Source organism: Hippopotamus amphibius, chromosome 10 (assembly GCF_030028045.1).
Source record: "Hippopotamus amphibius kiboko isolate mHipAmp2 chromosome 10, mHipAmp2.hap2, whole genome shotgun sequence".
NCBI classification, from domain to species: Eukaryota; Metazoa; Chordata; class Mammalia; order Artiodactyla; family Hippopotamidae; genus Hippopotamus; species Hippopotamus amphibius.
In genome coordinates, this window is record NC_080195.1 from 111,081,504 (window position 1) to 111,152,856 (window position 71,353).

General features: G+C 46.1%; 1 protein-coding gene and 2 long non-coding RNA genes across 3 annotated transcripts in view; 1 reads left to right on the top strand and 2 right to left on the bottom strand.

The window, feature by feature from the left end:
- Nucleotides 1–3,164: 3,164 nt before the first annotated feature.
- Nucleotides 3,165–14,385, bottom strand: LOC130830196 (uncharacterized). The gene is made up of 3 exons (XR_009047751.1): nt 14,193–14,385; nt 4,111–4,345; nt 3,165–3,742 (listed from the first exon to the last, which is right to left on the bottom strand). It is a non-coding gene; the product is annotated as an uncharacterized LOC130830196 (long non-coding RNA).
- ETS2 (ETS proto-oncogene 2, transcription factor) lies at nt 13,491–32,195 on the top strand. The gene is made up of 10 exons (XM_057697247.1): nt 13,491–13,697; nt 17,776–17,847; nt 20,893–21,004; nt 22,144–22,263; nt 22,585–22,785; nt 24,894–24,977; nt 26,019–26,243; nt 27,084–27,347; nt 28,996–29,114; nt 29,949–32,195. The coding sequence occupies exons 2-10, from the start codon at nt 17,776–17,778 to the stop codon at nt 30,162–30,164; spliced, it is 1,413 nt and encodes a 470-aa protein (XP_057553230.1). The 5' UTR covers nt 13,491–13,697; the 3' UTR covers nt 30,165–32,195.
- Nucleotides 32,196–62,013: 29,818 nt separating this feature from the next.
- Nucleotides 62,014–71,353, bottom strand: part of LOC130830613 (uncharacterized) — an 11,105-nt gene continuing 1,765 nt past the window's right edge. Inside the window, exons 2-3 of the long non-coding RNA XR_009047809.1 lie at nt 68,345–68,437; nt 62,014–67,460 (exon numbers count right to left, since the gene is read on the bottom strand). This is a non-coding gene — a long non-coding RNA (uncharacterized LOC130830613). The remainder of the gene's footprint in view (nt 67,461–68,344; nt 68,438–71,353) is intronic.

A 71,353-nucleotide genomic window follows, 5' to 3' on the forward strand; every position in this document is an offset into this window, starting at 1 on the left:
TGGTCTGGGAAGATCCCACACGCCGTGGAGCAACTAAGCCCGTGTACCACAACTACTGAAGCTCAAGTGCCTAGAGCCCGTGCTCCGCAACAAGAGAAGCCACGGCAATAAGAAGACTGTGCACTACAATGAAGACTAGCCCCTGTTTGCCACAATTAGAGAAAGCCCATGAACAGCAACAAAGACCAAACATAGCCCCAAAAATTAACAATAATAATAATAAATTTTAAAATAAATAAATTATTTTTTTAAAAAAGAGTAGTGCAGAGGCACTGAACATTTTTGAGCAATGGATTAGAGAAGTGCATTGGGCTGCCTGGTATATTACTGACCGAAAGCAAGAGATGGGAGGGAGGGCATCTGATGGGAAAACAACTGGCTGACATTATTTTGCCTATTTTCTATTAGCTCAGTAAGAACAGAAGAAGAGATTGAGTGTTAGGGAAATTTTGTAGCTAGAATCCAATTTCAGTTCCAGATTGATTTGGAGAGGGTAAGAGATAGAAGAGCCTGAGGAATGCCCCTGGTCAACAGGTAAATAGCCCAGGGGGTGGGGCGGATCTCAGGGTTGGTTGTAGCTGAACCTCTGTTTGCCCTGTGGGTATCCATTCTTATCACAGGCTCATCTACCTGGAGACTACAACTTCCCAGCTTCCCTTGCAGCTAGATGAAGTCATGTGACTCAATCCAGGCCAATGGGACTGAGCAAGACTGCCATGTGCAATTCTGCATGGTACCCCTAAAGGGAAGTGCCTCTGCTTCTCTTCCCTCCTTTCCAAGGAAGGAATGTGCACATGGTAGTGAGTCATCTTCTGCCAGGGGGATGAGGGCTGAACAAGATGGGAGGAACCTAGGTGCCAACATCACTGAGCCACCAAAACCAGCCTTGGACCACCTTCTCTGAGTGTTATTCCTGGGAACAGTAAACTTCCATCTCATTTAAGCCCCTGTATTTGTGGTGTCTTGTTTCAGACTTAAGTGCCGTCCTACGTGAAGGGCAGACTCATTTGCTTTTGTTGTATTTTAAGGGACCAAAAGGTTGAGAAACTCTGTCTCTGGACCAAAGGCTCTCAGAGCCACCCACCCTCTGCCCGCAAGCTCTGCACTGTGAGGCATCCACGGCCCATGCCAGCCCGGGAACAGAGGCTGTTTGGGTGTGCAGCAGGCATCCAGGCAGCAGCAGACACTTCACAACTGGTCTGGCAGGACTGAGCCAGGACACACACCTGACTGACGGAGGGCCTCAGGGTCACTAGGATTTCATAAAAACAAGTTGTGTCGGCGGGTCCTGATGGGCTTACTGGTGAAGCAGAAAAGGCGAATGTGACAGATGCTATTTGTTCTTCACCAGGATATTTCGCCCAATGTCATGTATCTTCAAGGGCAGTCATACAAAAAGAGTTAAGCATCTCCAGGTTATTGTCAGCCAGAGGGAGAGTCCTAGTGACATACTACTCACTCTTAGTCACTATTTGTTCAGTGACTTGCTTATTAAGGTTGTAGGTGACTCAAAGTGGTTAGTAATGGAAGATACTTTGGATAACAAAGCTCAGGAGTTGTAAAGATATGAGAGATGGGACTGGTGCACTGAATCCAGCCAGATGCATTCATTCACTCCTTCACTGAAGGCATATTCATCAACACCTAGAACATACCAGATGTTGAAGGTGCTGGGGCAAAGCAATGCACAAGATGGACAAGGGTTCTTCCCTCACTGAGCTTGTGAAGTAGAAAGACAAACAAAACAAACAGATCAATTAACAAGACAATGTCTGAAGTGCTAAATGCTAGGAAGTGTGTTACAGTAATTGAGAGGTGAGGCTCCTTCCAATCAGGGATCAGAAAGGACTGCCAAGAGCCAGTGATATTTATCCTGGATGCAGAGACAGGGCAGAGAGCATTCTGGAGAAGAGCAAGTGCAAAGGCCCTGGGGTGGGAGCACTTTTAGGTGTTCCAGGGACAGACAGAGGTTGGTGTGCTGCAGTATAGTGAGCAAGGGGAAGAAAGATGGGAGAAAAGGTGGGGCCAGGTGTTCAGGGCACTGAAAAAATTTGAGAGTCTATTCTACATAGAAGGAGAAGCTTTTGGAGGATTCCGAGGAGAGAGGTAGCATCTCGGGATTTACTTTTTCAAGACTGGGTTGGCTGCTGTGTGAAGGACGACTCACAGGAGGGCTGTAGCAGAGGGTGCTCTACAGTTAGGAGACTGGTGCACGGTCAAGGTGAGCAAAATGGTGACAAGAGTATAGAAGCAGAAAGAGCGAGATGTGGTTAGATTTGAGATACGTTACAGAAATAGAGTCCACAGGATTTGCTGATGGTTTACAGGGCTGAGAAAGAAAAGAAATCAAGGATGACTCCCAGGACCTTGGCTTGGGCAACTGGATGGTGGTGCCAGTTCCTAAGATGGTGAATCCTTTTATCCATCTCCACCATTAAGTCCCTGGATCCCTAACTTTACTCCCAGTGCAGTCACCTGGCTGGCTTTCCTGGGGCCCCCACGCCTGTCCTCCACAGTCTGTGATGGAGTATGTTGAGATCAGCCCGTGGGGTACCATGCGAACACTCGCACATGCTAACAAGCAGGCTGGAAGGAAACCCCAGTGTGGTTCATGCACAGAGGAGAGGTAGACAGGTGGTCACTATAAGGGACTGTCCTTGGATGGCAGAACTTGGACATGCTTCTGGCCAAGGAGGGGATTGAGGACACCAGGCAAGGGAGAAGACTGAATTGAAGAAACGAGACCAAGGCAGAAGCTCCGTCCTGGAGACCAGAGGTGAAGGAAGGAGGAGGCCCTGGTGCACAGAAGGGCAGGGACCAGGGGACTTCTCAGGACCCAGCAGTGACCCCGTGTCCAATCTCCACCAGACCATGGGGCTGCCTGTTGGTGTACTTTTAGCTCCTGTCCAAAAGTTCATGGGACCAGCCCAGTTCCCTTCCTAACTCAGGAACAGGGATTGGATCAGATCCCAGAGTTGAAGGGCCCCAGAGAGCCCAATGAGGAGAAACTAGGAACAAACAGGAACAGGAGAGCCTTCTGGTTTCTTCTCATCTTTGGGCTGTTGACCACTTCACAATGTTATTAACGTGTAATTGATTTGAATTCTAAGCTCTTATTCTTTTATTTTAATGACTTTTTCCACATGAATCGTAGACAGTGACTCACCCCCAAGATTGCACTTAAGATCCCAACATTTAATTGCCACCATAAACGCACGTTGCTTCCGCTGGCGCCAGCATTCAAGAAAGCAGTTTCATAAACTCCTTTCTCTCATTTTCTTGTAGAGACCGTCAAAGATCCAAGTCACTGCCTAATTCAACATTTTACTCTTTACCCTATGTTTTCAATTTATGCTAAACTTTCTTACTCCTGCTAAGACCCCTCACTTTCTTAGAGAGCGTCCCACATCTTGACTTCACCCCTGGTGCCTCCTCTTCTCCTTTCAGTGTCCAGTCTCACCGAAGGACTGTATTCATTTCCTGTGGCTGCTGTAACAAATCACCACACACTTGGTGGCTTGAAGAAACTGACATTAATTCTCTCACAGTTCTGGAGTCCAGCAGTCCAAAACCAAGGTGTCAGCAGGGCCATGCTCCCCCAGGAGGCTCTGGGAGAGGATCCTTCCTGCCTCTTCCAGCCTCTTTGGCTTGAGGCCACATAACTCCAACTGCCTCTATCTTCTCCTGGCTTTCTGCTCTTCTCCCTGTGTCTCTCCTCGACTCTTGTCACTTGATTTAGGGCCTGCCAGGATAAGACAGCACGATTTCATCTTGAGATTCTTCACTAACTACATCTGCAAAAACTTTTTTCAGAAGTTCACACTTGTAGGGAGTTAGGACGTACACATATCTTTGGGGCCACCATTCAGCCCACTTCAGGGATATGACTGCTACCCCTTGGGAAGAGTTACTGAACAGGCTAAGAGAAGGAGAACCCACCCAAGTCAAGGTGAAATGCATGCTGGGTAGCTAATGAGCCTCCCCCCACCCCCTGCCCCACCCGCCCACCCCCAGCCACGTGGCTGGAGCAATTGAGACAACTGTCTCAGACAAGTCTCAAAACTCAGCCCACCAGAGGTCTTCAGGCTGCCCTCACAGAATGGAACTGACCAACGTGACAGTCTTGAATGCTGAGGGTCAAGTCACACCTCGTCCTGCAAAGCACAAGGATGGCCTTGTCTGTCGTCACGCCAGTACAAGAGCAGAGGCCTGGTCCTGGCCCTCAGCTTAGCCAGCAGCCACAGGGCAAGACCCTGGCCAGGCCGAGTCACAGCTTCCTCACTGGTTTACAGGAGTAGCAGGGCATGTTCTGCTTCCCACAGGGCAAGGGACAGGCAGCTGACCTCTGTGAAACAGTGTGCAAACTGTCAAGGGGTAAATACTTGCAAAGTACTACTTACTTTAGTGGAAAAACACTCTCAATGAAAAATTCAGGAGATTTTATTCCTGAATCACCTTGAAGATTGCTTTGTGACTTTGCGCAAGTCATTTAAACTGGAAATAGTAATGCTATCCAAAATAAGTAATGTCACAGAAGGCAAGCCTAGGAAAAGTATCAAGTACTATCTAAACGCAAGGTTCTGTCACTATTCTGGTTTTTACTATTTCAGCAAAGTATTATAAAATATATCCAGAGAAAACCATAATTCAAAAAGATACATTGCATGCACTCCAATGCTCATTGCAGGACAATTTACAGTAGTCAAGACATGGAAGCAACCTAAATGTCTATTGACAGAGGAGTGGATAAAGAAGATGTGGTACATATATACAGTGGAATATTACTCAGCCATAAAAAGGAATGAAACAATGCCATTTGCAGCAACATGCATGGACCTAGACATTATCATACTAAATGAAGTAAGACAGACAAAGACAAATACCATATAATATCACTTATGTGTGGAGTCTAAAAAAATGATACAAATGAACTTATTTACAAAACAGAAACAGACTCACGGATATAGAAAACATACTTATGGTTAGCGGGGGGGGGGGAATTGGCGGGGAGGGAAAAATTAGGAGTTTTGGATTAACATATGCACACTACAATATACAAAATAGATAATTGACAAGGACCTGCTGTATAGCACAGGTCTACTCAATCTTCTATAATAACCTAAATGGGAAAAGAATTTGAAAAAGAACAGATATATGTATATGCAGAAATTAATTGCTTTGTTGTACACCTGAAACTAACACATCATCGTAAATCAACTAAACTTCAATATATAATAAAATTTAAAAAAAATAAAAAATAAATGATATCACATAATGTATTTATCTCTTCTTATTGGTAAAACTTTTAACCTCTGCATCCATACTTACCAACTAACATTTTACGTGTTCCTCAGAAAGGTGACAAAAATTTATCCTCGACATTCATGCATGTCATTTACTAAACGAATATGTATTGAGTGCTGTGTCAGGAACTGTTCCGAGCACTGCAGAAAAGTAGTGCCCCAAGTGGATACAGCCCCTGCCCTGATGGGGTAGAATTCAAGCTGGGGAGATAGAGAGTTAACAGAGTAAAAAGAGCAAAATGTCAAAAGAACATTACATAATGACAAGGGCTTTAGAAAAAAAAAAAAAAGCCGTGCTGCGTCAGATGAGAAGTTGTTGCAATTTTAGATGGGGCAAGAGCTTTCCTGGGAGAGGAAGGATCCTACCTGGTGTTTGGGGAGGCCAGCTGGTGTCGTGAGGAGCAGCAGGATTGGGGAAAGAAGAGAGATCACAGAGACGGAGGCCAGGTCACGGGACCTCGAGGGGCCTGGTGAGCCTCAGGCTTTTCCTCTGAGTCACCCGGGGTGTTTAGTCTTTAGAAATGAGTATAAGTATTCAAATTCACAAGCCACACCAAAAAGTCATTTAAAAAATGTCAAATGATGCCAATTATATTGCAATACAACTGGAAGAATGAATGAATGAGTGAGTGAATGAATAAATAAAATGTCAAATGGTTACTTTTTTAAAATTAAATCAGATCAGCTGGTTCTTAAAGGGAAATAGTTCACTTATTTTTCTATACAAACACCAAAGTGTAGGGTGAAAGTAAAGGAACAAGAAGACACAACCCGCTACGTTTCATCCAACATTCTTCTCCCTCGTTACCAAGAAACACGTGTGCTGAAGCTCAGAAGGGGAAGGGCCTCCTTGCCCCCCCCCCCCCCCCACTATGAGGAAGGTCTGGCAGTTCCTGGGGTGGCCCATTGTTGGGAGGGCCACTCTGGGGGAAGGAGAGATGGGACCTAAAGGAAGCCCAGTGATAGGCCATCTGGTATAGCCCAGGCCCTCCCTCCCTGCCCCTACTGGCTTCACGTCTTCCTCTGCTGCCCAGGCTGGTCCAGGAAAAGAGCATCGGGGTCACCCCTCTCTGGGTGTTAAAGATGCTGTGAGACTCACTGGTAGGCCAGCAGTTTCACAGGTAGCTGCCAACAGAAACCAGACAATTGGATATAATAAAACATATCCTGGCCATAAAGAAAAACAAAATGCTGACACAGGCTACAACCCAGGTGACCCTTGAGTATGCCGAGTGACAGAAGCCAATCACAAAAGACAACATATGGTACAATTTTGTTCATAGGAAATGCCCTGAATAGGCAGACAGAAAGCAGATTACTGGTTCCATAGGGCTAGAGAGGGATAGAAGGGGTGAGAGCTAATGGAAATGATGGAAATGGGGTTTCTTTCCGAGGTGATGAAAATTTTCTAAAATTGACTGGGGTGATGGTTGCACATATTTGTAAATATTCTAAAAACCATTGAACCACCTGCTTTAAATGGGTCAATTTTGTTGTATGTGAATTACATCTCACTAAAGGTGTTTATGTGTGTTTGTGTAGTATACAGTGTGTAGTTTGAAGAGACCAAGTCAGACTGTCACAGAGGCCCGGACCTGCCTTGGGAGCAGGGGACTGAAGGCCACCTGTCTGCCGTGTGTTCTGGGTGGCGGAAGTGCCTGCTGTCTCCCTGCATGTGGGGAAAAGCGTGGGAGAAATGTCTTACCTGGGACTGGCTACATAATTTGCAGAGCCGTCTACAAAATGAAAAAGAGCCTCCTTTTATTTAAAAAAAAAAAAAAGTATTAAGGGCGTTCCCTGGCTGTCCAATGGTTAGGATTCGGCGCTTTCCCTGCTGAGGTGGCAGGTTCCATCCCTGGTCAGGGAACTAGGATCCCACAAGCCCAGGGGCATGGCCAAAAGATTAAAAATAAGTAAGTAAATAAAGAAAGAAAATGTTTAAAAGTATGAAGAATTTCAAGGTGGTGCCTGGGACCTGGTCCTGCCCCTGTTCCTTTCTCCAGGCGTGGAGCAGGGAGCGGTGTGTCCCTGCCACTCAGCTTTGCTTTATTTTGATTAATGGGCGAATAAAGTGATGTTTCTTTGCTAGGAGAGCTGGGGTGCCTCCTGAAGCATTCTGTGAGAATCTTCCAGAAGACGAGCGCTGCTGGTTCTCCCCCATGACAGCTGAGAGTGGAGGGTAGGCTCTCCTGCTTGGCCTCGGCAGCAACCAAAGAGGCATGGTTGAGGTGACAAGTCGGCATGTAGAGGTAAAGCAGCATTAGCTTTGATGGGAAGAGGCTATAATAGTCTTAGAGCCGTTACAGAACAGCTATAAACAAGAGGCGTGAACAACTCAGTGGGTCTGAAATAGACATAGACACCAAAATTCATAAAAGTAAAGAAGCAAGGGGAAAAATCTTGCAGCAATGGGAAAGCCATTCCTCAAAAGAGCATGAACTTAGGAGGGAAGGGGCAACCTCTAAAAAATGACATACCGGTTGAAGATAGGACATAAACTGGTGAGAACCAACTAGGTCCAAGATGGTGGAAGATTTGCCTTCCAGTGGACCTTGAGTCTCATTATACGCTCACCATATACATGAGCACACGCTAAATGACACGCCCACAGGCACCATAACTGTTCCAAGGCTAACCCTAAAAGCCCAAAGAGTGGGCGGTGGCCCAATTCCTGGAAATCTCCGCCCCTTCTCCAAAATAGTTGGAATAATCCTCCCACTTATTAGCCTACGAAATTACTCAGCCCATTAAAAATGAACCACCCCATATTTCAGGGCCTCTTGCCTTCTGACATGGCCCACACTCTGTCTGTGGAGTGTGTTTCTCCCACGGCCATTCTTGCCTTTTGAATGGATCGCATTCTGTCTATGGAATGTGTATCTCTCTAAATAAATCCACTTCTTACCTATCACTTTGCCTCTTGCTGAATTCCTTCTGAGCTGAGACATAAAGAACCTGAGCTTTATGAAGTCCTGAGACCAGGTGTGCGACCTCAATTAAAAGACAGTGAATTCAAGTTCCAATCTGGGTTTTGGCGGGGTTCAAGTCCCAACCTGAGGTGTGCAGTTTCAAATGCACATAACATAAAGATCTGTTTTAATGGTTTATTCACATGTCACTTATGTCTGTTACATTATTGAGCTTTAAAACGCTAATCCAGGTTTTATGTTGCCACCAAAAGTGGCATGTGAATTAGCTTTCCTTAATCATTTGCTGGACTGACGGGTACAATAGTGACTAATTCTTCATTTGTGTGAAGACTAGCAGTTCGGTGTCCAGTTTGCAAGATAATCAAGTTGGTGCTTGAAGCCTCATTCAGTCCAGTGCGTACTATGGGAATCATTCTGTGATTCAGAAAAAACACAGCTCCAAAGTCCTGTACCTGTACAGGTCTGACTCACACTGCCGACATATTTATTTAGGGTTTATCAATTCTACAGAATATGATGGGTCCCTCTTAACTATTTTTGTTGTTCAGACTTGCCGAAAGCATGTCATCATGCAGTTTAATATCACGGTGGATTTTGAAGGTGGTTTATATACTCCAAGAGCACTGCCTTATAAGGAAAAATGACTGTGTCAGGGAGGCAGTGGGGGCAGTAGGTCTGGACTGAGGCCCCAGGCCCACCAGAAAATAGTCTTATGACCGCCGGCAAGGAACTGATCCTCCTTGGGTCTCAGTTTCTTTATAAAAACAGGAGTTGGTCTCATTTATCAGCTCTAAAGATTTTTCCAGTTTCAAAATGCAGTGTTTCATTCCCTGGTCTCTTGCCACCAAAGGCAAGAGAATTGTAGTGAAACTGTGAGTTCCTATGGACAGCATGGGTCTTGATCTTATTCCTTGTTGTGAATCAACATCTTGCTTACAGTGTAGAAGGCCGTGATCAGAGGTGGCTGAAGGGGATGGCAGGACCAACTCTCGGGGGAGCTGATGCTTGTTTATCACAACTTTACACTTAATTATGTGCCAGACATTATTCCAAGTGCTTAAGAAACTTTAACTCATTTAATCATCAAGCAGTCCTAGGAGAAAAGCACGGCCACTGCGCAAACTTGACGGAGAAGGAAACTGAGACCCGAACAGTTTAAGCAACTTGCCAGGGCCACAGCTGGACAGCCAGTGAAAGACTGAGCTGGGATTTGACCCCCGGGAGTCTGACCCCACCCCACAGGCTGCCCTTCAGAGGATAAGATCACAGGCTCTATCTAGTTATCCTGACTTCATGCCCACAAGGAACATAAGGGACCAATGAGGCTGCCAACAGCAGATGAAATTAACATAGGACATTAGGAGAAGTTTTTGACCTCCCAGGGGTAGTCCCCTGTTGGCTGTTCCGAAGAATCTTAAAGAAAATGGTAGAAACTACCTGCTCTTGCATAGTGTAGGACCACCTTGTTGGGGGCTGGGAGGCTGTTGGATGACCCAGGGTTGGCCCGGATTCCGGGAACCTGTGCCAGCCTGCAGATGGGCACGAAGAGAGGGCAGCTGGATGGTACACATGTTGCGTGCATATTTGTTGTGTGTGGTGGGGGGAGATTTGGGGGGGTTATAAAATATCATTTCATCTGTTCCTTGACCCCAACATGTATGGGTGGAATAACTACTCCCAGACATGATCCAGTGCCTGCAGGGCGAATGGTCAGCAAAGGAAACATAGGTGCCAGAAATGAGCCTGAATTAAATTATTTCTGTCTCTAAGTGCATTTCCTCCTCCACTGCCCCCTCCCCCCGCCTCACCCCGGATTTCCAAAATCTCACATTTGTGTGTGGTTTTTGCAGAACTGTGGGCTTCATTTTTACTTCTTCAAGGGCAGGGACTAAGCCCTTGCTCATCTGTCTTCTCAGCAGCTGACACTGTGTTTGCTGAATGAATAAATGATACACCTTAGACCAAATGATGTCTGTTTAGCTTGCAACTGGAAACCACATCCAACTGTATGTTGACTATTGATTAGGATTTCAAGGTAAATCCAGACGTGTTTCTAAGGAAACGTTTTTGTTGTTGCTGTGGTTTTACAGGATGACTTTGTAAGCTAATCATTTTTAATAAATACGTCTGGATTTTAAAGAACTCTTCATCTGCTTTTTACTCTCTAGACATTTACTATTTATAATGCATACATTCTATTGTAATTTCCTCTTTCTTCTTCTCTTCTATGAGCTTCCCCCTTTCTTAAAGGAAGAGTTAAGACTGCTCTTACACTCAGCTCGACATGGGGCATCTGGTCATTTCACCTCATGGGCCTCCTGACTTTTAATTTCCTTCTAACACCTTCGACTTTTGATCTTGAAGCACAAGGGCCATACTTTTATTGGGTTTAATTTACTGGAAAACCCGATGTTCCTTGTGAATCAAGCCATAATAGTCAATGAATAATCACAGGCCTCAGCCAGGCCGGGTTTTAGTTCTGCTAAGTAACTAGGAAACCAACCAATAACAGGAAGGTAAAAAATGTTAGGAACCCTGATGTGGCCCCAGAACTAGGATAAACCATCTTATTATGAGCATGTGACTGGCCAAGTGTAGAGGGGGCTCAGCCACCGCGTAGGACTCAGGGTAAGGGGGCTGCTTAGCTGAGCCCAGAGCTCCTGGGAAGGAGAACTGGGAGCAGTAGAGGCCTCGGTGGGAGTCAAGAGTCCAGGCTTGTGTGTGACCCCAGCTTCCTCTCTCCAGCCTCTGCACCTCTTTCAGCTCTGCGTTTATGCTCCTGGCTACATTATTTTCTACAGGGTTTCACACATTTATAACTGAGAGGGTAGGGATGATTTTTTTTTCTTTCTTTCTTTCTTTTAAAATTTCTGGCTGCGTTGGGTCTTCGTTGCTGCACGCGGGCTTTCTCTAGTTGCGGTAAGCAGACGCTACTCTTCATTGTGGTGTGTGGACTTCTCATTGCCGCGGCTTCTCTTGTTGCGCAGCATAGGCTCTAGGCGCTCGGGCTTCAGTAGCTGCAGCACACAGGCTCAGTAGTTGCGGCTTGGGGGCTCTAGAGTACAGGCTCAGTAGTTGTGGCCCACAGGCTTATTTACTCTGTGGCATGTGGGATCTTCTTGGACCAGGGATCGAACCCGTATTGGCAGGCAGATTCTTAACCACTGTGTCACTAGGGAAGTCCGTCAAGTATATAGCTTTTAAAGGATTTTTTTCATAAATGCTCCCCAAGGGGAGCTTGGAAAAAGACACTTAATAGCTATATCATTTTGAACCTCCCTCTGCCATGTGCTGAACAAATTCTTTACAAACTGTGTCAAATGCCCATCACAACCTGATGACAAAGGTGCCATAATCACTCTTGCTTCTACAGAGGAAAGAACTGGCCCAAGGTTTAGTGAGTTAGAGCACAGGAAAAGTTGGTTGTCAGGAACAATCTCCAAACTCCTGTGGCCCTTCTTTCGACGTCTTTCTGCTCAGATGTGTTGGAAATGCTCCTACCCCCCTACCAGCCCCTCAAGGAGGAAAGATGTCTTCTCAAAGAGTCAGTGGACCTCAGGGATTCAGGGAGCCCCTGATCACCTAGCACTGGACACCCATGGGCACGGAAGCAGGTGCTATGGACAAGGCAGCCCCACTCAGGGCAACTGAATTTGACCTAATGGCTGTCTGTATCAACCTTCTCAGAGGCTCTCTGTAGCCTAGGGGAAAAGACCCTCTATTAGCTGAAACTGCAGCACAGATGAGTCAGTATTTTCTGCTACAGTTAAAAAAAAAAAAAAAAGGTAACATATTCTTCATGTCTCCATGGTAACTTACTATGGATCTGCATCCCATTTAGGAAACTCCTTCTTGACCTATCTGTGATTTCTGGTCCAGGCCTGAATGTTCACGGAGAAATCATCAGAATCAATTCAATCTGCCAGAAATATCAATCTTCTCTGCACCTGGTTGTTTAAGCTCTGTAGACCCTGCCTCTGACCCACACAATGGTGATACCCGGAGACCCTAGGGTACCTGGAAACATTAAGGTGCAATAGTATCTCAATTATCTGGATAACTCCGGTTTAGGGTTGCCATGGAAACCGGGAACCTTGGTAACAGAGAAGTGAGGCCGTGCCTCTCTCCCTTTACAGCACTGCAGTCCCTGAGATGCACCAAATTTCAGCCCCTGGCCTTGCCTAAGCTGAGCTATTTTACTTTATACCCACTTTTAGGAATCTAAATATTCCTCCAAAATATTGAGAATCTGACCTGAATCTGAATAGAAAACGTTCACATTTCTAGCCAGGGACTCAAGTATTCCTGCTAAAAATGGAAACAGAAGGTATGGGTGATGGTTTTGACCATAGTTGGAAGTCAGAGAAACTGGAGTTTCAACCTTCAACTTCCCACTTATACGTCTTAGGACTCGGCAGGTTATTTACCCTAAGGGTCCATTCCCTCATATTGAGAGTGGGGAGAATTATCCTGAGGATTAGCCCAGGGCAGCTCAGGCAAGGCTCCTTCCTACCAAGGTACCGCCCAACTCTAGGGGGCACCACCCACACGGGCGCGGTAGGAACGGGGCTTCCCGGAGCCGGGGGACTCCGTGACCCACCAAAGGGCCCAGTTTGCACCTGTATCATCTCAGCCTGTTTTCCTGACGGAATGATCAGAAATCATTGACATGATCAGAAGTCATCCGTCCACGAGGACTGATGGGGGTCCAAGAATGGGGCCAGAATGAGCCCCTTATGGACCCAAGCCCTGTGGCCACTCGGTGGCACCAGCGCTACTCCAGCCCCGCCAGGGCACGTTTGGGGTTAAAGCCTCCGGACCCGGGGAAGAAACCAAAGAGAGACTCTCCTCCTGAGCTCCCGGGACACGCGCGGCACGGGGCGTCCGGCCTCGGAGTGCCCGGTCCACAGCGGCCCGGGAACGGCAGGCGAGGGACAGCCGAGGGACAGCGGGCGCCGGGCCAGGTCCCGCCCGGAAGGTCCGGCTCCGCCCCTGCTGGCCTCCGCCGCCCGCCCCCCTCCCCTGCCTCGCTCTGCCCGCGGGGCTCCCTCTCCACCCCGCCCCTCCTCGGCCTCCTCCTCTCCCCTCCACCCCTCCTCCGCGGTCTCTCCGCCCCTCCTCCGGCTCCTTTCCCCGCCCCCTCCGCCCCTCCTCCCTCCTCGCTGTCGTCTCGCCTCCCTCCTCCCCCTCCCTCCCCCCGCCTCCCTCCTCCCCCAGCTCCTGAAGAGCGCGCGGCGGAGGGGACCGGCCGGTTACTTCCTCCAGCGGCGGCGCGGTGCGCGGTGCAGCCCCAGCCCCGAGCGCCCGGAGCCCTCCCGCAGCCCGCCGCCCCCGGCCCGGCCCGGCCCGGCCCGGCTTCCCGGAGCGCCCCGCCCGCGCGCCCGCGCCCGCGCCCGCACCCTCACCGGCGCGCCCCGAGGAGCCCGAGCCCCGAACCGCCGGCGGCCCTGCCCGGAGCGGCGCGGTAAGAGCGGGCTCGGGTCGCGCCGGGCGCGGTCGCGGGGGGCGGCGGGGAGCCCTCCGACGCCGGCTTCTCTCCCGGGGGACCCAGGAACCCGGCGGGGGACGTGGGTGGCGCCGAGGTCCGGATCCCCGGGCGTAGCCGGGGTCCGGGCGGGGTGGCGGCTCCTGCTAGGATTCGGGGGTCGTACGTCTGGGATCCGGTCCGCTCGGAGCTCGTGTTCCGGGGGCCCGAGTGGCTTTGGGGGCGGCCGACAGGGCGCGGGGTGGGCCCGGCCGTGACGCGCGGAGCCGGCGGCGACCTCGGGGTCGCCGAGGCCGCTGGGGCGGGCGGGGCGCGCCGGCTTGTTTCACTTGCTTTTGTTTTAAAAGGAAACGCGGGCGTGGTAGGGGGGCTCCTGCCGGGGGGCGCCCGGCGGACCCGATTTCGCGAAGGGGCTGGGGGGCGCTGGAGAGGGTGTCCGAGGGGCCCCGGCGCGCCCGTTTGCGGGTGACTTACTGGAGGGCGCCGGGCCCGGTAGATCTGGGGTGCCGGGCGTAGGAAACACCTGGGAGGCTGCGGCTTCCCGAAAACGCGCTGATCCCCACCCCCCCGGTCACCTGCGCGGCCAAGTCCAGGGCGCAGCCGGGGCGGCGGGCGAGGGAGGCGCCGGGAGGATCCAGCGACTGCAGTGCGACCCCCGCGGGCGCCCCAGGACCTCCGGATCCCGGCCCCTAAGTCCTGGGAGGCGAAACATGGGGAGCCTGTGGGAAATGGGGATTTGGGTGCGCAAGGCTGCCTTTATTTTCCCCTTAGAGCATTTTGGATGAAGGGGTTTGTGCGTGTCTGGTTTTTTTTTTTTTTTTAGCACATGAGATTTTATATTGGCCTGTATTCAATTTTTGGGTATCCGAAAATAGTAGTTGACCTGCTACTGATTTAGAAAGTAAAGAAGTGAGCAGTCCCCTTTGGAGATAGGGGTAATTTATTTTAATTTACCAGTAAGAGATTATGTTTGTTCCATACAGGGCAAGCGTCTGTGCACTGCCTGCCTGCCCACACCACCACCAATCAGAGAGAGAAATCTCTAAGTTAAGGTTTATTAAAATTCTGAATAATATCACAGTACAGTAAATGCTGGCACTCTGCGACCTGCAGGGAAATAGTCAAACACTCATTTCTGGGATTAGTCATTCCTCTCTCTAAATTAATAACTTTCAAAGGAGAAGCCAAAGTGGTCTTCAAAAGTGCGTTTCGGGTTTGTTTTCCTTTTTCTTTTTTCTTTCTTTTTTAAAATTTACCTAAATGCAAACCTGTCTACTAATCTCACATAAGCGATCGCTTGTTCCTACAAGGGTACTGTTGTCGGGCAAGTTCTGCTTGTTTTACAATTTAACCATTTTCAGCCCTTCCATTTCTGCCATTTTCCCCGTTTTTGCTGTTCAAAAGCAGCGATCCATAGGGCAACACCAAAAAGACCTGAAACTGACTTATGTGGAGACACTTGACCTGTCTGCCACCTTCATAAGCTGTGTTGAGTACAATAAGGGAACTTAAAGTTGATTAATTATGTGTTTGCCAGAAGCCATTGGTAGAGCATTTTGATTCTACATGGTTTTTACAAAACAAATGAAAAGCGGGACAACAAAAGAATCCTATTCTGTAGCTAGTAATTACAGCTCTTTATGTGGGAGTGGTAGACTGCCTTTCCTCCAGGTATTTGTACACAAAAACCAGGCGCGGCTTCTCCATTGCCCTCCACCTCTATTCTCTGTCCATCTCCGTGAAGCAAAGAATGTGGAATAAAGTGCAAACCAGGCGAAGAAGATGGGTAACTGACAACACCCAAGATGTGCTTTCCTTTTGGTGTCCTGTCTGAGGCTTGTTGATGTCGTCAACAGGTGACAGGACTTCCTTCATCCAGATCAGTGGCGTAAAGCTCTCCGTGAAGGAGCATTTCACATCTTGAGGCTTCATGAGCAGGGGCCTAGGCTAGTGATAGCTGTGTGCCACCTCTGCTCTTTACTGACATGCTGGGAGGAGGGCCCAGGCCTTATCATTCGGGTGATCCTGGCTCCTGGAGGAGCTCAGGGGGAAGGACCATACTCCTCGGGGATTTGGTCAGCACTGTGATGCTCAGATGCCCCCAAAGTAGCTGTGTGATGCTGGGCAAAGTACCTGAGGGCTCTGTTGGCTCACTGTAAGATGGTATAGCATCTGCCTTTCAGGGATGTCAGGACTGAGTGAGGTGGGAAGGCACAGTCCCCCAGCTCTGGCTTAGCCCTTAGCAAGTAGGAATCACCAGGGCGGTGATCATCAGTGAGTACTGACTGTTGCGTGCCTGTGGTTGACAGCATCTACCAAGTGGAGATTCTGAGCAAAGGCGGTCACTTTTGATCCAGGACACCCCCTCCCCTCCAAACCCCCAGCCTCACCCCCCACCCTGACTATTATTTATTGTCAAAGCTTTCGAGCCTCCCGCTGGTCACCATGATAATTACTGAGGGTTTTAACAGGCCCCTCCAGTGCCTCTGGCCTCCCTGGTGGCAGGGACTCTCCTCCTACACTGTCTCTGGCCAAGGGCTGTGTGTCTGTGTGCTGAGTCGTTGGGAGGTCTGATTTAGCCATAACGTTTGACCATAAAGAGAAAACAAGAAAGTACAAACTCGAATTAAGTAGTTATGGGAAAATAATGCTGTTCGCCTCCACCAGTGAGTCCTATCCATTGCACAATGTTTTAATTACTCAGAGTTCTTGGTTGTAACAGGTAGCAGCGCCCAGTGGAGATCACAGGGTGGGCAGTTAGAGGCACCCAGTAAAGCTTCCTTCTGTTCACTGCCACGTAGCTGGCCGGCTGGGCGGGCAGGCGGGTTACTGTCATCGGGGCTTTCCCAGGTTGTTTGAGAATCAGCTTTAGTTGCTCTGTTTTTTTAATCTAACACTTTGGCAGGATTGTCTAAGTACCTTTCTCATTTATTGAGATGTTACTTACCCCACGACACAATTACCTTTTAGGGCCCTAAATAAGTTTTCAGCTGATAACAGCAATCACAGGTCACATATGGAACTGTCCAATTGCCAGTCACACGTGTAAGCCTAAGTTTTCTAATAGCCACGGTAAATACAGTGAAATAAACTTCAATGTATTTCAATTGACCTCGCGCATTCAAAATATTACATAAACATGCAGTAAATGTTAGTACTGAGATATTTTACTTTTTGCTACGAAACCTTTGAAATCGAGGGTGTGTTTTGCATGCAGAGCACATCTGAGTTCGCCCTAGCCCAGTGCCAAGTGCTCAGGAGCCACACGCGGCTGACGGCCACCACGCTGGTCAGTGCAGGTCTGGGATAAGCCCAGACCATCCAAGCAAGTAAGGCAGATCCGTGATCAGAATCACTTCCTCTTGAAGAAATGCACAGCTGAGCAAAACGCAAAGCAGACGTATTTCGAGCTTTTGTACCCAACGCAGGAGGATCTGGGACAACGAAATTGGATTTGATCTCAGCCCTGGTTCTCCCTTTTATCTGTTTCCTGGGCCAGTGCTTCCTCACAGCTTGGGGGGGTGGGGCGGGGAGGGGAGAGGGCCCTCTGAGGCGGGTCTCCCAGCTGGCTTTCCTGGGTGTCCATCTGCCTGGGAGCTACAATGGCAGGTCATCCCTGTGGCTTGCCCTGGAGCTCCTGTCCCCCTTGCAGACAGGAGGTAGCCCACGGCCCCTCCAGCAACCCCACCCAGGCCCACACCCCAAGTTGACCTTGGAATTGGTGGTGAAAAACAGATCCTCCCACTCCTGTCCTGGAAGGACCCGAGCCCCGCAGCCCAGCAGGCCAGAAGGCAACTTTATCTGTGCGCCTCAAATCTAAATGGAATTCAGCAGAGAACCAGCATTATTATTTAATTACTTAAGTAGCATCCCCTTTGTGAGAAGAATTCCTGGCATTCAGTTTTGAATGACCTGTTAGGCCTGGAGAACTTGACAGACTCAGCCAGAATTAGGTGTGGATGTGGCTGGAGGATGCAGACTTTTAAAAATGGACTGGATTTGTTGCCTCTTTGGTTCTTTCTTCATTTTTTTCCCTTTTTCTTTTCTTTTTTTAAAGATGAATGACTTTGGAATCAAGAACATGGACCAGGTGGCCCCTGTGTCCAGCAGTTACAGAGGGACACTCAAGGTGAGTGAACAAGTCTTAATTAAAACTTAAAAAAAATTTTTTTTGGAAAATTCAATCTCTGGGAGAAAAAACAGTTGGCTGGGTCCCAGAAGACCTGTTCTAGCCCTAGCTTTTTAATTAACTGCCTGTGTATCTCTGGACTGTTTGCTTAATGTCTCAGGGTCTCAGTTTTCTAGTCTGTAAAATGGGTATGCTGGTGCTTGTTCATCTTGTCCTCCAACATATGAAGCCATTTAATTTGTAGATGGTGAGGCCTTTGTAGTTCCCATCTGAGGTTCTTACCAGGTGAAAAATCCTGTGAGTTCTCAAGAGAACAGAGCTGGAGGAGCTATCTGTTCTGTCCACCCAGGAGTTTCTTTGGGTGACAGAAAAGCCATTTAAGAAATGAAATGAAAGAGCTTAGAAGAGGCAGGCAGGCCCAGCTGCTGCTGCTGCTCCCATCAGAAGGGTCAATGCCCACCCGGATGCAGGCAGTCTGTCCTTTCCAGCACAACTGTGCCTGTTTATGTAAACCAGAAAACAGATTAAAGATGAAAGAGCCTTCTTGCTGCATAATAATCATTTCTTGTAGCTTCTATCTCAGTCCCTTTTGGGAACATCCTCTAGCAACACACACTGATAATTTCCCATTTGCCTTCTCCAAATGTGACAGCGAGATTTGATTGGTTTTTTTTTAGTGTTGTATAGTAAACATGTCTCCGAAGCAGTGATTTTTAGACTGGCCTCCTCCGAGCTTAGGGTTTTGTATAATAATGTATCTCTGGCATATTACATTTTTCTCTGTAGATCATTATAAGGTTATTTGTCTGATACAGCCCCAAGAGGCAAAAATTGACACAGGCCTTTCTAGAGTATCATGAAATTGATGAAACTTCAAGCCAGTGAGGTTTTTTGTTTTGCTTCTTTGTTCAATTTGGTCAGACGTTTTCAGTGTGGCATGGCAGAAACTATACAAGAAATTGTGATATTAAGTTTGAAACGACACCTCTAGAGAGAAACATTCTCCTGTAAACTAGAAGAGTTTTGATGATGCCTGGGCGATTTCTGGGCTTGGAGAAGAAAGTGTCGTTGCTGAAATTGATGCGTTGATATACGCAGTAGGGATTTGTCTTGTCTTTTGGCTTCCTGGTTTTAAAAAAAAAATAACGATCAGGAGTACAGTCCGGAAAGGACAGGCATTTCTTAGTCACCTGGGCATTGCTCGTGGGAATCTGTCGGCTATTTCACCAAAATTAGCCCTGCTATAAGGTAGTTTACAAACCGAGATAAGTATTTCGCACTTGCATGACTGGTCTTTCCCCCGTGGGTCTTGGGCAGGTGGACATCCTTGCTTTGGGTTTTTGTGGGGCTGGGCTCCAACATCACTGGGACATCATTGCTGGCCACCAGCTTCTTAGGTAATGCGTCATTCATTGTTCTGCATTTCTAAAAAGAAAGCACACAAACCGTTTGGTTTGTAAATGTGTTACACATTTTTTCATTGATGACTCAGCAGATGGGTCAGTGCATTACACATGACATGGGATTTCCAGCTTATGTTGGAAAAATATAACCTTTCTTCGCCTTTTTCTGCAACAACTTAGGCAACAATGAATCAAGCTTTTATCTGTTCCTTATAAGTGAGTCTTTTTTCCTTTTTTCTTTTTTCTTCTTTTTTTTTTTTTTGACCAAGCCCCGCGGCACAGCGGGATCTTAAGTTCCCCGTCCAGGGATCGAACCCGTGCTCCCTGCATGAGGAGCACACAGTCTTAACCACTGGACTGCCAGGGAGGTCCCAGTGAGTCTCATGTGAAAGGCTATTCCTTTTGTAAATGTTAGATGAGATTATTAGAAATCCTCACAGCTCCAGGCTTATCTTTCTCTGTGTATTTCTCCCCCTTTCCCCTAAATTGTAGGTAGTTTAACTTTAAACCTTTTCCTTTAGAACTCTTTCCCCTTAGTAGATGATGGGAGGGGTGTCCTTTTCAGTACACTAAACTTTTACAAAATTAAATCTTAAGGAATGTTCTCATATGCATTATTATTTTCTGAACCATTGGAATAGATGAGGAGAGACATGTAGTTTCAGTTGCAGTGTTTCATGGTAAACATTTCAGAATAGCTGCTTCAACAGAAAAAGTAATGTATTTTGTTGTTTTATTTTTTTTATTTTTATTCCATCACTTGCCTTTCGTTTTAACTGCAGTGAACTAAAACTATTTTGCCAAGGGTGGTTCTTCTTAAACACACAGCCTAGGTGTCTCTCCCTTGTAGCTTAGGAGGGCCAGGTGTTTGGATCAAGGTGGTCTCTGAGTCCCTCCAGGCACTGTTCTAAGATTCTCTTGGTTTTAGGTTTGTTTACTTAATTTATTCGTTTAAATTGATTAGGCCATTACAAGTAAATTCCCAGTCATTCTGACTCTGCGGTTGATGACAGGCAGACCTTGATAGATTGTACTTCGCTTTACTGCTTTTTTTTTTTTTTTTTCTTTCGTGCCAGCCTTGCAGTCAGCAAGTTTATCCGCACCATTTCTCCAGCAGCATTTAGCATTTGCTCACTTCGTGTCTCTGTGTCAAAGTTTGGTAATCGTCGAAATATTTCAAACCCTCCACCAGCAAAAACGTTATGACTCTCTGAAGGCTCAGAGGATAGTTAGCATTTTTTAGCAATAAAGTATTTTTTTAATTAAGGTATGCATCGTTTTTGACAATGCTTTTGCACACTTAATAGTGTAAAACGTAACTTTTATATGTATTGGGAAACCAAAGATTTTGTGTGACTCACTTTACTGCAATATTCACTTTATCTTGGTGGTCTGGAACCAAACCTGCTATATCTCCGAGGCCTGCCAATAAGTAAGCCAGGGTTAAAATAGAATCCTTTTGGTCACTTTGACCCTCTCAGAAGGCTGCTCAGAGGACTGACTGGTCGATTCTATGCATGGATTTATGACTGGCAGTTTAATCGGGGTGTATCAATGAGGCCGCCCATAGACCACCTTTAAAACAGGTCATCAAATAAGTTTAAATGTCATGTTTCAGTCTTCTTTCCCTCTGCGTTTGCAGCGCCAGCCCGCCTTTGACACCTTTGATGGGTCGCTGCTCGCCGTTTTCCCTTCGCTGAATGAAGAGCAAACACTCCAGGAAGTGCCAACAGGCTTGGATTCAATTTCTCATGGTAATTTGTTACTCAGACTTGACAAATTGAGCGTGATGTCCCAAAGGAGTTCAGTTCATAGATGATTATTCATAAGCGACAAATGTTGATGTCTCAACTCTTTGAAAAGTCAGGTAGAGGCTCAGATCTGCGAGAAGACAGTTTTCCTTTTTTATGCACTTGGTGACTGAAGTCCTTACCTTCTAGACGCATCCCAGGGAGGGCGGGTGCCCTGCTGGGAGCAAACCACAGGGGAGTCCCTGAGCTTTTCTTTAGGATATTTCAACACTGCAGCCAGCCCAGCCCCATCTCCCAAGCCCCTCTCGAAGCAGACAAGTAGACGTTAAAATGTACCCCAACTTTTCTCCCTGGGTTCACATCCTTAGCTAGATCTCCCCCCGCCACCCCAAGTTTTGGGGCAACAGATTATTCCAGCTCATCTTTACCAATCTGCATTTGGAGTTCTTAATATCATTGTTTATTCTTTTTAAAGGAATAGCATATCAGGTAATGCCTCTGCGATTACCATGATAGAGTTATTAGTTGGAAACATTCCGGAGATTACTTTGTCATATAAAGTAGGTGCTAGAAAATACAGCCCAGAAAATTAGTGAAAACATACCCACTTGCATAAGAGTGCCATCACGTGACGGTCATTCATCATTCTTGAAATTGCCCGGTGAATCCAGAGAAGGCTTTTTCAATAAAAATTGACGTCACGGGTACTAAGTGCTGTGTGTTCCTGTTAGAGTTGATGTTCCTTTGTTGCTTAGTTTAGTGGAAGTCACTTCCAAATTAGCCATTTACAACCCCTTAAGGCTTTTGGCCAAAAACCAGGCAACTTCTTTCATTGTCAAAAATGTAGAAATAGCTTTAAATAGAAACGTTACCCAGGCATCACTGCTCTATGAAGTTTGGCAAAATCAAACGAGTTTTATTTTAGATTTTTTAAGTAAACGTAGTTATGAGATGTATAGTATTTTCTCAATTTCACGCAAAAAACCAAACAGTTTTTGTTACTATTCACACTCGTCTAAGGAATGATGTCGAAGATTTGAGATCGGAATTGTTCTTCCCCAGAAGCTAAGATGTCCCCCCTCGAGTCTCCCTGTGTTGCTGCCAGCTTGAACTGCTAACGTCCCCATGGGTTTCTTTTCCAGACTCGACCAACTGTGAGCTGCCCTTGTTGACCCCATGCAGCAAGGCTGTGATGAGTCAGGCCTTGAAAGCTACCTTCAGTGGCTTCAAAAAGGAGCAGTGCCGCCTCGGCATCCCCAAGAGTAAGTGCCACTGCCGGCAGCAGCCTTCTGCGCCTGTGCAGTGCTAGACGGGCACACTGGGCTGTCATAGCTTGAGATGACTTAATTTCAAGCACTCATTTAGGGCGTCTTGCAGAGAGGGGCAGAGCTGTCATTAAGTGGAGCCAGTTTTTATTTCCAAACCCAACCAGCTCAACACTTCATCCGGCACTGCTGTTAGTGCCTCAGCATCTTCCTGGGGTGTCTTGCTCATTTCCTTGGACTGTGGTGCCCATCTGGGCTCTGCGGGTAAATCAGGAGTGCGTCTGGCCTCACCACCTCCTTTTCTTCCCTCTCCGGTAGATCCCTGGCTGTGGACCGAGCAACAGGTGTGCCAGTGGCTTCTCTGGGCCACCAACGAGTTCAGTCTGGTGGATGTCAACCTCCAGAGGTTTGGCATGACAGGCCAGGTGTTGTGTAACCTTGGCAAGGAGCGCTTTCTGGAGCTTGCACCTGACTTTGTGGGTGACATTCTCTGGGAGCACCTGGAGCAGATGATCAAAGGTACCTGTGAGTGACTGGGTTCCCTGGGTGGGGTGAGGGTAGCAGGGAAGAGTGATGGGGGTTGTGCTGGCCAGCCGTGGGGTTGGCATTTCAGTGATGAAGGGCACATTGTCTGAAAATGCTGTTGGCGTGAGTCAGCTACGTGGCAGTGTTGTGGATTTTGATCCCACTCCAGTACATGTGTGGGGAACATTAGCCACAAGGCAGAAGCCTTAGTCACCAAGGTGTACCATGTCGCCAGACGTCATGAATTGGAGGCACGCATGGTCAGATACAGAGGCAGCAAAGATGCCTGTGTTTTGGGGTTCAGTTTACAGAGCCTCAAGAAATATGTCAGCCTCAGCGAAAGGAAGCCTTTGTTCAGATAAACTGGGAATTTTGTAGTAACCTTTTCCAAGACCAAATGGAATCCAACAAAGAATTTTTTGTTTTATGTTTATAAGCAAATGTAGAAATAATTGATATATATTTACACACTGAAATATTATACAGAAGCTGGCCTTTGAGCAAAAGAACTCTCATCATATAGAAAGTCTTGATGTAGACCTGAAAAGAGCGTTGAAATCAGTGTTGAAAATGTATTGGGGACGTCCTTAGTGGCGCAGTGGTTGAGAATCTGCCTGCCAATGCAGGGGACACGGGTTCGAGCCCTGGTCCACATGCTGCGGAACAACTAAGCCCGTGTGCCACAACTACTGAGCCTGAGCTCTAGAGCCCACAAGCCACAACTGTTGAGCCCTCGTGCCCCTCCAGAGAAAGCCTGCACAGAGCAACGAAGACCCAATGCAGCCAATACATAATTAATTTTAAAAAATGTGTCTATAAAGTTAAAAAGGAGAAACAGTATAGTGAGGGAATCCTTCAGGTTAAAAATGTAAGAAAATAAGCTCGTTAGTAGAGTTCAGGGAAATATTCCTCATTTAATTGATTTTAAACCCTTGAGTTTCGACGTCTGTTACAGACTCGAAATCGTAAAAAAGATCTCAGGGTCCCCCACCAGCTCTTTTTAGTTATGGCTTCTGAGGGCCAGGGAAACTTAAAGACCCTCAAGTTTTCCCTGAACTTGGACACATCTGGTGTGACCAGTTTCTGTCAAATCTGTTTGTTGGCAAGTCGGACCCATTTTGCTGTTTCTCATCATGTGCGTCTGTGTGGGTCTGGATTTGTGGGTGTGTGTGTGGTTGTGTATTTGTAGGGAGGAAGCACACACAGGGAATGCTAACCTTTTTCTTTTCAAAATTCCTGGGCACGTGTGTCCCTGATTGGACACCCAGAGCACTGCTTTGACCTCTCTTTCTGTAGGGCTCACCCTGCCCCTGGATACACCTCAGGGTTTGAGGCAATGGGCAGTGCATCACCAGGTCAGGGATCATGTCCCTGTTACTAATCCGCTGTATTCCAGCCTCTGGTACAGGTGGTACTTCATAAGCATTTAACCCTTTGTTGACTGCATGGATGAATTCACTACAGCATCTAGACCTCTCTGATTACACAAGTAGAAAATTTAACTTTGCCAATGATAGCACTGATTTTAGAAGTCTTATTCTAGTTATTAGAAAAACACGTCGCTGGCGCTAGTGTTTTGTTTTGATTTTGGTTTTTTGTTTTTATTTTTGGTTGCGTTGGGTCTTAGTTGCTGCAGGCAGGCTTTCTCTAGTTGCGGCGAGCAGGGGCTGCTCTTTGTTGCAGCGCGTGGCCTTCTCAGTGCGGTGGCTTCTCTTGTTGCAGAGAACAGGCTCTAGGCGTGCAGGTTTCAGTAGTTGTGGCATGTGGGCTCAGTCGTCGTGGCTCGCGGGCTCTAGAGTGCAGGCTTGGTAGTTGTGGCGCATGGGTTTAGTTGCTCCACAGCATGTGGGATCTTCCCGGACCAGGGCTCGAACCCGTGTCCCCTGCATTGGCAGGCAGATTCTTAATCTCTGCGCCACAGGGAAGCCCCTGTCACTAGTGTTTTTAAAAGACATAATGACATGGAACACCTTCGGATTAAGTGTGAAGTGCTAAATGCATTTCGTTATGCTGAAATAACCGTAGAACAGTAATTCAGAAAGGAACTTTTATTCCTGTGTAGTTTAAACCTCTCAATTTGTATGTCTCTGTCTATGTTTCAGACAACCAAGAAAAGACAGAAGATCGGTATGAAGAAAATTCACCTCTCAACTCAGTTCCTCATTGGATTAATAGCAACTCATTAGGTCAGTGCAATTAATTCTGCCCTTAAGACCTTGGTTCTGAGTCTTCCTGTTAGATTCACGGAGGGTTCAGAGGCAGAGTCTAGACCTGCACCGTCCCATATGGTGGTGACACATACTCCCAAATCCAGACCGCTGGGCACTTGCAGTGTGGCTGGTTCACATTGAGACGTGCGGTGAGAATATAACACCACACCCGCCGGATCTGAAAGTCCTAGTATGGAACAGAGAATGTAAATATCTCCTTAATGGTTTTTAAAATTCTGATTAGATGTTGAAATGATAATGGATCTCTTAGGTCAAGTAAAATGTTCCAATTTATTTCACTGGTGTATTTTTAGTTTTTCCGTGTGGCTACTAGAAAATTTAACATCTCATCAGTGGCTCATGTTATCTTTGCATTGGCCAGCGCTGGTCGAGGCAGTTTATAATGCTGGGGGCAGAATGAAGTGAGCCAGTTGCTGTAGTCGGATTAGTGTAGCCAGCAAAGGCGGCAGGCCTGGGATGTGTGTGGACAGCAAGGCTAAATTCTCCCTGAACTTTGGGGTTTAAAGAGTGTCGTGGCGTTCGGGTGCTCCCTCCTGGGGGTTGACACTGGCGAGCGAAGGTTCCAGTGGTCCCTCAGCCAGCATGGGTGGGGGGGGACTGGAGATGCTCCCTCATAGGTCACAGGCTACATGGCAAATCACTTAGTCTTTCTGAGCCTTAGTTTCCTTGGAAGCCAAAAGAGCCAGTGACCCTGTTGTCCCGAGGCTCACATGGCAGGACTTGATAAATGAGAGATGTAGAAATACTCACATGAGGCATTCCATCCGGGGTCCAGGGGCTGCAGGCATTTCGGAAAAGGGCTCATTGACTGAGAAGGTGGACAGTTAGAGAAGAGGAGGACTGCATGGAGAACTTGCCCACCAAAGCCCTCGTGTCTGCTGGGGAGGGTTGGAGCGGGCAGAGCTGCTCGCGTGCGCTTTGGTTTGAGGTGTGGAGGGTGTCTGGTCATCACGTCGATATCACCTGACAAGTCTGCCGCCTGCGGTCCTGTTGCAGGTTTTGGTGTGGAGCAGGCGCCGTATGGAATGCAGACACAGAACTACCCCAAAGGCGGCCTCCTGGAAGGCCTGTGTCCAGCGTCCTCAGTGCCCAGCACGCTCGGTCCTGAGCAGGACTTCCAGATGTTCCCCAAGGCCCAACTCAGCACTGTCAGTGTCAACTACTGCTCCGTCAGCCAGGACTTCCCAGCCGGCAGCTTGAATCTGCTCTCCAGCGGTTCTGGTAAGATCCAGGCTTCAAGCGCTCCTCTCAGCAGGGCCGTTGGTTTGATTCTCGCAGCCACGGTCGGACCGTGACGTGAGCTTGATCAGCTGTCCGGTGTTCAGCCAGTGGAGGAGGTCAAGGACTGGTCCATTGGGTCACGATCACGTCAGTGATGCTCAGTGAGCTTACTCCTAATGTGTGTCAGGCTCTGGTCTGGGCACAGAGGTTGTTGGGTGTTAAATGACACAGTCCCTGCGGCCAGAGTCCTCCACCCCGTGTGGGATGTTGGGGGAGACGGTGTAGGAAGGTGACGGAGCTCTTTTCACAGAGACGCGTGTGTACGGGGCGTGAAGCTCAGGTTGGATTTTTCCATACACGCTCCTGCGGGACAGCCACCCGGGTTGAGATGAGGGTGCCAGCACCCCACAAGGCTCCTTCACATCCCCTCCCAGTCAGGAGCATCCCCGCCCCGAGAGGATCTCGTCGTCCTGACTTCTATCGCCGTAGTTTTGCCCATCTTTGAACTTGACACACGGGGAATCGCACCTTCTGTTTTCCTGCCTCCGTCTTTTGCTCACACTGTGTCTGAGGTGCCCCCGCGTTGCTGCGCTTTTCCTTGCTCTGTAGCCCTCCCCCCGGAGCTTCATGCCTCCATCCTTGACAGAAGATGCGCTTGTGTGGCGCGTGTGTCGTAAGGCATAAGCAGCGCGGTGTCAGGGCATCGTGAGACGTCCGGGCGATGCTGCACCAGCAGGGCGAACGCGTGAAGGGGGTGGTGGCAATGACACCAGCTCATGGGCTGAAGCACCGGACGTTCTGTTGTCCCAGAGGGTCAGAGTCTGTGCTTGTCTCTGCCAGGGAAGCCCGGAGACCACGACTCGGCTGAGACGGGCGCCGACAGCTTCGAGAGCTCGGAGTCACTGCTGCAGTCCTGGAATAGCCAGTCGTCCCTACTGGATGTGCAGCGGGTGCCGTCCTTCGAGAGCTTCGAGGACGACTGCAGCCAGTCCCTTGGCCTCAGCAAGCCAACCATGTCCTTCAAGGACTACATCCAGGAGAGGAGCGACCCGGTGGAGCAAGGCAAACCAGTTATACCTGCGGCCGTGCTGGCCGGCTTCACAGGTGCGCGCTGCCCCAGGTTCCCGTCCTCTCCCCCTCACCCGCCCTGTTTATCAAGGGCGTTTCTCCTTGGACCACATTGTGTTGACACCCCGCGTTTCACGCGTGGGGCGTGATCCTGAACCCTAACGCGCTGTCTCCCTGGATTCGAAAAAGGCCACATTTGCAGGGATGTCGTTGGACACAGAGCTCAGTGGCGTGGACAGAACCTGCAGGCTGCTCCCTCACCTGGGATGTGCCCGGCCAGCAGGGGACACACGGGCCTGTGGAGGCTTAAGCTCTGACTCAGCCACGCCAGGAATTTCGGAGATTGTAAACTGGCTGGGGGAGGGGCAGCAGAGCCAGCTTCCAGGAACATGGGGGCTGTTTACCTTTTCTTGTTTCTCAAATCCATCTTATTTTGAAGGTTTCAGTAAGAGCTATTCTAGGCCGGGGACAAATATTAAAGCTGTTTTTAGAACCAGATATTTCCAGTATGTCAGCGAAGATATCAGAAGTTTTTTTTCTTTGCTTCTTGTGTCCTTAAATGTGTTTTTGTTTGTTTGTTTGTTTCCCCCGTAATTTGACCATGTGGAGCCCCTGGGGATTAAAAAAATACCTACTTTTAAAAATCCAGTAGGTTAAAATAAGAATACGTAGGCACCTATTTTTTTTTAGCAGCCACAAAGGGGGCTAAAATACTCCGAGAGTGTGAAAACTGCTGTAATTTTCACCTGTGGCCGTCAGGGCCTGATAAGAAGGTAAACAGCCAAGGTGTTGGTGGTTTTCTTGCTGTTCCGTTGCCCCCCAGTGCTGTGTGGTTAACTAGGCATACGGTTGGTAGACCCTGGACAGCCTGGTGCTATTAACCCATTTTACAGATGGGCTCAGAGGAAGATAGCTGTCTGTGGTTGCACAGGTCACAGAGCCTTAGCAACGAAACAGCCACTGTGCCTTGGGGAACGGCTCTTGGGTGAGCTTGCAGGGCACCGGCTGCTGAGCCCATGTCATCCTTCATCTTTAGAGTATCGATACAGTGATACTCACTTCACAGGGTGGCGGCCGATCTAAGTATTAGTCGAGAAGAGATGTATGAAGAGCACTTTGCAAAGCATATGCCTCACCAAACAGAGGTGGTGAAACCATGGCTACAACCCCAGATGCCCCAGTGACCACTGAGTAAACCAAGTCTTGGGTTAAGCAGTTTGCCCACTTCCTCTGCCAGGAAAGTTACACATGGGATTCCTAGAATGACACACCTCATTCTGTGTTGAAAGACCCCTTCCATCGCCCCCACGCCTGTCCCACGGGGTGTTTCTAGAAATAAACCTTGAAAGTTATTACATAAGGAACAATTAAACAGGGTGAGTAATTATGATGCTGAGTTGGTAGCCCAGACTTTTTTTTTTCCCAAAAAGACCAAACCCAGCAAGCAAGGGCCCAGCGGCCTCCTTTCCAGCAGCAGGAGGTGGGAGGAAGCCCTTGCCTTGGGGTCTGACCTCCCATGAAAGCCTCCAGGACTGTCACCAGCACCCAGAGTCACACCTTCACCTTGGCACCCAGTCCAGAGCCGGGTCTCACATTCCTTGTTTCAGTAGGATGACTTAAAACCTTGCTGTATTTTAAATCTAGAAAAACATAATCTCTTCCCTCCCCCCCCCCCCCCCCCCAGGTAGCGGACCTATCCAGTTGTGGCAGTTTCTTCTAGAATTGCTCTCCGACAAATCCTGCCAGTCATTCATCAGCTGGACAGGGGATGGATGGGAGTTTAAGCTTGCTGACCCTGACGAGGTACGTCCAGAGCCTGGGAACTTGCGCTCCAGGCTCTCAAACCCGACTCCATCCCTCGGAGCTCACAGATTCAGTCCTGTGGGCGCAGAAGAGGGGTCACCAGTGTACAGATGAGCACACTGCTACAGCAGGCATTCCTGATGGCTGGAAAATCTTGTTTCACTGATAAACAGTTAACAGCTCTTCACTGTCCTACTCTGTCGTCTAGTTAAAAGGCATCAGCTGTAAACAAAGGCTCTTGCCGGACGATCCTAACATGTCCTAGGAAATTTGCCTTTTTCCCTTGGGGAGACTGGCCCCACTCCTCGGCTGAGGTTGGCGGAGCTGCTGCAGCCCCATCTGGAGGAGAAAGCCAAGAATAGGTCCCAGCCCAGCCCCTCCAGGACACCATCAGGGGAGAGCCCTTGGTGTCTGGGTAACGTGCGATCTGTCACCTCCCCAGTACCCAGGGGCAGCAGAAGCACTGAGGAATGCAGACGGTCACGGGGTCCTGAGCCCACTCAGCAGCTGTGGATGTGGTAGTCTGCATTGCCAGCCCAGGAGGTGGGGGTCCCTTGTCTCAGGACCCCCCCCCCGCCCCTGATTCTGAACCCTTGGCTCCTGGGGGCCTCCGCAGACGGCGCTGTGGGTGGGGTCACCTCACTCTCCCATCAGCGCTTCCCTCCATTCCCAGGGAAGCGGGTGTGGGATGCAGAGTTCTGGCATGTGCACAAAAGCAGATGTCACCTCTGTGGTCCTTACGTAGTGGTCAAGTGAGCACGTATCCGAATCGTCTTCAGGGAACGTCATGCAGATTGCCACATTGAATGGAACGCTTTTCCATCTGTCCCACAGGTGGCCCGGCGGTGGGGAAAGAGGAAAAACAAGCCCAAGATGAACTACGAGAAGCTGAGCCGGGGTTTACGCTATTACTACGACAAGAACATCATCCACAAGACGTCCGGGAAGCGCTACGTGTACCGCTTTGTGTGCGACCTCCAGAACTTGCTGGGCTTCACGCCGGAGGAGCTGCACACCATCCTGGGTGTCCAGCCAGACACGGAGGACTGAGGCCGCCCGGGGCTGGGAGTGGGGCCCTCAGGGCCCATCCAAGGACCCTGAAAAGTGGGATCAACGCATCCGGGAACGTCTTCAAGAAGCAGTGGCCTTATTTCATGTGACACCGAGGTTCTTCGCCAAAAGCAGCACGGTTTCTCACTTCTAAAGCCCACTGCCAGGAACATGCTACTTAACGATGCTCGTACGTTAGAATGGCCCAGAAAGACGCGCCGGGCGGCATTCCTGGCTCCGGGGGCCTGTGTCGTGACAGGATCGTTCAGGCTGTTGGGTCTTCTCAAAGGAGCGAGCGTGTCGTGGACACACACTTTTGGATTTTCTTTTGCCTTTTGCAACCAGGAGTCGTAAATGTGAAAGAGGTCTCTTTGGTTGGGAGTGGGAGGAGGGTGCAGGAAACATTGATGCCATTTCAGAAGTCAGTTTATATATATGACTGTAATCTTATAATTGTTATCAAAATCCCCTAACAGACCTATTTAACAGAAATTGTATATTGTAATTTAAAATAATTATATAACTCTATGTGAAATATGAATGCAGACTGCATTTTGCAATGTATTCCAGTTTTCAAGAGCACAGGTGGCATTTTGCAAACATTTAATCTGCCAGGGCAGACTAAGAGAAGTTGTAAAGTGTGTGTTATTTACATTTAATATGCCTACAGGAATAAGGTCTAAGAGGGTTAATTCCTGTTTTTGTTTGGTTTTGTTTTGTTTTTTTCATTTTGTTTTGTTTTGCCTGGGTTATTATCTATGGCAAGGACTTTGTACGTTTGGGAATTTTTATAAGAAACTTAATGTTATTATCTGGGGGCCCATCTGGTCTCTCTGCTTCTCCTTTAGTTGTAATGCAAAAGCTATAAAACAGTATTTTTCTTGACAAATGACATATGTTTTCCATTTCTACGCATGCCTCTAAATCAGTTTATATACAAAAGTTATTTTATTTTTTAGTTGAACTGCGTTTCCCCCAAACAGCTAACCTCCCGTTGAAGCCATTTCCTTCCCGGGCACCCCTCCCTCCCCAAATTATGCTGTATGATTAAAATAAGAATACTATTTTTAGAAATATGCGACTCCTTTTCAGAGATCAGGAGGGATTTATGTAGCAGCTATTTTTACTGCAAAAGTAATTCACTGGAAAAAAATGTAATTTGTAAGAAAGTTTTATTTTTATCTCAGCTGCATGTTAAGTTAACATACAGAGCTGAAGGTGCAGGGAGAGGGGAAGTTTATCAAACCTCTCAGACATGAGTGAAGCTTAATTTGTCCCATCTTGTCTACCTGTCGAGACTGGGGCTTTCTGGACACCAAGCTGCTCCCTTCTGTTTAGTGTCCACAGTTTTATTTTCTTGGACGCAGAATGCCTGGAGGCAAAGAGAGGGCCAACAAGATGTGAAAGAGAAGGCACTGGGGTCGTTCATGTGAAGAAAACATCTTGATCACGTTGGAGACTTATGTAGTTGCTTCGAAGGAACCCCTGGTTCAGCCTTTGCCTCTTGGCTTTTGTAGATGACCCAGTCAAGTTGGTTTCAAAGTCGAACAGCCTTCGCTAGCTGCGTGAGGAGACACTTGGACCCACGGTGACGTCTCTGAAGGATAATCGTCCACGCGATGAGACCAAGGGACTGGGTGGTAGGGCAAGCGGGACAGAGCACAGCTGGAAGGAGTATCACACAGTCTCAGTACCCCCACAAGACCGCTTCCCGTATCGCTAAGCACAGGATGTTTTTCTCAAGCAGGACCTGTTTATCTCTCGGACATCTGTTTATAACATCAACAGACATGTGACTGGGAACATCTTGCTGCCGAAAGCTTAGCCATTGGCTTGTTTTATGTGAGGTTTGACCACATGAAATTGCCAATATTTGTCTGTTTTATCTACAGAGTTTTATGTGGCTCAACCCAATAGTTATGAGAAACCAAATCCATGGTAACCTTTGGCATGGTAAAGAGCAGGACTTCAGTAAAAAAGTTTTGTAATTTGGCCTTTTCTTTCTCAAATAATAAAGTATTTTGTTTATATAAACTCTTCCTTGTAAGGGTCCTCATTCTTCATTCCCACCCACCCCCAGCTTGGAGGCGGTGGAGTCAGGATGCTGGGCTCAGAGCCGCCAGCCACTCAGCCGCTCAGTCACTCAGAATTACATTTCCCTTTAACTGATTTTACACATCCATTCCCTAGTAAATCAGGACCGAGCTGGAACCAACTGTGAGCCCTTCCTGAAGGAATTCCCAAAAAAGTGTTCCTTAAAGCGAAAAAATTTCAAGAGGAGATTGGATTAGAAAAATTTAGGTGTCTAGTCTTTGCCAGGAGTTTGGCAGAGATCTCAGAAGAGATTTTAGGGTGTTTTTAATAAGAGCGTTGGGGTTTGAAGTTCAAGGACTTCTGTAACTAAGACCTCAACTCCCCTGGAGTTCTGATGTTGCCGAGATGCCTTACCAGAGATGAGGGTGGTGGTTCCTGGACACCTCTGCTCAAACGCATTCTTGGACCTCCTTTTCACTCTCCAACATTAGTGAGGATTCTAAAAACTTTGGTGGGTTATACAGGTGGTGTGTTGGGGCTGGCTCGCCACGGGCTGGCCGGAGCTGATGGTGGGGGCTTCTCCCCAACTTTTCATCAATATGGTATTGGTAGCTTGAACTTGGTTGGGATGAGAGTAAGTTACACCACTGAAATCATCAAATGCTACAATTCATGGCTCACCCCACCAACCCTTCTCAGGGAGCTGGTTATTAAATATTTACCAGCATACCACTGGTCATCAGTGTTAACCATATCAGAAATGAAGACAAGTTTAAAAATACGATTCATTTTTGAAATTACATCTATATTAACATTTTTACAAAAAATAACGTTTTCCCCAAAAGTGAGAAAGGCACTGTTGTACTTGTTTTCAAACCTCTTTGATGTTTGGTTTAATGAGAAAGAGCAGGATTTCTATATGGGCTCTTGCATCAGTCTGTTGTGACACATTCTGAAGAAAATCAGGCCTCACAGGGATCTGTAACTGGAACAGGCAGATGTGTTTTGCAGCTGTTTCACATAACTGGATATTGTTTTATACTACACCTAAACTGACGGATGGTAGTTTTTTTGTTTTATTTTGTTTTTTAATTAATTAATTTATGTAATGGCTGTGTTGGGTCTTTGTTGCTGTGCATGGGCTTTCTCTAGTTATGGTGAGCAGGGGCTACTCTTTGTTGCGGCACGCAGGCTTCTTATTGCGATGGCTTCTCTTGTTGCAGAGCTCGGGCTCTAGGTGCGTAGGCTTTGGTAGTTGTGGCACATGGGCTCAACAGTTGTGGCTCATGGGCTCTAGAGTGCAGGCTCAGTAGTTGTGGCGCACGGGCTTAGTTGCCTTACAGCATGTGGGATCTTCCCAGACCAGGGATTGAACCTGTGTCTCCTGCATTGGCAGGTGGATTCTTAACCACTGCACCACCAGGGAAGTTCCGAATGGTAGTTTCTTAAAGATGAATTGCAGTTGGCATATGAAACTCTATCAATAAACTTGCCTATGGTTGCAGTAAATTCCATTGATCCATCTTGCACTTTGAATCGATCTTTTACCCATGTGTGATTTTGTAACATGCATTAGTCATCAGATTAATGAGTTCAAAATGTTGACTCATTTCAACATACAATGTCACATGATCACATTAGTTGCTTTCACCATCAATTTCACCAGAAAAGTCCTGAGAAGCTATCAAGCTCCCAGTGGCAGATACAAATTTTCAAAAATTCAAATTTTATCATCAGCAACAAACACTCTAAGTTGTTCTTTTGGAAGTGACAGACTCATTTCATTTACTTTTAGGGAAATACCTGTCAAATACCCAGGTCTGAATAAACATCATTTGTCAGTTGTTCTTTCAAATACAAATGGTGCTTATGAATGAAGTGGTTAGTTTAGCTTGCAACTCAAATGCACAACTGCATTTCCTGGGACAACCAACCTACCTCAGCAACACCAGACCTTCTGTGTACTTTCTATGTTATTACCCAGAAACTAAAAAGATGTGTCTTCACTTATTAAGAAAATTAATTTTTACTGCTTCATCAAGGACATTTTTAAAGGAAATTGGTATTTTTTTTCCTGCAAGTGTAAGGTGAAGGATGTAGTGACTGTTAGTACAGTTTAGTGCTAAGGCTTCAGCAGTTTCACCCCCCCTTTGATTTTGCACCATCAGTGCAACATAAACACAGAATAAAAAAAGCTAATATTTTAATATTATTATAAAAGTCATCTTGACCTTGAGGATCCCCCAGAAAGGGGCATGTTTTCTGTGGACCTCACTTTGATAACTCTTCTAGAAAGAGGAGAAGCTCACCCAGAACAAAAGTAGTGGAACTGGTGTAGGGAGTGGGGGACAGGGAGGAGACATTTTCCTTTTGTTTCTCTAATTCAGGGTCTGTGTTTCCAATCCTACCCTTTCATAGTCAGTTAAGATGAAGCATCTTTTATTTAAAACAAAAAGAATGGTCTAATGCAGCGGTCCCCAACCTTTTTGGCACCAGGGACCAGTTTCGTGGAAGACACTTTTTCCACAGGTGGTAGGGGGGATGCTTCAGGTGGTAACGTGAGTGATGGGGAGCTGCAGATGAAGCTCCGCTTGCTGGCCTGATGCTCACTCCCTGCTGTGCAGCCCGGTTCTGAACAGGCCACAGGCCAGTACCGGGGTTGGGGACCCCTGGTCTAAGGTCTGCATAAGGAAAAAGTTCATTCATGCAGGCTGAGATGGATCCTTTCAAAGTCTTTCAGCCTCACTCTTTGTCCTTTTCCCTGTTCCACTCAAATTCCAAACCTTTTTTAAAATGTATATCTTATCATACTTTTTTTTGTTTTAATATTTTTCCTGACATAGTTAAATTTGAGTTCATAAAGAGATGAGGTGCATGTGGCCTGTCTTCCAGCTTCTCCACAGGTGGAGAAGAAGCAGAACTAAGTTGCCTTTACCTGCCCCTTCCTCCCTATGTCCCAGTTACTCCTCAGATCAAGGGCCTGAGAGCCCCAAATGGTGGACACTCACAGCAGATAGGGCCTGGGAGTCTGGTAGGTGTGTGAGGCACAGGGTGTGGGGCCAGAGGAGGTGCGCAGGGTCCAAGGAGGGGGGCAGGGTGGGCTGTTGCATCACCTCTTTGGAAACATCAAGTTGGCCGTGAGGTTTATTGTGCTTAGGAGTCAGGCCTCGGCTTATCACTCTCTGCCGACCTCTGTGCACAGGGGTGTGGCCGTGGGCACGTGACTTATTCCCTGCCTCGGTTTCCCCTCCATGAAGGGAGGGCCCTGGGTGGTGGTCGGTGGCTGCATCCACCATTGGTATAAGACTATGGGAAGTCAGTGGCCTGGGGGCTCCATTGAAGTCTTGACCAAAGCCTTCCAGCAGGGGTTCTCCAAAGAACCAGACGACTCCTGACAGTCACCACTCTGTTTCCAGAAGCAGCGGAGTGCAGAGTTCAGCGATAAAGCTGATGTTGAACAGAACCGGGACCCAAACCCAGGTCTTCTGTTTCCTGATGTTGTCCTCTTGCCAAGATAACCAGACCGAGTTTTGTTGATGTCATGAAAACTGCTACCCAGGCACTCCCCCAGCCTTCTGTGCACTGCCCTTGGTTTTGAATGTTCCATTATCTGGGAACCACTGACCAGAGAACACAGAGGCTTCTGGCGCGCAGCAGCTGGCAGCAGCTGGGTTCTCTGAATGGATGAGAGAATCCCATAACCTGGGCCAGATGCGAATCTGTCTTTTCTGTAAGAGCGCAACAGAAGGGTGAGACTCAAGCAAGGAAGGGGGAAACCCCTTATTGTGTAAACTCTTTGGAAACTCCTGGGCAGGGTTAGAACATGTGATGCTGCTTGAACTCTAACGTGAGGGGAAAGACTGTTTTTGGTCACAGCTGGTGTGCTGACACGTTTGCAACTGGAATTGGCTTAACCTTGGTCATGTGCTATGAGTAAGTGACCCCTCCTTGCTCACCAAATTCATGTTCAGATGGCAAAACAGCCCGAGATTGCCACATGGGATCCCTGTCAGTTGCTTCTGTGTCTGTGGCTTACACTGCGTAATTATAACCAGGGCTCAGCACGCACCTGTGTGTTTGCATGGCCTGGGGTCATACAAGCTCCTTCAAGGGGGCCCATGGCCCGGGCTGGCTGGAGGATGGAGATAGAAATGGAGCAAAAGTGGTAAATAGAAAGTGAACAAAAAAATTGTGTATCAGCTGTGATCCATCTCCATGTAAAGCCCTTCAGAAACAATTTTACCATTTGCTGGTAAACGCCACCGAATTGGGTATCGAAGAGGTTATTTTTCACCACAATGTAAATAGGACACTCGGCAGTGACTTCCTCTTATACACAGAAAGGGGTGTGACCAGGCCCTGCTTTGACCCCCTAGGTTTGCTGTAGGGCCAGGTGGGGCCTAGAGGGACCCAGCTCCAGGCTGTGATCAGCATTTTCCACCTGCCCCAGGGCCTGTAGAAGGGATTAGGTCACTTCCTGTTTCAGAGCAGTTAGGGAGAACTGTTTCCTAGAACCAGGCTGTTCTCTCCCCCCCCCCCCCCCCCACCCCAGCCTAACTGATGAGCCCTGGTTGTCAGGCACCTGTTTACCTTGGAGACGGAACACTGCGCAGGGCTCTGAGCGGTCAGTTGAGGCCCACAGGACACTGGGCCTCAGAGGCAGAGCTGTGGAGCCCGCACAGCCATGGAGGGTCTGCCGCCTGCCCCCGGGGCCACGTTGCAGCTGATCCTGGAGCACCTGTGGGGCGCTCTGCTGGTGGTTCCTGAGAGCTTGACGCGCATCTCAGGTCTCCCTGCGTTTCCCTGGGAGATCCTGGTATGTGCTGTGGTGCTGGTTCTGATAGTAAGGAGATGGCACACTTTAAGAAGTGTGATGTTCCCATGGAAAGGTTCTTCTGCCCACGGTGAAGTCTGTGGAAAATGCAGTGAGAATAGGGGACCAACGGCTCAGGCTGATGAAGCCCTCAGGCCACCTGGGGTGGAGGCCCGTCCTCCCACGTTACAAACCTTGTGCTTGTCGGCAATGCAGGCAGACCTGAGCAGGTCATCATTCAAGGACACTGTGGACTTTCTGGAAAAGGCACACAACAGCCGGCCTCCTCCACTTTCCCAAGTGACTGATGGAAAACACACCTTTAAAGCCTCAGAGGAGGATGGAGAACAACCTCAGAAAAAAGAAAGGAAAGATTTGCATAAAAATATTGATTTTCCACAAAGTCCAGAACTATCTGACCAAGACATTGAGAGAGAAAAGCAGCGAGTCCAGGACAAGGAGGAGCTGGGAGGAAGCCTGGAGCCGTCCAAGGCACGAAAGGAGCAGGTCCTGAAAGATAAACTGAGCCGATTAACATCCACGGCAGAACGCCTGCCGCCCACCTTCCCCTCGCCTGGCCCCCTTGGAGATCACGTGGATGAAGGGAACCCAGACGTCCAGCAAAAGAAGGAAGCAGGAAATGGCCGTCGTCCTGTCCACGGCTCAGAAGTTGACCTGAAGGGCGTCCCTGACGATGCTGACGGCAGCGTGTCCCTGCCACGTCCTGAAGGGGGACATCAAGGAACAGCCAGACAACTGAGGGAAGAAAAGCAAATGATCGACGCGCTTACAGGACAAATCACAAGTCTCCAAATTGAGGAGGCGTCTCTGCAGTGGGAAAATTCACTGCTTGACAGTGAGATTCAGCAGCTGAAGCGGAAACGTCAACGTCTGCCTGATTTACATGACGACTATGTGATGCAGCTTCACAGAAAATTGTTCAAGGAGGAAACACGCTGCTCAGAATTGAAGAAGAAACTTTTCAACGTGTGTAAAGACATGAACTCCATATATCAGATCCGCAACCTCTCCAAGAAGATAGCTGAAGACATGAGCAAAGAATTGGAGAGAACCACGTCCTACTATGACCAGGAGATCCGCTTCTATGAGAAAAGAGCTCAAGAAAGCTGGGTGGCGGCTGTGGCCACGGAGAGAAAGCTCATGGAGCTGAGGAAAGAGAGTGACCGCAGCAGGCAGATGCTGGCCAAGGTCGAGTCCAGCTTCCAGCCTTTCCCAAGGGGCCCTCGTGCTGCCTCTGCTCCACCCGCAGCCCACAGAGGCCCGGAGGGGTCAGGGGATCCCCTGGGTCAGTAGGCCCCCCTGCCCCCCGAAGGAGGAGGGTCACGCTGTGAGGGCTCAGGGACCCCGGGTCACCTGCAGGTTGGACTCATCTCCCAGCAGCCGGGTCTAGACACTCACAACCAGGATACAACCTCCCCATGTGTTTTCCCTTTTTAAAGTAATTTTGGTTTTTATCTTTTTAGCTTAGCTTCTATTACATGATTGTTTTTTATTCATATAGATAATACATTATAATGTGTAAGAATTTTTTCAAATAAAGTTTTATTTAATACAATTCTTATGAATAATTTATCTGTATGTCTTGCACCCTCTAGAATAAGAGAGTATGAATAATGTAATTTAAGTCAAAAGTCACTATTCCTTAAGACATCATCGATGTTTAACATAGAGAGAGATGTTTGAAATAATAAAGACCATTTCTGTATGCTATTAACTGTTATTAGAAATCTGTATAGGTCATCTAAAATTTGCCCCCAATAAATTAGATTGGTTTTAAAACACAATGCAAAAAAAACCAAAAAACAAAACTTGAATACACTCTCACTGAAACTTCATAATTTTTTATTAAATGGTCTAAATCTGTTGAATAATTTAGAGGAGTTGACATCTTGTTCTCATTTTTTGTTGTTTTATTATATTTTAACCTTTGTTATTTTGTTTAATGTGCCGTTTGTTGTTTAGACATTTTTCAATGTGAAAATATAAGTTTTCTGTTGGTGGCAATCACATATGCACACACACACACACACACACAGACATATACAAACACAAAGACTACAATGCACGTGTAAGACAACTTTATTTGTTATTTCAGTAAGGAAAATGTAAAAATAAAGAGAAAAAATTTTAGTTAAAAAAGGAAAAATAAAAATCACACGTAAAATTTGTGTATACAGGGACAAGATTTCTAAATCTTATACACCGAAAAAGAGCGTTATTAAGAACAGGGGACTGAGGTAGTAATTTTACTGACCGCTCCCATCTGGATGATGGCATGGCCTGGTTTCAGGGCTAAAGGATGCCAAAGGATGTTTGGGAGAGGGCCTTGTTATTTATTGTCTCTAAGCTGTGGCATGATGAAGCCAGGAAATGACGGCAGGAGGTGGGGGTGGGGGGTGGTTTGGTAAGGACGATGCTGCCCATGAAATGATAAGCCCACATTTCACGTCGCCTGGAGCTCAGGAATAGGGAGACAAGTGTGGAAAGACCTGGTGGTGTTCGGGTCGCTCTAAAGATGCTGAGAACGCTCACAGAATGACGTGAAATGACAGGGCTCTGACCCCAGCTCGGGTCCTGTAGGACTGGGGCCAACAGGTGACAGGCGGCTAGGGATCCTGTGTCAAGAGCTTCAGGGAGGAAAAGTGCTGGCCTGCAGTCGGGTTGTCCCGGGTGCTCTGGGGACCACAGTGCCAAGGCTGGTGCCGCAACTCCTGGCTGGTGGCGGCTCCAGGCATCTGATCCTAAAGGACCAGGATGGGTTCAGAGTGAGGAGCACGTGGAGGACAGAGAGAGGGTTTCCATGGCAACACATGGACGGAGATCACACACGGAAGAAAGTTCTGTCTGCAAAGCCCAGGTGACAGCGGCTCCCGGTGACAGATGACGTCAGGCCCACATCACCTGTGTGTCCACTGTCTGGGCGCCCACCTCCCTGTCTACATGCAGCAGGGAACATCCTCACACCCATCCTCTGAGGTTGGAGTGGGGTCTCCAGCCTCCAGGTGAGAAACAGGTCAGATTCAGCAGCTGGTGAGGCTAGAGCAGGATTTGAACCCTTGTCTATGAAGATCAGCGTCTCTGCCCCTTTCCTTCTCTGATCCAGCTGCTCAGTCTTTTTCCCTGTTTGCCTCCCGCCTTCCCTCCCTGCCCTTCCTGCCTCTTTCCTCCCCTTTCCCAGCTCCATCAGTCCTTTCCTTCCTCACCTCCTCTTTCCACCTCAATCCAGGTCAGCTGCCCAACGTCCATCCCAACCCCACCCAGACTGGGCACGTGGTGGGCACCAGGCACTTGGAGACATGTGGAGAACGTTCTCCCCACCCCGGGAGCACTTGCAAATATGCTCATGAAATTACGCGGAAAAGGGTTGCATTCAGCGTTTTTTGTTGAAAAATCAGGTGAGCTGGATGTTTAACTCATCTTGCCTTGGTTGGTTTCCATTTCTATGTAACGTTCAGTAATCATTTCAAGTAAACCCTGCTGGTGCATAATTCAGGGAGAGGCGCTTCCAGGGTGAAGGGACCTGATGGGCCGCTGAGGACCTGCCAGGAACTCTCAGGAAGGACAGGGGAGGGGAGGAGAGGGGAGGAATGTCAGCATCCCCAGAGGGAACTCAGGGTTTTCTGGAAGCTCCTGTGATCTTTCAGGAAAGCAGGGCCTTCTTCAGTGAGAAATCTCTCCCCGGTTTTTGGACTCATTGTGAACTTAAATCCTCTCTGAGCCATTTTTTAATTCACTGTCAGTCATTATGAGCTTTAACTATGAACTGGGATTTTCCAATTTGAAGAATAAGAAAGAAATGGGTCAAGCTCTCCGTCCTCAACAGGGATGAAGGGATCTTGTTGGAAGAGGGAAAATATGACCTCTCTCGCTGATCAGAAACTGATAATATTATTACCAAGCTAAAACATTGCGTCTCTTCTTTATTGTTTTAAAATTTCTGATGACTCTTTGAAAAAAAATACCTAAAGTCAGATATCTAAAGATAGGTCAAATATCACAGAGAGTAACAATTTGGGAAACATTGCAAGGAGTGTTTGGGAAAAAAAGCAAGTGTCCCTGAGCATAGCCCGAGCCAGGTTGTCTTGTTCTCACCTGTCCTCCTTCAAGGGCATGCCTTCTAAGGCCCCACAGGTGCCCATGGGCACCTGCTTTGTTCACACCTTCCCGTGAGCCTGGTTGGCACCTGCCCTGGCTTTGGGAACAGGTCCGACACCTGCCCCCTCCCCGGACCAGAGCTTGACTGTCATGTCTGAGTCAAGGAGGCGAGGTAACCCCCCCGCCAGACTCTCTGCATTTGAGTTCCAACTCTGCCACTTACTGGCTCTGTGCCCTGGGGAAATTTATCCACTCCGTGAGCCTCAATCATTTCATCTGTTAAATGGGAGAATGCTCCATACCTACCTCATAATGTAGCTGTGGGCGTTCTCTTAATAACACCATGAAACTCAGAGCACGGTGCTGGCACATAGGACTCGCTGTGGCTCCTGGCGGCAGGCTGGGGAAGACCGTGGACCCCTTCTCAGAACCGCATTTTTAAACACATAACATAAAATTCAGAGGATGACAAATGAAACCAACTACATTGAAACGTATTCAAATATACTCGTGGAAAAGTGATCTATGCGCTTCTTTATTAACATGTTGTAGAATAAGATCAGTGGCAGGTCTAATAAGTATTGCAATTTCGAAGCAGCAACGAGCAGAAGCAGTATTTCAAGATTTCACAACAGCATTACTGTGGTATGAAATATCTGTGATTTCAAATGGTGATGAAACCACAGGGGCTGCTCTTGCTGCTGTAATGGGTTGCCACCACTCAATGAGTGAAGAAAATGCTACGTTTTAGCTGGAAGCTAGTGAAAATTAAAATGCTGTGGGTTTTTTTGCGCATCCAAGTGCATTCATGGACCCTGACAAGTCACATCTCTGGGTTCTTCTGGGATCGTCAAGCCAGGGGACAGTAGAGTGGGGACTGGAAAGAACTCACCCCTGGTTCGGAGCCGGGACCCTGTGGAAGATGCAGAGTCCCAGAGGCGCCCTGGCCCTGCTCGCTCCCTGCGCTTCTCCTGAGAAACAGCTGTTTCAGTGGAGGGGATCTTCTCTCAAGCCTTCTCTGGATTTACCTGAATATTCAGTTCAGAGATGCTCTAGTCTCTCAGAGGAACCCGGGGCTGGAGCATGGTTTGAATGTCAAGTGCACTGAGTCTGCGGGCGTGGCCTGGAGAGAGCTCTGCGCTCACCACAGTGGTCTGTCGCCCAGCCTGCGGCAGAGGGACACGCAGCCCTTTCTCCTGTTATTCAGGTGACATCTCAGGTTTTCAGAGTTGTGAGGTGGTTATCATGCCAGGGATTTTAGAGGCTCTTTGTCTCCTCCAGCCTCCACTGATTGCTGTCTCCCAGCTCTCACCATGTGCGGGGGGACACAGCCCCTCAGGGAGGCTGGTCTCTGAGCATCGGTAATGGAAGCCTGATACTGGGTAGCCCTGGATCTCTGTCCCCTTCCCTGCCTTCTGGGAACTGCCCTTCTCCACCTGGGATGACCTCTAGCCACGAAGTACGGGGGCGGGCGGGGGGGGGGGGCATGATGCTCTCAGATGACTCAGTCCTCTTTTACAGATGAACACAGACACTGAGAAAGAGGGGACTTCTCTCCATCTGAAATCATGAGCACCAAGAATCCTGTAATGCTGATGGCACCATCGGTCATATTGTCCTTTTAGGAGATCTCCTGTTTGAGAACTAATCTACTGCAGAGAAAACAGTGAAGCCAAAAGACAGAAAGGGCCAGAGTCCTGAGCGCTGGACCCTGGATCCAGCTGTTCCTGAAGTTCCATATCCTCCTCCTGTAAATGTCCTGAGCCAACAAGTCCCCTTTGAGACTTAAGCCAGATAGAACTGAGTTTCTGTCAGTTGCGTGTGAATGAATCCTATTGGTTATATTTTATAATCATTCTACCAATAGCAAAGTCTGTCTTAAATAGAATGCTCTGTTCAGCATCACAACGTACATCAGAACAGACAAGGTGACACAGCTCACAGGTGCAGTTGGCCACACGTGGGGTCATACTTTGCAAGTATAAGAGCTGTGCCAAGCATCCCTGCTTCCGAGTTTACAAGGCATCTCCCCTCTGGGTCATCCCCTGTCCACTGCTGTTGCACTCTCCCTGTGGGTCCTGGGGGAGGGGGATTGTTTGGCCTGGCTTCCAAACTTCCCAGGGAACCCAGCAGGGACCACAAGGGCTCAGCTGATGACCCGTCAGGCCCACAGCGGCTTCTCCTGGGAGCAGGGCTGGGGCTGGGGGGTCCCACACCTGGTGTGTGTATAGGGAGCACCTCCCTACCAGGGAGGCTTCTGAGGAGGTGCTGCCACTCACCTGGGGGAGAAGAGGCCACGAGGGGTGAGAGCCAGGTCTTTCTGTCCCCAACAGAGATGGTGGTGATGTGCTGTCTGGATTTCTGACTGAGGGTTACTCCTGGACCTTTGAAGACCTGACCTGAGGTCATGTCTTCCTGAGCTTCCCCGGGGCTGGGGCTGCAGTAGCTGCCCAAACACAGCCCACACCTGCCCAAGCCATCTTCCTCCTCACCGAGGAAAGAAGCAGAAGCTGGTCTTAATAGGAACCCCCATCCCCAGGCCCCTGGAAGTCATCAGCAACGCCGGTAGAAAAGGTATCTCATGAGACAGATCCATGGAGCTCTAACGTCATCCACAGTCACTGTTTTTCTGCCATGTCATCCCACACCAGCGTCTGACCTTGACCTTGGCCAGTACTCACTGATGCAATTTGGTCACGAGTGTCAATGATGGCAAATTTGGGGCTGGTTTTCTACCTGAATAGTCTCTCCTGTTCCCACTGCTGATGAAATTTCGTGTCTGAATCATGAGGCTGGGTTGAACAAAACCTGGGAGATTCGAGTAGTTGTAAGATTAGAACTAATGGGCAGGTAGCCCACGCCTCCTAAATATCTTGCTTCAGGCATTACACAGAATCTTTAAGCTGAAATAAAATCTCTACCAGCCATTAGACTCTCTGAACGGAAGGAGACAATAAGGCAGCTCCTACCCCATCTATTAAGATTTATTAAAAACAAGCTACAGATGGGACTTCCCTGGTGGCGCAGTGGTTAAGAATCCGCCTGCCAATGCAGGGAACACGGGTTCGAGCCTTGGTCCGGGAAGATCCCCCATGCCAAGGAGCAACTAAGCCCGTATGCCACAACTACTGAGCCTGTGCTCTAGAGCCTGTGAGCCACAACTATTGAGCCCGTGTGCCGCAACTACTGAAGCCCACAGGCCAAGAACCAGTGCTCCACAACAAGAGAAACCACCAAAATATGAAGCCTGTACACCACAATGAAGAGTAACCCCAGCTCACCACAACTAGAGAAAAGCCCGTGCACAGCACTGAAGACCCAATGCAGCCAATAAAAAACAAATATAATTAATTAACTAATTAATTTAAAAAAACAGGTTGCAGATAAATACATACATATATATTTTTTTCTCCTGGGCAAATTGTCAAGCCATATCAACTAATTGCTGAGAGAGACAAAAGTATGCAGGGAACAGTGTTTGTGGAATTTGAGACCTAAGGGAATTGTCTTGACCCCCTCCCCAAGCACAGACTAGACCTACAAGATGCAAACCCCCCATCCAGTCCCCAGCTTCATAACATAATGGTGAGGATACTAAATCCTGGAGGCTTTGCCATCAATTGGCATGAAACCCCACTTAGAACTCTTGCCTTACCACTAAAGGTTAACCCCCTGTGTGAACTACTGTATCCTGAGTTAGGTCCAAAGGGTCCTCCACCCAGTGCTACAGGGACAAATCGAGTCTGCTCCCCCACCTGGGACTCAGGCAGGCAGCCACCCTCCTGGAGAGGCAGCCTCTCCTACCCCCTCCCAGAGCTATGAGGCTGCTTTGCAGCTCCGTCCCTGGACCCCAGGCTATCAAGAGAGGCGGAAAGGCTGCTGGCCACCCACACACCCCTATATGTGGGGGGCGTGGACTGTGAGTGATCCACGGAGGGAGGGCAGGACCCCCTGAGAACTGGGGGCACCATGGTAGACGTGAGACACAATCACCATGGCAACGGCTCGCCAGCCCTCCCCCTCCCTGTCTGTGCTCACCAGACCCTTCTCCTTCCAGAACCTGTGTCCTGGGGTTCCCTTCAGGATGTGGTCCCACGCGGGCCTTTCTGCCCGTCTGCAGGGTGAGGTGACTGACAGGGTGACTGACAGACACATTTGGTGCCTGTGCCAGGTTGAACAGCATCTCTTCAAATTCATGTCCACCTGGGACCTCAGAAGGTGACCTTATTGGAAGTAGGGTCTTTGCAGATGTCATTGGTCGAGATGAGGTCATGCTGGGTTGGGGCAGGTTCCTCATCTTATATAACTGATGTTCTTATAGAAGAGAAAACAGACGCAGACTCACAGGGAAGAAGCCACATGAGGACAGAGGTAGAGACCCACATGCTGGGAAAGGGGCCTGGAAGGATCTTCCCTCAGGACTTTCAGAAGGAACCAACCCTGCCGACACCTTGATTCAGACTTCTGGTCTCCAGAACTGGGAGAGAATACATTTCTGTTGTTTTAAGTCCCCCAGTTTGTGGTCATTTGTTACAATAGCCACAGGAAATGAATACCTGCCACATAAAACTTCAAACTATATGCCTTGCAAAACCTCTGAGCTGGGATTCTGGTTGGCCTAAACCTGCGACAAAATGAAAAATATATGTATGTCTGATATCCACTACTCACACTTTTAAGAAAACAGAAAAACAACACGGAAAAATAATACACCTCCCCCGCCCCCCCTTAGATATTTTTAAAGTAACCTTCTAGGCACTGTCCTGGGATTGACACAAATTCATCACGAACTTGACCAATGACCTTGAGCTCACAGTTTGCACCTGTATGTAATCCTGTAAACTCTCCATGAAAACAAATTCCATTCTGTTTGCTGTGCTTGGCTCCTGGGAGGCCCGTCTCTGCCCCAGGACGGGCAAGAAGGAAAGGTGGGGAGAGGCAGGCCCGCCACACCTGCGACCTCGTTCGTGTCCTCATCAAGTTTCCCTTGTCAGGACGTGTTCACGGTCCGTCCCGCTGACTCTCCTTCTGTGTGGCTCCTTGCCTCCCCGGGGGTGAATGCCCAGGTGGTTTTAAGTCAAACCCACCAGGAAAAGGTGTTCAGGGATTTGCCTATCCTCGTGCCCTGTTACCTGAGCACTTTGGCTGAGCAGCGTTTCACGTGCGCAGTGATGGGGGCGGTACCAGGACGTTTCTGATGTGACTCCACCCTCCACAACTGGATGATCCAATCAGACTCAGAATCCCAGCCCATGTGAAACCATCAGGAGACCATCATTGAGTCTTTCCCCGGGACAGTCTGAGAGCAGCAGATGTCATCCCAATACCAACAAGAAACATTCACCTGCTTGGAGACCAAAAGGAGCCACCTTAGCTTTCCTTCCTTCACACCTGTGATCCTGCATCCTCCAGGATCCTATACATCGTCGGTCAGGGATGCTTTCCTGCCGGGGGTGTGACAGGGGTCCTCAGTATTTGCTCAGTAAGGTGGGGCTTGGGTCCACCTAGAAAGACCGTGACCCTGTGTTCTCTGCCTGGACACCGGACGGGACCAGATGACCCTGGGGAGGTGCCGCCTCTAGCACATCCACCTTCCAGTGAACAAGACAGGCCTCCATCCCCACCAGGGCACCACTGGCGTCAGCCTGGGTCCTTGGTCCCCTCACACACACCCCATAAGTGTCACCTCAAAACACAGCTACATCAGGGATCAGGCCGGGGACAAAGCTAGTATCCTCAGCTTTCGTGTGGGGCAGGGAGTAGGGTAGGGAGAAATGGGTTACTAAGGAGGACTTCTGCACATTCTGAAATGTTCATTCTTTTTTTTTTTTTTTTTTTTTTTTTTAAGAGCATAGGCTCAGTAGTTGTGGCGCACAGGCTCAGTTGCTCCGCGGCATGTGGGATCTTCCTGGAGCAGGGATCGAACCCGTGTTCCCCGCACTGGCAGGCGGATTCTCAACCACTGCGCCACCCAGGAAGCCCTGAAATGTTCATTCTTTTCAGGGCAAAGTGTAAAAGGTGTTACAGTTTGAATTCTAGTTAAAACTTCACTCTTCAGTGGCCACTGCTGGCATTAAAGTTCAAGTTTAAAAGGATTCCCAGTCTTTTTTTTCCTTAAATATTTTTCTTTTTTATTGAGATACGACACTTGCACTGTAGTTGCTGGAATCTTCAGGGTACCATTCAGGGACTTTTAACATACATCTCCAGCATGTGACATCTCCCTGAGCAACAGACAGAACATTCCAGGCCCCAGCAGGCCCCTCGCCAATAACTAACCCCCATCAATAATCCCCAAGCGGGAGGTAGCTGCTGTCCTCACCCCAGCCCCACGTGTTACTGCACTTTCCACAGGTAGGTTCACACAGTACACGTGGTGGGATCCCCTTCTCTCACTGGACATCGTGTCTGTGACGTGTCCTTGCCTGGAACAACCATTGTTTATTGCTGTGTACTGTCCCATGACGTATATACCACAGTTGATTCCACTCATCCTACAACTGATGACCATTTGGGTTGGTTCATGTTTTGGGCTATTATACATAAAGATGCCACGAACATTCTCAGGAGGGTCTCTTAGTGGCCTGAGCCCCCAACTCTCCTGAGTGTACACACACCCAGGAACCACTGGTCACGGAGACACGTGTGTTTACCTGTAGTGGATACAGCAGAACCATTTCCAAGGTGGTACCACCCTGCACTTCAGCCATGAATGTCTGAGAGCCCCAGCTGTCCCATCATGTCCCACAGGGCAGGCTTCAGAATTTTCGCCTTTCGAATGGGTGCACAGGGGTATCTTACTGTGGGTTCGGTTTGCATGTTCTTCTTGGCTAATAACATTGGGCACCTTTTCATATGCTCATTGGGCTCTTGGATTTCTTCTGTGATAGGATCTGCACATTTTTCTTCAAGGGACTGATCGTAAACATCTTTGGTTTACAAACCACACAGTCCCTGCCCCAACTCCTCAGCCCTACGGCTGGAGAGAAGAGCAGCCCTTGACCACGTGGGAATGCACCGGCGTGGCTTTGTGTTAATAAAATTATTTACAAACCGGGCTGGGGTGAGGTCGGATTTGGCCTGAGGGGCCTTCATTTGCAGACCCTGCTCTATTGTGAGGCACCTCCAGGACTTTTGTCCGTCTTTAAATTGGCTCGTTTGTCCTTATCTTAGTGACTTGTGCAGGTGCTCTGTGAGTTCTGGATCCCAGTCTTGTGTTGTGAATCACCTGTCACGTTCTGGAAGTTAGAAGAAATGATGGTGTTATATTGGACCAGTGCTCCAGCCTTGCCCTCCACGTTTCTACCACAAGGCACCTGAGGGATGAGATGACCGTGGCTGCAAGGATCCTGCCCTGACACGTGGACCCGGGAGGGCCGTCCTCTGCCGCAGTCACCCCGAGGGACACCCCTGCTTCACAGCAGCCCGAGCCCGCGTCCCTCTGCTCCTCTCGCTGTGTCTCAGAGCCAGGACGGGCTGCGGGAAACACGGCCCTGGCTTCTTCAAATGGTCACATTTTCCGAAAGGAACACAGACTCAGTGTGGATAATGGAAGTGTGTGCCACCAGGGAATTTTCCAGTTCTTCCGACCACAGACGGTGCAAACGAGGGAGGGGCTGGGGCGCCCTTTCCGTTGTGAGCCAAACCTTCTTAGGCCGGGCCTCGGCTGACAGTGCAACTGGGGGGAAATTGCCCACTTTCTTGGTTGCTTCGCTAGAAAAATGGCCATTGTCTTTGCACTGCAAACGCTTTCTCACAGGTAAGCTCCCCGAGGGAGCCCCGGCCACGTACCAGGTACAAGGGCACGTCGGCGGCGGAGTGGTTGCTTTGCCTGTGGGATCTCACTTGAGCAAACATTATCTTCTCATTTTGCAGCAAGAAAAATAAAGCTCAGGGAGGTGAAATGACTTGACCAAGATCAGAGATTCAATAACCGAGCAGTGCCTCAAAGCCCAGCCCTTCTGCACTGGACTGTACTCAGATCTCCCCTCAGGAAGACCGGGCTGGAAGCGCTGATGCTGGAAATGTTGTCAAGTTTCCACCCAAGATACATGAGACCTTGAGGTCTAAAGGGTGGGTCAAAGGATGCATCACTCAAGGTCCCCAGCAAGCTAGCTGCAAACCCGGGATGAGAGGCCAGATTTTCTAAGTCCAAAACTTTCCTCACACATTTTTTTCTTATTTAAATAATTTTGATTTTACGACATCAACCACAACATAAGCTGCATAACAACAGCAACTTGTTTTGTCTTTTTCTCCACTGTACCCAGTGTCTATAACAGCATCCGTGACTGAGATGCTCCATTTCTTGAACAAATGGATCATAAGAAAATAAGCAGCAAGTGGTTCGATTTCGTCCTGCAAGAAAGCTCTGATGCTGTTCCGCCCTCTGGCTCCCTCTCAGATCTCCACTCAGACACAGAGGGTGGCTGAATGCCCAAACATCAGCCAGCACCCAAGGCCAAAAGGAGACTCACATCACCAGGCTTCTTTTTCTTCTATCTTACTGATCCTTTGTTTCCCTGAGGGGGGTCTCTCATTATGAAGAGATATATAGAAATATGGAAAATTCTACTTGCCTCATCCAAAGTGGTTTTAGATGGCCAGCTCTTCTTACTTGCAATTTTACCCATTCCGGACATACAGCTCCTTAGGAATGTAGGAAAACTGTAGTCGGCCCCTAAATGTGGCATTTATCAACTCGCGGATTGTTTATTCTTGTGCAATTAGCAACATCATTTCGGAAAAAAAGGACTGAATACATTTATTCGTGTCATTTTCCTAGCAGTGATTCTGCTTCTTAATGCCTGCTCTTGTTTCATACCAAACTTGGCTTATGGGAAGTTTGGGTAAACAAAGCTCTTATGAGTAATTAGTATTTAATTAGGCTAAGTTTCGTGTCTGCATGAGTCAAGGCCTCTTTTTCCAACCTCTGGGATGAATTAAGTATGTCAGGCCTCTGTTTACAGAGCAAGGCCCAAGGCTGACTCCCCTGGGCATTTCCCAAGTTGTTCTTAGTAGCTGGACTTCTGAATTAAGCTACTCAGTATTTTTGTTGGCTCTTGCTGCCGGTGAAAGGGCAAGACTGGTCACCCAGTGATCTAGGTCCTTCTTCTCTGGGTTTGTCTTGTGGGAGGTTCCACAGCACCCCCCCCCCCCCCCCCCAGCATCCCCACCAAGAACTTCATCCTGACACAGAGGGAAGGTCACAACACTGCCCTCTGGGCAAAAAGGTCATGACACTCTTCTTCCCACCATCAGCCTATTTCAAGTGAAGAATCTGGAGTGAGAGCCTCTTTGCCAACAAGCATTTATGCCTGATTTATTCTTCCCAATTTTGAACATGTTTGAGTGCACAGAAAAGATAAAGGAACAACGCAGTGAACATTTGTACACCCACCAATTGGATTCAAAATTTCAGTTCCCCAATTGTCAAAATTGTGTTTAACCATTTGAAAGTGAGTTGCACATCAAGTATTTCTGCATGTGTATCCTGAAAAGAAGGACATTCTTTAATACAGCCAAGGTACTCTTGTGACCAAAATTATCATTTAAGTTATTAAAGTAGTTGGAGTGATATTGCTTATATTTTTTTTTATTACCCCTTCAAAGCCTATAGTATCTGTAGTGATGCTTCTATTTCATTCCTAAAGTGGTAATTTGTGTCTCCTCTTTTTCTTCTGAATAAGTCTAGTTAAAGGTTTATCAAGTTCATTGTGTATTTTTTTTCAAAGACACAACTGTGAGTTTCATTCATGTTGTTATTTTGTTGTTGTTTTTCATTTCATTGATTTCTACTTTTATGTTTATTATTTCCTTCTTCCTATTTTTGGATTTAATTTGCATTTTTTTCTTTCCTAGCTTTTAAGATGGAAGTTTAATTCATTTTCTAAAGCTATACCTCACAAATTTTGCTGCCATATTTATTCCTATTCAGTTCAAAATATTCTTAATCCCCCTTGTGGTTTCTTCCTTGACCCATGGGTTATTTACAAGTATGCTGTTTAATTTCCAAATGTTTGAAGATTTTCCAGATATTCTTCTGTTGTTGATTTCTTAATAAATTCTGCTGTTAAGTGAAGGATAAACTTTATATGATTTCAATCCTTTTAACATGTGTTGAGGCTTATTCTATGATTCAGAATATGGTCTATCTTTGTGTACGTTCCATGTGCACTTGAAAAAAATGGTTTATTCTGCTGTTGTGGGTAGACATTTTTATGTCAGTTAGGTAAGCTGGTGAATAATATCCTTACTTAGTTTCTGTTTACTTGTTCTGTAAATTGTTAAGATGCCACGGAGCAACTAAGCCCGTACGCCACAACTGCTGAGCCCACATGCTGCAACTACTGAAGTCCACACGCCTAGAGCCCGTGCTCTGCAACAAGAGAAGCCACCTCAATGAGAAGTCCACGCACCACAACCAAGAGTAGTCCCCGCTCTCCACAACTAGAGAAAGCCTGTGCACAGCACCGAAGACCCAACGCAGCCAATAAATAAATAAATCTTAAAAAAAAGAATTATCAAGAAAAGAATGCTAAAATTTCCAACTAAAATTGTTGATTTGCCTAGTTTATCAGGCCTGTTAGTTGTGGCTTTATTTATTGTATCTGTACACACTTAGGATTGTTATTTTTTGTGGTAAATTGACCTCTATCAGCATGAAATATTCTTGTTTATCCATATTAATAGTTCTTCTTCTGAAGTCTATTTTCTCTTATGTTAATAAAGCTACTCTTACTTTGTTTTGCTTACTGTTTTCATAGTATATCTATTTCCATCCTTTTATACATCTTTGTTCTCACATTTAAAGTAGGTTTCTTGGAGATCACACGTAGTTTTGTTTTTCTTTTTCTATCTTAGAATCTCTGTCGTTGGAGTGTAGACTAATACCTGTGTTGTAATTCTCATTATGTTTGAATTTAAATGTATCTCCTTGCTCCTTTTTTCTATTTGTCCCATCCCTTTTTTATTTCTTTTTTCCTCTTTTCTTACTTTCTTTTGGATTCAATGTATAATTTTTTTTTACTATTCTATTTATATACACTATTGCCTGATAAGCTATACTTTTGGTGTTTTATTATTTTTAAACTGATTACTTGAAGGCTTAAAATATTCAGTTTTAACTAACGTATCACAGTCCATATAGAAATAATATTATACCACTTCATGTATAATATACAATTCTTAAAACATTATTCTATTTTTTCCTTGCTACTTGAGCTATTTTGTTGTTGTCACATTTTATTTCTTATATGCTAAATCCACAATACATTTTTGCATTTTCCCTTCAATATTCAATTATCTTTTAAAAGAATTTTTAAATGAGGCAAAAAATTTATATTTACCATGTATTTGCCAAGTTTTTACATTTTCCATGTCTTTATACAGATCCAGGTTTTCATGCGGTCACAGGTTTCATATTCCTGGGATACAAAGAACTTGGCTTCAATTTATTGCAGAGCTGATCTCCTGGAAGTGAATTATTACAGCTTATGTTTGTCTGAAAAAGATCATATTTTAATTTTCTGCTTTCTTCTCTTTCAGAGATTTCAATTACCATCATGCTGGAGGGCTTGAAATTTTTCCACAGGTAATTGAAGCTCGGTTCATTTTTTTTTCCAGTTTTTTTTTTTCTCTCTATGCTTTATTTTGCATAAATTCTATTGTTATATCTACAGGTTCATTGATCTTTTCCCTTGAAGTATTTAATGTACTATTATTCCTTCCACTAATGCTTTTTAAGTTTTCTCTATCGTATGCTTCATCTCTTTAATTTCCATTTAGTTCCTTTAAATGTATTTCATTTCTCTCCTCATTATGTTTTCCTTTAAATATTAAAATCTAGTTATGATTCCTGATGTAATGTCCTTGTCTACTAATTCTATCATCTCTGTAATTTCTGATTTGCTTCTAAAGATTGATATTCCTCCTAGTTATTGGACTTTTTTGGCTTTTTGTAATTTTTGCAGGATACTGTAAGTTTTATGTTTTACTGTCTAGATTTTATTGCTTTCCTGTATAGAGTGATGGACTTTGTTTTGGAAGGAGAAAAGTTACTTGAAGATCAAATTGATCCCTGTGAGTTCTGGTTTTAAGCTTTGCTAGGGAAGGTCTAGAGTAACTTCACTCCACAAAGGGTTCAGTCTTACCAATATGGCGTGACAGCTCTGAGGTCTTCAATGAATTCACCAGGTTGTTACTGAGGACTCTCCACTCTGACTGGTCAGAATTTACATATCCCACCTCCTTCTCTGTGTGACTCTAGCACTCGGTCAGCTTACAACACCTGCTCATTCTTTGCCTATCTCTGTCAAGTTTCACTGTGCCCAGAGGCACTCGAATACTCAGCAATCACCTAAGAAGTCTCTATGCAGATTTCTGCAGCTTTTTTTCTGAGTAGCTCTTTCCTATTTGGGAACCTGCCCTATGACTTCACGTAGCCCCAGCCTCCCTGAATTCTAATCTCTATCTCTTCAACTCAAGAGGCTACTGGGCTCTGTCTTGGTTGGCCCTCTGTCATGTATGGTCTGAAAAATGTCTGGAGTTAGAAAGTTGGGGTAATCGTAAGGTTTACCTTGTTTGTTTTTCTATTAGTAGGGATCATAGTACTATGCTATCTATTGTCTAATGTCTGAAAACAGCTGTCTAATCTATTTTGTCCAGCTTTCAAATTGTTTACAGTGAGAGGGTAAATCTGAGCCCTGTCTTCCCTCATGACCAGAGACAGTTCTCATTATATTTTAACTTCCTTTGTTTCATTCATTATTTCCCCCTTGTCATTGTGTTTATAGTTGTGTTTCTCCCTTTTTTCTTAAGTAAAATTGTCCACCTTGTTCTTTGCTGTGTTTTTTTTTATGAACTAAATTTGAATTTATTATGTATACTATCTTTTTAAAATTTCTATCTCATTAATTATTGCTTTTATCCTTATTATTTCCTTTCTTCTGCTCTCTTTTGGTTTGCTTTTAAAAAACTTTTTAAATTTGGAACTCTAATTTCTTATTTTCTTTTTCAATTAATTTTTGTAGCTGAAGCTAGGACTGTACTTCATGCCATGAATAAACATTGTGAAATTCAAATCTCATGCATTGCTTTTTTTAATAATAGCTTTATTGGGACATAAGTCACATACCACAAAATTCACCTTTTAAAAGTGTATAATTTAGTGGTTTTTCATATACTGTACAGTTGACCCTTGAACCATGCAACGGTTAGGGGATTCAACCCACTGCAGCTGAAAATACATGTATAACTTCACAGTCAGCCCTCTGTGTCCGCAGTTCTGCTTATGCAGATTCAACCAACCGTGGATCATGTAATTCTATATCATTGGAAAACATCCATATATAAGTGGAGCCACGCAATTCAAACCCATGTTGTTTTAGGTCAATGGTACTCACAAATGTGTGCAACCATCACTGTTATTTTGAAACGTTCCCACCACCCCTAAAACAAACACTGTAGCCATTAACTGTCTCTCGTTTCTCCCCTCCTCCAAGCCCCTGGTGACCACTAATCTTGTTTTCTGTCTCAATGAATTTGCCTGTTATGAACATTTAGTATGAATAGTACCATACAACATCTGGTATTTGATCACTGGCTCCTTTCACACAACATAGTGCTTTCAGTACACGTCCATATTCAGCACGTATCAGTGCTTCATTCCTTTTTATTGCTGAGTAATATTCCAGTGAATAATTGCTTACCTATTTATCAGTTGATGGATATTTGGGCTTTTTCTACTCCTTAGCTATTACAGATAATGTTTATAAAAACATTTGTGTATAGGTTTTTGTGTTACAGATAATGCTTGTATAAACATTTGTCTATAGATTTTTGTGTGGGTATATGCTTTAAATCCATGTGGAGTAGGTCCTCAAATTGCTGGGTCATGTGGTAACTTTATGTTTAAATTTTTGAGGAACTGCCAAACTGTTTTCCGAAGTCACTGCCACTGCACTACTTTAAAATACTACCAACTAAACTAAACTTCAATTTTAGAAAAAGAGAAAAAAAGGAAATCAATAAATGTAATTCACTATTTAAAAAAATTAAAAATATAATAACATACTACCAACTATGAATGAGGGTTCTAATTTCTCCAAATTCTGTCTTTTAAAAATTCTAGCCTTCCTACTGAGTGTGACATGTATCAAATTTTAGTTTTGATTTGCATTTCTTGAACAACTAATGATGGTGAGCATCCTTTGGTCATTTGTATATTTTCTTTGCAGAAATGTTTATTTAAATGATTTGCCCATTTTTCAAATTGGATTATTTTTCTATATTGAATTGTTAGTGTCTTGTATGTATCTTGGATACAGGTCCATTGTCAAATATGTGATTTGCAAATATTTTCTCTCTTTCTGTGCATTTTGTGCTTTGAAGCACAATTTTTTTTTTATTTTGATGAAGCCCAATGTATATATGTATTCTTTTGTCACTTGTACTTTTGGTATTGTAGCTAAAAAACTATTGCCAATTCAAAGTCACAAAGATTATTCCTGTGTTTTCTCTTGTAAAGTTTTATAGAGTTAGCTCTTACATCCAAGTCTATGATCCATTTTGAGTTAATTTTTGTGTGTGTTGTGAGATATTTTTTCCAATTTTATTCTTTTGCATGTAGATATCCAGTTGTTCTAGCACCATTTGTTGAAAAGTCATATATCATTTTTGTCAAGAAAGAAAAAACAATTTTCTAATATGTAAATGAATGACTTTCAAATTTCATAAACTCATAGGACATTATCTCTAGAAATATGCTAAGAGGTAACTTAGTCCAAATGCCTTCAAACAAATCAATTGATTCACTCAAGGCCATCCTTGCACCAATTCTGTTTCCAGCTCATGTATCCAGGATCTGTACCAAAGCAGAAATGGTGCAGCTGATCCACTACTATGCTGTGGTCAAAATTAATTTCTCCTTTTTATCCCCACATATTTGTATTTCCACCCGGAAACTGAAAGTCTCAAAAGACTAATGAGCATGGAGGTTTGTGGCGTGGAGGGTTTGGGGAGACATTGCTGGTAAAATATTTCGTTTGAGAAATTACAGTTCAGAGGAAGAAGATTCAGGCAGGAGAAGCTCTAGAATTAGTGTGAGAAGGAACTGTGGTTTTCTTTCATATCCTTCTTTGGCACAGAGTCCCAGGAAATCAGGGGTGAATTGTGAAGGCCAGTTCCTATGCAGCAAAACCCACCATAGATGAAGACCTCTTGGATCTGGGACTGTAGACAAATGTGTTCCGTCTGTCACTAAACTTGTTTATTGCAGTAGATTTTTCATAGGCCCACTCAAATGCCATTCCTACCGCCTTGTAGTGAGGCTTCCAGAATAACATATGCTAGGAAACTAAAAATCACACTTAGAAGAGCCAGGATGGTGTATGTGACTTAATTTCTGACAAGTAGATATATGCATGACACGAGGAGGATGCAAGTAATGCGAGCCGGTGGCCAAGCAGGGGTCTTTGCAAGCAAGACAACAGGCGCATTGATTCTTCTGGGGCAGCTCAGGCAGAGTTTCTGAAGTCTGGTTCCTAATAACTTAGGCACTGAGCAGTAAGTGGTGACAACAGTGAGGTTTCCACTAGAAAAGTTGCAAACACTGTTGGGCGTTTCATTTGGTTGCCATTGTTTCTGATTGTGTAGCAATCAGATCTCGTGCCCTAGGTCTCACTGAGATTCTCTGAGCTTCATAATACCATCTGATAAATCGCTTTCTTCTTAAGCTAACTAGAATGCGTTCTGTTGTCTGCCGCTATAAGCCTTGACCAATATAACCAGCGATCTCATCAACAGTGAAAAGGCAGTTAATACATTTTTCTGTAGGCCATCCTTAAGTCAAGATAAATGTTTCGTCTTGGAAGGGTACTTCATTTCTAAAAGGAAAAAAAATCAATATGGTACCAATTTGAATAAAAAATTTGAAAAAGTTGAAAGAAACAACCATCCTGAAGACTCAGAGGAGGATGAGGAAACTTCTGAAAAGGACTTACGACAGAAAAAAAGAGATGCTATTTTGGAAATAGTTTTCCAGCCTTCGTAGAATACAAGAAGACAGTACCTCCGTGAAACAAGATCAGAAAAATCAAAATCTAGGAATAGGCTGCAGTGAAAGGGAAAAAACAGTGCGCATTAAAAGCAGAAAGATGGTAGGTAGTATACTGTGTGAGGGGCAGGTTTTTCACCAGCTGCACAAGAGCCTCTGACCCAGTGAGTTAGGGGAATAGTAATTGTAATGTATGAGAGCTTTAAAGGGTTAAGATGTGTGAAAAATGGCCTGGAGCTGGCTCCATGGGTCTGACATGGTGGCCCTGGCCTGGGTTGTTCTGCACACATGTGGCACCATCTCTGGGGAGTACCCATGGGAGGTTAGACCCAATCTCTACTTCTACAGAGACCATGGACAGGTGGAAAGAGAGGAGTAGGCCTTTGCTGAAAAGGTTGGATGGATTGCCCAGCTCCCAGGTTCACTGCTCCTCCACCCAAGGTCGCAGGCTGGTCTGAAGGTACATGGTTACCCTCTGTGACTGTCCAGCAGTTCCCTGATGAAGACTGGCGCACACAGCCTGCCCCTGAAGACGCGGCTGCAGCCTCACTGTCCAGGCCATTAAGTGGGTAGAAGGTCCTCACTGCTCTTCCACAGACAAAGGAAATAAAGTTGATGAAAAATAAACATTTCTGGGACTTCCCTGCTAGTGCAGTGGTTAAGAATCCACCTGCCAATGCAGGGTACATGGGATCGATCCCTGGGCCCGGAAGATCCCACATACCGCAGAGCAATTAAGCGCGTGCACCGCAACTACTGATCCTGCGCTCTAGAGCCTGCAAGTCACAACTACTGAAGCCCACGCACCACAAGGAAGAGTAGCCCCTGCTCAGCGCAACTAGAGAAAGCCTGTGCAGCAACAAAGATCCAATGCAACCAATAAATAAACAAATAAATAAATTTATAGAAATAAATAAACATCACTTTCTTAAAAAAAAAAGTAAGATGACCCAAGATTATAAGATGAGGAGATAAACAGATAAGTAGGTTTGGAGGTTTGGTGACATAAGGAAGAAGTCTAAGGAAACTAAAATTGCAGTAACGTAGATATGTTTTGGAGGAGGCAAAGATTACAGCATCAGAGTTGATGTAATTAAATATGTACTTCATTCTGTAAAAAATATAATAGATAAGCTCTAGGCAAATATAATCAAGAAAATGGGGAAATGAGCAAAATAGAAATGAGAAAAAAGTCAAATAAATAAAGTTCGAGCAAATATAATCAAGAAAATAAATGGCAAATATGAAATTAGATGTGAGAAATTTCAAGGCAAAAAGAGTTGGAGGGAGAAATATATAATCAAAGAAATGTAGGAGACATCAACACATTGTAAAGTATGGACTCAAATCATAAACACGCAAAAGGTAATTGGAGAAAGGTGAACACAGAATGGATATTTGGTGATAGTAAGAGATTATTGTTAATATTTTAGGTAAGTAGTAATATTTTGATTATTTTTTAGGGTTTTTGTATTTTCGAGATAAATGCTGAAAGAGCTACAGATAAAATTATGATGATGGGATCTGTTCAAAATAATGAGGAAGAGGGGGCAGTCAGTGAGCAAGTGAATGAGGGTACCCATAGAATAAAGTTGCCATGAAGCCAGAGGATGCAACAGCAATACATTGTAATTTTCTCTCAAATTGTTTTATAATAAAAGGGTTTTTTTAAAGTGAAACTGAGGTGAAAACAAACCTGATAGAAAATTGTAATATTCTATGCCACACAAAATATAATTGAAAAATCTTAAAAAAAGGGTGTCGGGGGAGGCATAATTTCCTGGGCTTATTACCAAAATTGACCTAAGAAGAAATTTTAAATGCCAATAGATTACTATCCGCAGAAGAAAAATAAAATACACGTAATGCATCTCAAAAGTTTCTTTTACATTTTTAAGGAATTACTTTATATCAAGGATTCCAAAGCATAGAAAAAGAAAGCTACACAATCTATTTCATGAAGGTCCATTAACCCTGACTCCAGCACCTAACAAAGATAATACAAAAAAAAAAAAAGAAAACTGTAAACCAGCTTCACATAGGAGTAATTCAAAAATCTTAAAGTAGCTGCAAAATAAATAGTATCTTAAAGGAATTTTCTATCACGATCAAGGAAAGCCTTTCTTAGCCTGGGACTGCAAAAGAGTTCAATATTAAGAAATTTGACATTGTAATACTTTATGTCAGTAGCACCCCCTTTTATTAGTGGCTTAAAAGAGCATAAATAACACTTAAAACACATCTCCAAATTATAAAAAATACTTAAGGGAGAAATAGAACTAAAGGATTCTTCTTTCACACCATAATAATTACATAAACAAAAGGCCAACATCTTACATAATAATGAATCACTGGAGGTATTCCTATTAAAATCAGAAACAGAGCAGGCACGGCTGCTTCGAGCATTAGTATTTCATGCTGCTTAAGAAGATCTGACTCATGTAATAAGATCTGATAGAGATCTATGAACTATAGCTGTTGGAAAAGAGGAGATGAAAAATTTATTGTATACCTATGATATGACTCGGTAACCTAAATCTCTAAGGGAATCAACTCTGAAATGCTTGGAACTTAAAAGGAAGCTTAGCCAAAGAGCGAGATTTTTAAAATAATAAATGTATAACAGTCAATAGCTCCTACATACACCAACAAGAAGTAAACAGAAAATAGATTCTCATGGATGGAAAAGCTTTCTTATTGACAACATGAAGAAAACAACAGAGCTTGATGGAGATGCAACAAAAACACAATAGACAAAAAGCACATTAAAAATGAACAAACACACCATTAAAAATCTGCAATGATGTGTGAAAATCGTTCTGGAAAAAACAAAACTGAATAAACAAAACCCAGAATCAATAAGAGTATATTCACTGTGATTCCTTTTTGTAGAATAAAACAGATTTCAAGTCAACCTAAGAGGTTTTAATAATTACTATTTTAATAGAGGTGGATTTTCAGATCATTTTCACTTTCTCTGTACTTTTATGCTGTATTATCTGCAGCAAGAAAATACGACTTTTTTTTTTCAGATTTTTATTGGCGTATAATTGCTTTACACTGTTGTGCCAGTTTCCACTGTACAACAAAGTGAATCAGCTATATTTATACATATATCCCCATATCCCCTCCCTCCCGAGCCTCCCTCCCACCATCCCTATCCCTCCCCTCTAGGTCATCACCGAGTATCAAGTTGATCTCCCTGTGCTCTGCAGCAGCTTCCCACTAGCCTTCTATTTTACATTTGGTAGTGTGTATATGTCAGTGCTACTCTCTCACTTTGTCCCAGCTTCCCCTTCCCCCACTGTGTCCTCAAGTCTATTCTCTACATCTGCATCTTTATTCTTGCCCTGACACTAGGTTCATCAGTACCATTTTTTTAGATTCCATACATGTGAATTAGCATACGGTATTTAGCAAATATGACTTTTGAGGTCCAAAAAAATTTTGACTTGTTGAATTGACTTGAGTTTAAAACCAATCAAGTGAAACATAATAAATCTGTTGGCTACTTATAATTTTCAAGATTCAACATTATGCTTCTCTGCATCAATCTGAAGAGCTTCTCTAAAACACGCGGTAATACCCAAGAGCAAAGAGTCCGGGATAAAGTTCAGATGGACGAGTGGAAATATTTCTCTGGCTTTCCCGAGCTGGCCAGTCTGTCTAGAAACTAATTTAAGAATATGAAATGACATCATTGCAGGTGTTCTTTCAAACTAGTACATACATTTATAACGCTCTGGCTGACAAACCTGGGAGGGAGACAAGATTTTAAAAGCCCCAGATATTCTCTTTGTTGATGCTAACCATCTTCATCTTCAAATAAAAGTGTTTCTATTTCTTCCTTTTGCCCCTTAGGCTCTGGTTCTTGGTTAAGAAATGTCTCATAAACTTCAGAAGAGGAGAAAAACATAAGATGATAGTACATAATGTTCTCTTCTTTAAGACTATAAATATTTTAACTTCTAGAAGAGACCACCTATCATGAATACTTCAGACCTTCCTAAGTCTTAAAAAGATTAACTATAAAGTTTTTTATAGTATCCAGACTCAAGAAGTGTATGCCAGTTTGGCTTAAAACATTTGGAAATAAATACACTGAATGTTTGCCAAAGGTCAAGATACTGGAAAAGATTAACGTCAAATTCAAAGCTGAAAAGGAAAAGATGCTGTCAATCAAGAAACTAAACATATAAATGATTGAATTATTTTAAGAAAATCAACAAGTTATACCACTATGCAGACAGAACCTAGCACTTGCTGACAATCTAATAAATATTAAGTACCTGCTATTGACAAAGAATTGTGGTGAGCAATCTCTCTACAGTGAGATAATATAATCCTTGAGAAAATATCTCAAGGAATCTAGAGAGTAACCAGGTAAAAAGACACGTACAGAAATAAATAGCAGAACTCCTACAAATTAACATGGAAAAGCAAAAAACTTAGTTTTAAACATAAGCAAAAGACTTGAACAGACATTTCACAAAAGAAGATATATGAAAGGCCAGTAAGCATATGAAAAATTACTCAACAGTATTAGTCATCAGAAAAATGAAAATTAAAACTACAGTGAGATGCCATTTCACACCCACGAGAAGAGCTAAAATAAAAAAGACAGACAACACCAAATGTTGGCCAGGACATAGAGCAACTGGAATGCTCATATGTTGCTAGGAGAGAATGAAATGGTACAATGCACTAGAGATCTGTTTGGCAGTTCCTTTGAAGTTCAATTGTCATCTACCCTATGAGCCAGCAATTCCATTTCTAGGTACTCACCCAAGAGAAATGAAAGCACATCTACAGAAAGACATATGCAAGAAGATTTATTTATAATAACCAAAAAAAAAAAAAAATGCCCATCAACAGGAAGATGGATAAACAAATTGTGGTATATTCATACAGTGGAATACTACTCAACAATAAAAAGGAATAAATCACTGATAGGTACAACTACATGAAGGCATCTCAAAAACATTGAGTGACAGAGTCACACACACAAATAACATAATCTGGAAGAATCCAGTTATCTGAAACTCTAGAACAGGGAAAGCTCATCTATGATGATAGAAGTCAGACAGTGGTTGCCTCCAAGGTCATGAGAGTGGGCCAGTAACTAATTGGAAGTGGGCAGAAGTGGACATTCTAGGATGGTGGGTGTGCTCTAGATCTTGAGAGATGTGATGGAGGACAATAGTCCAAACTTATCAAACTGAACTTTTAAGAGCTGTGCATTTTATTATACTTTAATTATACTTCAGTTTTTAAAAAAAATGGTCAGAAAAGGTAAAAATAAAAATAGTAAACATTTGTGAGCTTGCGTAACAAGGACTACAAAAAGCTTCATACTTGCTGTCTTAGCTCAGGCTGCTGTGACAAAGTACTATGGACTGAGTAGCTTAAACAACACGTATTTCTCGTGGTTCTGAAGGCTGGAAGCCCAAGACCAAAGTGCCAACAGATTCCACTGTTTCTGAGTGTCTTCTTCCTGGGTTGCAGGTGATCACCTTCTTGCTGTGTGCTCACATGAAGAGAGAGGAAGTTCTCATGCCTTTTCCTCCTCTTATAAGGGCACTAACCCCATCAAGGGGCCCCCAACCTCAGGACCTCATCTAACCCTAATCACCTCCCAAAGGCCCCACCTCCTAATACCATCACATTGGGGGTTAGGGCTCCAATATGAATTTGGGGACAAGTGTATAACACGTTATTATCACTACAGAGTACAACTTCACCAGTAAAATGTCCCTCTGTCACATGAGGAGGTCAGGAGACAGCACTCACTGCATGATGAAGCCACAATGAGGCCAGGTGTTGAGGGGAAGCAGGAACCACCTCTGGGGACCATCCCTACAGGGTCCGAGACTCAGAAAACTGTAACTCACCACACGTCATGAAGCTCTACAGTAGCTGGCAAATGCTCAAAAGGGGAAGATTACATCCAAAAATGTAATCACTGTGCAAGATAGAATATTAGAAACACCAGATGAAGCCACAGAGAACGTTTTCAACAAGGTTTAAAATGACAGGCACCTCCTGAGGAACAAAACCACGTTAACTAGGATATTCACCCATCACTTAGTCACCACCTCTCCGAGTCCAGATCCATCTGAAAGTGATGAAGTTGACGTTGGTTCTGTGATCTGAAATGGACACGTGGAAAACCACTGGAACACTCAGTTGCTTCGTTAAGATACACCTCTTAAGAGGCTTCAAAAAAAAAACTGTACGACGTTGTCTAATGTATTTCTGGTCAGGATACCTTGTTGGAATGTAAATGATAAAAATATTGTTGTCCTGGAAGAGAGTCGCTCATAGCAGACAAGAAGAGATATTAGTTCACTTCAGCGGGTTTAAAGCATTAGTCCTCAACCCTTTCCCTGCCCTCACACACCAGGAGCAAGACACATCATTGCCCGTCGGTACTGATGCCTCCTTAAGACAGTGCTGTGTTCTAAACAGGGCAGCCGTGCAAAGATATACAGCTCCCCTCCCCCACCAGAAGAGTCACTGATTCCATCAGTGATTAAACTAATCCAACACCATTTGCCTATTATGTTTTTTTGCTCAGGTCCATCCTTGTTTCTTCTCTTTCGCCTCCGTTGCCTGCATGGTCTGGCTCCATGACCCTCTGCCCAGCATCCCTCTTCCTCCCTTCCCCCAAGCTTGCAGCCACACTGGCCTTCTCATTAATGCTTGAACACACCCAATGCTCCTGACCGAGGACCTTTGCAGTGACTGTTCCATCTGCCTGAACACTCTTCCCCAGATGCTCCAACGACGAACTCCCTTTCACCTTTTGCAAGCCTTTTCACAAAGGTCATGCTCTCAGTGGGGCTAACCTTGACCTTCCTTCTTTAAAATTGCAATCTGTCCTCCTCCTGACAAGTTCTATGCCCTCCTCCCGTGTTCTATATTTCCTTCTTTCCAGTACACTTATCACCTTCAATATCCCATGATATGTGCTCATGTTAGTATATTTATTACCTTACTGTATTATACTTATTATTTATTATATTACTATCTTACTATATTCATAGTTTGTTGCCTGCTCCCCTGGGGTCTTTGTTTTATTCATTGACATCTTCTAAGAACTTAAGACCCTACCTGTCACAGAGTAGGTACTTAAAAATATTTATCAAGTGAATAAGCATATCTTTTTCTATGCTCCTCTAGGTAACATAAATAATGACTCTAATGTTGCCATGGTGAGCAACTTACCTCATCTTTTCCTTCCACCTACCCAATACCTTCCCCTTCGGGGAGACTTATAAGGACTGTGCTGAAGATCAAAGAGGAGATTAGTGAGCTGAGTGGTCTGAAAGCCTGCGATGGCAAACAGAGGGGAAAACAACTCAGAAAACAGCCCCAATCCCGCATTTCTCTATCCCATGAAATCTGTGAACAGTTGCACCTACACAACAACGAGGTCTCCAGCCCTATCCTGTGATCTCCTTCCCCTGCTGCTTCTCTTACTCCAACATAGCTCTTACTCCGCCAGCAAAGTAAGGAGATGGAGCAGAAAGCATCTGAGTCAGTCTCTCCTTACATGTGGACTCCAGCCACTCCGAAAAGTCAAGTAGAATAATGTCACTGGCGTTAGTCATGTGTGGCAGATAAGGGTTCATCTCGTCTGATGGTAAGGAAAAGACTCGTTCAGTTCACCTTAAGAACTGGGGTTTTATGGTTTATTTAAGGAACCATCTGGTAATAAGGGATACAAGGGGAGAATAGAATCTAATGTTCTGCCGGCCCCACGGAGGTTGAACCTGGGAGGTTGTTCGGGACAGAAGGGGCTCTGTGTTCCATGTTGTCTTGTTGCCCCAGCAGCACCAGGTGTTCTTGCACCTTCACTCTGATGCCTCTATTAGCCTGGATCCCCTACTGCCAATTGGTCTCCACTTCTCTCTGGATGTTTCCTTTTGGTACCAATTAACTGGTTCCATCTATGTCTCCAGGAGAGAGACCATAACCATCCTTGCTAATTACTGTGGTCCCTGTTTAGGGCTTTTATCCTACACTCCCTCATACGTCATCGCTCAGCCCACAGAGTGGCCGCCCTTGGTTTGGGCAAGACCCCCAACCAACTCAGCCTCTCCAAGGGTGGAAATTGTGGTTTGGAATGTTGTGATGGTTGATTTTATGCGTCAACTTGACTGGGTCATGGGGTGCCTGGATACTTGGTTAAACATTATTCTGGGGGTTTCTGGGTGAGGTGAACATTTAAGTCAGTAGACTGAGTAAAGAAGATTGCCCTTCCTAATGTGGGCGGCCCTCATGCAATCAACTGAAACCCCGACTAGAGCAAAAATGCCAAATAGAAGGCAATGCCTCCTGCCTGACTGTGTGACTGGTCTTTTCTAGCCTTTGTCCTTGACTAAAACACCGGCTCTTCCGGGATGGTCTCCAGCTTGCTGACTGCAGGTCTAGGGACTTAGCCTCCATCACTGCATCAGTGAATTCCGTATAATAAATCTCTGTACATAGGTATAGATATAGATATCGATATAGATATAGATATGTATCCTACTGTTCTCTGGAAGATCCTGACAAATAGACATGGTCACCCATGAATAAGGAACAGATTAGAGATGCTTCCCTAGGCTTAGTTATGGGTTGAGCCTTTGCCTTTGGAAGGGGCAGTGTTGGCAGGTGTGTGAGTCATGGCCTTAGCACGGTCCACATGACTGCATGAGCCAGACATGGAACCAGTGGGCTTCTGTGTCTGACCACAGCCGTGGCCAACCGTTCTCCTCAGGAGCTCTGGGATTACAGTAAGCTCACTACATTGCCCCGAATGCCCAGGGCCCCAGGACTCTGAGTCTTCAGCCCCCACTCAGGGCACATTTCTAATTCTGCAGTCTTCAGCTCAGAGAGGGTGTTGATAGCTTAACACAGAACAGCATCCCTACAACACAACCTTACTGCTGTCCAGCAACTCTCCAGCTCCCAGGCTATGGCAGACAGAGCAACCCAAATCCCATGTCTAAGGGGTCCAGAATGGATTTTGATAAGCATCGAGAAGAAGGCAAACAGACAGAAGAAGGCGCATATCTTATGATAGTGCTTGTATGTGGAATCTTAAAAAGAATGATATAAATGAACTTATTTGCAAGACTCACAGACATAGAAAACAAGCTTATGGTTACCAAAGGGGATAGTGGGGGGAGGTATGAATTAGCAGTAACAGATACACACCACTATATATAAAATAGATAACTAGCAAAGACCTACTGTATAGCACAAGGAACTATATGCAATATTTTGTAATAACCTCTAAAGGAAAATAATGTGAAAAAGAATATATATGTATATATAACTGAATCACTTTGCTGTACACCTGAGACTAACACAACATTGTAAACCAACTATACTTCAATTTAAAAAAAGTAAAACAGGGCTTCCCTGATGGCACAGTGGTTAAGAATCCGCCTGCCAATGCAGGGGACACGGGTTCGATCCCTGGGCCCGGAAGATCCCACATGCCGCAGAGCAACTAAGCCCGTGCGCCACAACTACTGAGCAAGCGCTCTAGAGCCCATGAGCCACAACTACTGAGCGAGCGCTCTAGAGCCTGTGAGCCACAACTATTGAGCCCACATGCCACACTACTGAAGCCCATGCACTGCAATGAAGAATAGTCCCCCCCTTACCGCAACTAGAGAAAGCCCGTGCACAGCAATGAAGAGCCAATGCAGGCAACAAATAAATTAATTAATTACTTAATTATTTAAAAAAGTAAAATAAAATAAAAAGGAAAAGGCAAAAAGGACTCATAGGCTCAACAGAACACCCCCATGCCCCAAGGGCTCTCTTTAGGGAGACAGGAGGGTAAACGCAGTGACCACGTATAGGAAAGAAAAGCAAAGTTTCTGCGGATAGCAAACGAAAGCAGGAAGCCTAGAAAGTTCCATGGCATGTGGCCACATCCACAAATATTTCTCTTTGGGAAAATTATAGGCATCAGGCTCATCCGTTCAGAAAAAGACCCTTCGGCTGCCGTGGCCATGCGTTCCGCACACGGTGCAGCAGGGGCAGAAAACGGCTCGGAATTAATAGGACCCCTCGGTGTTTGCTTTCAGCAAATATTTGCCGAATGCCTACTATGCCCGAAACTCGGTGGGTAAGAGCAGACCCCCTCCTGTTGGTGTTTTCATTTCAGTCTCTGGGCTCTGTCCTCAACTTGCTGGAAGCTGCAAGGAATTTAATGCTCTCGGGATGGGTCTCCACACGTCCAGGGGAGTCTGCAGAGTCTCTGATGCACTCCGCCATCCTAGAATAAAAATAGAGGCTGATGCATTAAAAGGATCCTGGGAGATTAAAGGATTTCTACACCAAAACAAGGCCCGAGATAAGCTGCCTACGTGTGAGCAAGGAGGCTGCATTGGGTCCAGGACGGACGCCAGCAACGTCTGGGAAGGGCCCCCTGCGGCCTGATGAGACTTGTTTCTGCGGCCTCGTCCCTCCTGTCCTGTTAGATCCACGCAGCAGGGGGTGGCAGGGCGCTTAGGCAAAGCCCTCCAGGCCGCGGGCATCCCTGTCCAGGGTCTCTGCCCCTGTCCTTTTGTGCTGGGTCATTTCCAGTTAAAACCCACCGTTCGTGTTGTTTTAAAGGTCTACTCCACTCATCACAAATGCCTTTGGTAACCAAATCACTCTCCACCATTTGCCGAGGTGGGATATCTCCCTGTCCCCTAGGAGAATTGGATTGGATCATTCCTCGGCTTCAACAAGGATTTCTGGTCTCCTCAAGGGCTCATCCAGCTTGGCCCAGAAAGGAGTGGAATGTAGACACGTGACCCAGGACCCCTCCACAGGAGGCGGCCCCTGGGGGAGGGTCTTCCTGGAGGATGGAGCATGCAAAGAGCCACCCCAGTGCCGGAGCCTGTCCCCTGCATAGGTGACCTGCACACACCCCCAGACAGCACATCTGGACTGTCTGTCCACAACTAACAATCAACCAACCACGTGCAAAGATGGGAGGACAAATCATAAACCTCTTCGCATTTTTTTTTCAGGTTCGGAAAAGCCAGCTACTATATGGTTTTGCATTAGAAAGGCACTAGATTTGGAGCCAGAGGACACGATTTCTAGACCCCCCTCTGCCCTCACTATCCACGTTACCTTGGACAATCGCTCTGGACCTCAGTTTCTCACCTGCAACTCGTGGGAAATGCTTGCCCTCCTCAGGTTCACAGAGCTGTCGGGAGGCTCCAAATGAGATAAAACACTTGAAAGTGCTTTTCAAGTCTACAGTACCAAGTAAAAAGGAACTTATTGTTATTATTTTTTTTTATTACTATTATCATAATCATCATCTTTCACCTCAAATGGACAGCTTGACCTTTGCCTCAGGGAAATGGTTTTAAATAAAAAGGGACCGTGGTTTAGGAATCTGAGTGCCATGGGAATGGAGGTTTTTGCAGCTTCCACCAGGAGGGAGAAAAAGAGCCAGTGGCCTTTTATTAGATCACAGGTATGGAACGTTCCAGCGGGAAGGGACCTCAGGACCTCCCCACCCAGTGCACAGTGCTCCCTGCACACAGAGCCCTCCGGAGACGCTCGTCACTGGTGCTGATGCTGGCGACAGCGCCTGGGTATTGAGCGCTCGCCAGGCACATGCCTCTCTGCTAAGCCTTCTGTGTGCTTTGTCACACAAACTCTCGGAACAGCACTGAGAGATCACAGGTACACAAATGTCTCTGCTTAACACATGGCAAGACTGCGTCTTCGCAGGGTAAGGCCTTTCCCTCAGTCCCACAGCTAGGAAATTGGAGGACGGGAACCCAGGAGCCCCGATGCCAATCCTGGGCTGGCTGTCTCCCACTAAGGAATCAATGACACCCGTATCACACAGGTAGGGAAACTGAGGCTCAAAGAGGAGAAATGACTTGCCCACATCACTCTGGAAGCCAGCCAGCCTGAGGCCAGTTCCTAGTCCCAGAACAAGATGCCTTGACTACTTGGACCTTCACATGAAGAAATTCTGCTCGAATCAACCCTTCCAAAGTGCAGCCCCCAGTGTGTCCCTGGACAGCACTGATGCAACCATCTGGTCTACCCCAGGCTATCTCTTCATGTCAGGTGACTTTCCTGACTATCTGGTAATCTCACCTTTCCTGGACTCTCCCTTTCCTGGCCCACATGCTGCCCGAGTGACACGCTCAGTGCTGTAAATGAGGGTGTCGTGGCATGTTCTCAGGTCTTACTGGAAGTGCAGCTATTAAAAAACAATCTAGTAAACAGCCAGCCCAGCCAGTACACGTCAGCAGCCCTGCTCCGAGTCTCTGACGTCAGCGAGGGCTGGCTGAGGCCTCGGGCCACAGCCCTCTCCAGCTGCCATGCTGCCCTCAGGCCAGCCCCGCCTGCCCACGCTTCCAGGATGAAGTTGGCCAGCGCCTGGCCCCACCCTCGCTGGCTTCTGGAGCGCCCAGATTTCCTGCGGGAAATGGCTCCACGCTCAAAACTGGGACCTGGGAATTGTTCCCGGGGCAACCACATTCAGCCAAGCAGGAAAAGTGAATCAGGATGCGGATAAAGATCGGATCACTGAGTGTATAAACGGAAATTGCGTGGATGGGTGGATTGGTGGCTAGAGCATTTATTTTGTGCCTCAGTGACCTGGCGGTCCCAACTGGGGTCTCCTCGTCAGTCCTGGATGAATGAGAACTGTTTGCTTATAAAAATCACAGCTCAGCAAGAGGTCATGGGAGGCCTAAATAACCTATTGGAAGAAAGAAGTGAAAATTCCTCTTTAGCAATATGAGGATGAGGGCTCAAATTGGCTTCTTTAAAATATCAGTAAGGGACTTCCCTATTGTCACAGTGGTTAAGAATCTGCCTGCCAATGCAGGGGACACAGGTTCGAGCCCTGGTCTGGGAAGATCTCATATGCCGTGGAGCAACTAAGCCCGTGCACAACTACTGAGCCTGTGCTCTAGAGCTTGTGAGCCACAACTATTGAGCCCATGTGCCACAACTACTGAAGCCCGCTCGCCTAGAGCCCGTGCTCCACAACAAGAGAAGCCACCGCGTTGAGAAGGTCACGCACCACAACTAAGAGTAGCCCCCACTCACCGCAACTGGAGAAAGCGCGCGCACCAATGAAGACCCAACACAGCCAATTAATTAATTAATTAGTTAATTAAAATAGATATGTATCAATAAGAAAGAAAACTACGATTCCAAAACGTTAAGGCCATGACACTGTTTTAGTGAAGGTGAACAGGAGGCTTTCTCCCTGGATCTAAAACCTCACCATCCTTCGCCCCTGCAGAGGATAAGGCTGTTGGGTAACCAGCCACGAGCAGGCATAAAAGTGGATGTACTGATGAGTTCTGAATCCAACTGTTCATAACAGGAGGAATCAAAACAGCTACTACTTATTAAGTCTCAACCTACCAAAATGTCAGGCCTCAGAGGCACGGACTTTGTCTTGTTCTTTAACCCAGAACAGTCCTTCACACGTAGCAGCTCAGTATATCTGTTTTGGACAGATTTGTGAGTGCATGAATGGAGACGTGCCAAACACTATATGTCACACTGTTTTTGTGTTGCTAACAGTCTTTTCCACCCTGAATTAGCAGCTCTAATTCTCATTTTACAGATGCACAGGGAGGCTTGGGGAGGTTGAACTGGATTTGCAGCTGAAAGTAGTAGAGCTTGGCCGGAAAGCGGGGTCAGCCCGTCCCCAGGTCTTATGCAATTGACCACAAGGTTGAACCTCCTCCCTGTGTGCTGCATCTTTACCCTGGGTGTCTGGACAGGTCTGTGGGCCCCCCCAATTCCCCCTTGAATTGTTAAGGGGATTTCAGCATCCCTAAAAATGCATGTAAAGTAGTGTGTCTAAAGGCCTATCTATGCTAAATGGAAGAGAAAGCCCATGGCCTTTCTCAGGAGACTCACGATCAAAAGAATTGTAAAAATCACTGTTCTAGACCCTAAGAGAAAAACCAATAAGGAGGGAGGGAAACAAACTATCTGGTTTGCCAGGGCCTGTCCTGACTGTACAAGTGAAAGTCTTAGGCCCTGGTAACTGCTCATTGGTGTTGGGGCACATGGACCCCCAGGAGGACAGGCAACATGGGCCTGTGTTCAGATTCTTGGTTTTCTCTTTCTCAGCAGGAACGAAAAAGCCGAGGGGAACCAGGGATATGGGAGCAGATA

What these genes read in the sequence shown, in the direction of transcription:
- ETS2 (XM_057697247.1), top strand. Translation starts at nt 17,776, where the DNA reads ATGAATGACTTTGGAATCAAGAACATGGACCAGGTGGCCCCTGTGTCC. An exon ending in GTTACAGAGGGACACTCAAG is followed by an intron (nt 17,848 to 20,892) that starts GTGAGTGAACAA and finishes CTGCGTTTGCAG; the next exon opens with CGCCAGCCCGCCTTTGACAC. An exon ending in CTTGGATTCAATTTCTCATG is followed by an intron (nt 21,005 to 22,143) that starts GTAATTTGTTAC and finishes TTTCTTTTCCAG; the next exon opens with ACTCGACCAACTGTGAGCTG.